This window comes from Monodon monoceros, unplaced genomic scaffold (assembly GCF_005190385.1).
Source record: "Monodon monoceros isolate NGI ecotype Baffin Bay Population unplaced genomic scaffold, NGI_Narwhal_1 Super_Scaffold_7, whole genome shotgun sequence".
Lineage (NCBI taxonomy): Eukaryota > Metazoa > Chordata > Mammalia > Artiodactyla > Monodontidae > Monodon > Monodon monoceros.
This window is the reverse complement of record NW_021703784.1, coordinates 101254185-101321076: the sequence shown is the minus strand read 5'-3', so window position 1 is coordinate 101321076 and position 66892 is coordinate 101254185. Positions and strand designations below refer to the sequence as shown.

Here is a 66892-nt window from a genome sequence, read left to right as displayed (position 1 = left end):
GAGAAAGACATGGACCGGGTTTCAGAAAATTCTGAGGAATTTCTCATGGACCTGCTTCTGCACACACCTGTTGACCTGCTGCCCGCAGCTCTTGCCCGGGGAACCTGTTGCTGGATCTCTCCAGCCAGCGAGCCCTTCGACTTCTAAGTCGGGGCTGGGGCTTTGGCGGGTCTGTGTTTCAGGACCACGGACAGCGCTCCAAAGCCGACCGAGCGTTCAGCACCGCGGGCAGTGCCTTGCAACCCGGTGGTGCTGTCAGCACCGCGGGCAGCGCTCCACCGGCTGCAGAAGAGCCCTTCCAGTATCGTGAACAGCATCTGTGCTTCCCCAGGCTTTGGCGGCTCCGTCCCTGTAACTTCCCGGGCTTCCCTTCGCTGGCTCCCCGGAGCGCCTCTACGCTGGTAGGGACTGGGGCCATTCTGTCCTGGCTCTCCTCCTCCCATAAGTCTGGCACCAGGGACACTATCCAGGCTCTCTAATCCTCATTCAGAACTAAGGTGAGGTTTGGACAGAACTCAGGAGGAAAAGTGGGAATTCCTGAGTTCTCCTAGTTCCTTCTCACCCCAGCTCGCTGACACGCTGCCCTAGACCTGCGGCAGTCCCAGTGGGTTCCCTCTGCTTCACTCTCCCCGGCGCGCGCCAGCTCGTGTCTCCGCCCCAGTTTGCTCACCTCCAGCGAAGAAGACGCCCTTGCGAGTGTAGATGCAGGCAAGACTCATAATGTGCAGGTAGGACAGCCGGACCTTGTCCGCTTCGGCCAGCGGCAGCAGCTCCTTGAGGTTCCGGATCTCAGCGTTGATCTGGTCGCGGCGCGCCTTGGAGGCGCCCTTGGTGGAGCGATACATGACTAGCGGCTGCGGAGCTCCAGCTCGGGCGCTCCGAACACCTGCGTTCCTGTCCCGACGCACCGGTGGCTTCCTCCTTGCTTCCCCGTCTCTCGCTCAGGCTCTTTCTCTCTCTGTCTCCTCTCCTGGGCTCCGCTCGGCTGCGCTGCCCCCCTCGCCTGCCTTGTTCCGCCTTATATAGCTCCTGTCAGGCGTGGGGGGCTCGCTTTAGAGAAAGGGGGGGCGGGAGGCTGGGCTAAGCAAGCTGCAGCGGGAGCTGCTGGCTGGGGTTGGGGGGGCGCGCTCCTCCTCCCTCCCAGGCTTCCGACGTCATCCCATGACGTAGAACAAGAGCGGGAGGGGTGCCGGGGGGAGGGGGAGAACGCAGGCTGCGGAGGGGGCCGCTGCTGGCGGCAGCTGCGCCGAGAGGCAGGCGCTGCTTTAGGAAGGCCTGAAAGGGGGTGCAGGGACCCAGGTATCCTAATGTATTCAGCTGAGGGAAGGGACAGGGTAAGGGTTGGGGCGGTCTGAAGCCCCTGGCAGGAGAGTCTGTAGAGGGGCTCGCTCTGACAATGATTTTTCTGAAGAGATAAGGGAAATGGGAGGAGTAGGGTCGTACACAAATCCCCCCTCTCTATTTGCCAAAGGTCAAGTTCGTCTGGGGCGGGGCGATGGGGGTGGGGAGAAGGACCTTCCTTGGCCTCTGTGGGATAGGTCACAGCTGGGGTTTCTCTCTAGGGATTACTCAATCCGGGATTCCCTTAGTCACTTTCAAAGAACAAGTCTCCTCCTCCCCCCTTTCCAAAGCCGGGCCTTGCTGATTTAGCAGGGGGAGGCCGGTGGGGCTCTAAGTCCCTAGGATGGGTGGGAAAAGGGTCCTGAGGGAGAGGAACCAGCTGAATCTGGCCTTGGTTCTACTTTCCCACAGCCAAGAATAGGAACACCTGCACCAACGCCGCAGTCGGCAGTGACTCTTCGTTTCTCTGTCAACTAATTAACCTCAGCCACTGACGGGGGAAACAGAGGCAGGGTCCCAGGGCCTGGTGAGGATCTGGGTCTACACCAAGGTATCCTTTTCCCCATTGCCAGCCCCCAGAGCCAGCGGCTCCCCCCGCCACCACCCCCATATCCCTCACCCCCCCCGCTCGAGTGCAAGCCTCGTCTCCCCGCGGGCCGGGGGCGGGGGCGGGGCCGGGGGAATCCCAGCTCCATATTAGGACAGGAATCCTCCGGCGGCTGCTGCGGCGGCGGCAGCGGCGGGCGGGGCCTGGCTGCCTCCGCCACGCTCCGGAGGGCTCCCCCCTGCCTCCAGCGGGGAGGATGGGGACGCAGAAGAGAAGCGAGGGGGCCGTGCTGGACCCTCTGCACGATCCAGGCACCTACCAGAGACCCCTTAACTCCGTTGGGCCGTCCACACTCCCCTCCAACCCCCTCCCCGTCATCGGCGGTAGGATTCCTCGCTGTCTCTCCATCTTCAACTCTCCAAATACCCCCCACCGCCCCGCACCAGCTAGTTTCTTTATCTCATTGTCGGCTTGGTGGTCTATCTCAACTTTGTGCGCCCTCTGCGCCCCCCCCCAACGTCCCCCTTCTGCTCTCTCTCGTCTCTCTTCTTTGTCAGTTTTGTCTCCACATCATATCACTTTGCCCTATCATCTCCCTCTTTCTTCTTGCTCTTTTCTGCACGGATGGTCACTCTCTACTGGGGTTGAAGGGTGCCTTCGTTTCCCCCAAACAAAGGGGAAGGTAACGGGCTAGGGGACATTTTATCTGAAATCGAATCCTGTGGGGTGAGGGTGTGCGTGAAGTCACGTGAGGGGCTGGGGATGAGACCATTTAAAACTTGGGGGAAAGGGATTGGCCTGATTGGAGAAAGCCACGTAGGAGGGGTGGAGATAAACTTTGACACCAAGAAGCAAAATTTGGGGTCTTCACTCCTCGTGGAAAAGGGTGGAAGCAAGAGGGGTAGAGTGGGAGGAGGAGAGACAGCTGAGAAGAAGGCTGTCCAAGAAGGGGGTCTCTGGGGGCCCAATCGTGACCTCTTGTGTATTTTGGCAGAGGTTGGGTCCATCCACATCAACCTTCCCGTATTCAGTGGCACAGCTGAGATGGAGGGAAGGGGTATGTCTGTCTGCCTGTCTGCCACTATCTCTAACCCTATTTACCTGGGTGACAGAAAAATGGTTCCTTCAGAAAGCGTATCTCTGTTCCACTTTCATCTCTGTCTGACCCCTGACGTACTCACCCACCCCTCGCTCAAGCTTCTGTTTGGACAAGCCCTTAATCTTTGGACCCCTTTCCTGTAGGAAAATCCAGGGCAGTGTTCCTGTTTTATTCACTTATTGGTTCTTTATCCCTGACTGAGAGGCATTCTTAGTGTTCCTCTCCATGACCAGAGGTGCCTGTTGGTTTGGTCCAGCAAGCTGAGCAGAGCCGCGGTGAAAGAATGGGGCACTCACCGCTGTCCGTGGTCCTGAACTATCCCAAGGAATGTCATATGGAACATGGGACGTTAAAGTAGAGCTTGAATCCATACAGGTCTCACAGTGAGGCCCCAGCTGGCTGTGCCCTTGTCCTCTGAGAATGAATAAGGGGGTGGATTGTAGGGGGGCAAGATATCTGAACTCTAGGAGTGAAGTAAATGCGGGGGGGGGGGAACTGGGCTCAAGGGAAGAGCCCTTGGATTTTTCCAGAATGGACTTGGGCGGAAGGCACTCTGGAAGAGAAGAAGGGTCTAGAAAGGGACAAGGGAGGGGGCACAGAAAAGCTCATCCTAGCTCGCCCACTCTGATTCAAGTTGAGAAGCGCTCTATGCCCCAATGTCTTCTCTCCCCAGGCCAACTCCCACACCCCTTGCATCCCACCTCCTTAAAGCTATTTTTAACTGTGGAGAACCAAAAATAGCTTGGCAGCAGCTTCAGTATGTGGGAGAGGAGCTATTTATATCACCAGTGATGGTTCCAAAATAGCAAGCAGGAGGAGGGGGGCGGCTGGCACGCTAGAGAGCTCCTGGCCGCTGCTAAAAATACTGGCAGTGTGAGTCATCCTGGCCTGGCTGAGTCACCCCACACACACCTCCCTCCCCCTCCCAAGCAGCAGGCGGCAGCAGCAGAACAGGCTAAGAATTGGAAGTCTGAGATGAGGGAGGTATTAGAGCCCATTGACTATAGGAAAGTGGGCAAGGGAATGAATTCAGAGGGGGGCCTTGGGGTGAGTTTGTAGAAGAAATGGGGGTAGCAGAAGCCACCCACCCAAACTCTCTGTGTGAGCCTGCAGCATTTCCAGCTATGCACTGCTGCTTGGGGATGCTTGGGCAATTGAAGGGAGGGGGCCAGACTCTGAGAATGTGCGTGTGTGTCTGTCTGTCCATTTGACCATGACTGTATTTGTAGGCCTCTGTATGTCTGTTCACATGTGTCTTCATAGCTGTGTGTCTGTATCCTTTTATATCTATGCATTTGCTTATGCCTGCGTCTATGCCTGTCTTTATTAAGAATGTCTATGATTTCCTGTGTTGTGTGTAGTTCTATGTTTGTGCTGGTATGTATTTATATGTTTGCAGCTTTCTGTGTGCCTCCCTGTACATGTGTGTGTTTGTGTCCACGTCTGAGTTGGCTCTGTGCCTTTCTCTCCCAGCACCTGATGGTGTGTGCGGATTTGCTTGCATCCCTAGCCTCAATGCACCTTCTGTTGCTCTCTCAGATGTCACTTGTTGGGCTCTTGCACCATTTATGCCTTAATCATCTCTCTCCACCCAACATCTTCCCTTCTCTCCAGCCCTTGGACCCCAACGATTTGTGAAGGTCTCTCTGCATGCAATCTCTAGCTAAAAGATGGAGGAAAGGAGCCCCGTATGACCTCTTCCTTTTCTCTTGAACCATCCTGAATTGTCCCTGGCCTGCAGGAGTAAATGGTTTTCCATCACTCCATATTTGGGGAGCTGAGGAAAGAGAAGGGCTTTCTTTAGTTCTAAAAAAAAAAAAAAAAAAAAATTCCTGGTGTGGGCACAAGCATGCGCAGCGCACACACACACGCACACACACACACAACTGAAAGAGAGAATGAGAGAGAGAAAAAATATCAAGGTCCCTTCTTTACCGAGACAAGCTCGCATCTGTTGCCATGGCAACCCCGCCCACTCCTTCCCCGAAAAATCACCAAGAAGAGGTGATGGCATCGAAGAGGGATTGGCTGATTTATTTCTTTATTATTTTTTCCGAAAAAGGGATTTTTATAGCAAGAACAGGCCGTGAGATCCCTTGCCCCTGTCTTACATGGCTTTACTGGGGACCTGGAGGGACATCACCCCTCAGCCTCTATCAGAGAAGAGAAGGTATATCTTTTCCAGAGATTTCAGGGAGGATAACCTGCTGGGAGGGAGCTGGAGGGTGAATGGGGAGTCTGTTTCTTTAAAACAGCATGGAGACTCCTGATTAAGGCTAATTTTCTGGAGACTTGGAGCAAGGATCTAGACAGAGAGCTGTCAAAGTGTATCCTGTATGGCTCTGGACAAATGTGTCTATGAGAAGGATAAAGAGGGAGGGAGGGAGGGAGAGAGAGAGAGAGAGAAAGAGAGAGAGAGGGAAAATATGAATGAATGAATGAATGAATCACTTGACGGGTCTTCGGAACAGATGACAAGATGCCAAAGGATGCAAAATCTCAGTGGTTGTCAGGTCAGACAGACAGACAAGATGGCTCAAGACAGGTCCATCAAGGCAATTGGTGGTGCTGCAAGTCACCACCAGACCACAGGTGCAGCTACTTGACTTGGACCCCAGGGAAATTGGGGTCACAGGTGAACAATCTAGAAGAGCATTGAAGCTTACCTTTCCAAACTCTAGTCCCAGCCTGAGTCTCAAATGCCTCCTCTGAAGCCTGGCCACCAGCCACTGCAGCCACATCACTTTCTCAAGTGAACTGTAGCCTCCTGCCAAATGACTGCATGGTGGAAACGAAGGGATTCCTCATTTCTTCCTGTGCTTGGCTTGCTGCATAAATGGGGTCACTTGGGGCTGGAGACTGGAAAGCCAGACCAAGAATCTGATTCTAGAGAGAAACACCTCCTCCCTTCCAGCAGGCTCCTGCCCAACCTCAGCAGGCAAGGGCATGGCCTGAGGAGGGGGTTAGCTCTACCTAAAGTGATGGAACAGAGGGATGAAAAGACTTCAGATCTGTTCTGACCTGTTAGACCTATTCTCATGCCAAATCATGTTGATAGTATTATGCTCCTTTGATAGATAGTGAAACTGAGGCTCAGACACAATGACTTACTCAAAGTCACACAGCAAGTTATTGGCGATGCTGAGCCTTAAGCCGAGCTCTTGCTCCCAAGTCCAGGCTTTCTCTTGTACCTTGGAGTAGAGTTGAAGTCTGCAAACTCTGACTTGCATCTCAAATCTAACCCACAAAGTGCTTTTGCAAATAAAGTTTTATTGGCACACAACCACATCCATTTGTTTATATATTGTCTATGGCTGTTTTCACCCTACAATGGCAGAGTTGAGCAGCTGCAACAGAGACCATATGGCCTGAAAGCCTAAAATATTTACAAACTGACACTTTACAGAAAAAGATTGTTTTCTTTTGGAGTAGAGGATGAGTTCACGCTAGGAGTATCTTTGCTCATCTCTCTCTTTCTCAAGCAGAAGCTCTCTGGACCCAGGGCATACCAAAATGTCATTTCGTCTCCCTTTACTCTTCCAAATGCCATGGAGCAGTAGTGTCCCTGTACTCCTTAAGGGTGAAGAGATTGGGAAGCCCTATAGGCTAGGCTCCTTACTAGCTTCTAGCCACTCTGTAGCTGTGTAGATGTAGCCTCCCCATGCAGAACTGATGTTCCTCATCCTGTCCCCATGGCAACATGAGTTGGAGTTAGCAATGAAGAGTCAGGATACTCCATTCCATCCTACCCCAACCCCAGTCTCAAGACTGCATTTTGGGTGGTGATTAAGGTATTAAACAAGAAGACAAAATGTCCTGGTGGGAGGAAAATGACAGTACTGTGGGGTCTCAGGCCTCCTAGAGCCTCCAGTCTAACCCAGGGGAAGAATCTCTATCCACTTTCTCAGAGAAGTTTAGTAACTTGTCCAGGGTCACACAGCTAGAATGAGATAAATCCAGAATTAGAACCCAGGTCTCCTGATTTCTACTTCTTGCTACTCTTAACTAGGTTGTTCTTTTGAATCCATGAGTTTGAAACCATGTAAAGGTTTTCTAAGATTCCCAAGAACCTCCCCCATCCTGGGGCTAGGGTCCACCAGTCTGCAGTGAAAATATAATCCTCATGTTGGTTTGTGCAAAGGCGCACCCTAGCAGGCTGTTTTCTTTCTCTTAAGGTCTTTTCATTATGTTATCACTCCCCCAATTCTACTTGCATAGGGAAGTATTCAGAACATTTCATCTATTTATGGTTATGAAATCAACAAATCTCATGTGAAGAAGGTACATGCTGGCGCCCACACATTGAGACGGTCAGAGCCAGGTGGGTGGGCTGAGCAGAGAAGGTGAGGGGCACGGAACCATGGAGAGGGTGTGAGGGGGAGAGTGTAGCTCAGGTGGGAAAAGATGCAGCTTTTCTAGGGCAGGGTCTGAAGGCAGGGCTGAGAGAAGATGTGGCACAAGCAACGCAGTGAGGAGCGTGTCAGACCAGCCATGTTCCAAGGAGGGAAGGAAAGTCAATCAACTGAAACCACTCTTTAAATGCAGTTCAGGGACCCAACACTTCCCCAAGCACTGTAGGGGAGAAAGGAGTGCAGGATGCCTGCCTTGCCCTCAGGGAGCTGGAGGTCTGGGGGAGGAGACAGACCTTCCACACATTCAGTCATTAGTTCAGTCCAGTTTCAGGATCCTCTCCATCACCGCTCTCCAGCTGGCTAACTCCTTGTCCTCTGGTCCTCCGGTTGGGTCCAGGGCCCCTCCTCAATGCCCCCCGCGGCCCCCTGTGCTTCCTCATCAGTGCAGTTCTCATCCTACATTGTCACTGCCTGTTTGCTTGTCTGTCTCCCCCACCAGCGTCTATGCCTGGTCTCGTATTCTCAGCATCCAGCATAGGGTCCGGCCCAGAGCAGGGCCTCAGGTATGTCACTCATTCATTCATTCACGCACACACATCTGAGGGCTGAGTTTGTGCCAGCTTCTGTGCTAGGCACTGGTGATGCAGTGGTTTAGAAACACAGCCTTGGTCTTAACCTCAGGGAGCATCCAGGCTGGTGAGAAAGTGAGAACCCGATCAAGCCAGTTAAGTGGAATGACTGCTGGGAGGAAGGCATACGGGGTGTTTGGGGAGAGCAAAATGAGGGATGACGGAGCCTGGGAGTCCGGGTTGGCTTCCCGGAGGAGGTGTGATTGGGCTGAGTTGCCAGGTGTCAAGTGACTGGCTGACCATGTTCAGCTGTGCTGAGTGGTGGGGTGGGCGGAGTGCAGTATCATAACTCAGACAACACAGGAGATGTAGCCACAAAAGAAGCCACCAAAGCCCGCAGCTGTGTTTACAGATGCACGGTGTGAAGGTGCAGAGGGGCAGCCACTGGTAAAGGAGGCCAATCTCCACTTCGACCAGGTTTGGCGCCTGTGGCAGGACTGAGATGAAGTGGCTCAGCCTTGAGCAGAGGGGTCCATGGGCAGAAAGCCAATAAGTTCTTTGTGGGAAGGCAGGTGGGTGGGAGGGAGCCTGAGGCTTGGAGAAGCAGGAGCAGGAGAGGGTGGAGGCCAGGAGGGAGGCTCTGGGGTGAGATGCCCACTCGGAATCCTGGCTCCTTCACATTGGGCAAGTGACTTAACCTCTTGTGCCTCAGTTTACCTGTCTGTCAAATAGGGATGTAAGGAGAATAGTAGCACCTACATCAAAGGATTGATGAGAGGGCTTCCCTGGTGGCGCAGTGGTTGAGAGTCCGCCTGCCGATGCAGGGGACACGGGTTCGTGCCCCAGTCCGAGAAGATCCCACATGCCGCGGAGCGGCTGGGCCCGTGAGCCATGGCCGTTGAGCCTGCGCGTCTGGAGCCTGTGCTCCGCAACGGGAGAGGCCACAACAGTGAGAGGCCCGCGTACCGCAAAAAAAAAAAAAAAAAAAAAAAAAGCATTGATGAGGAAATTGAGTTAAATCATTAAAGTACTTGGAACAACGCCTGGCACACAATAGGAGTACAATCAATGTTGAATGAAGGAGTGTCAGTCATTGTTAACTTTATGAAAATATGATTTTGAACAAGGCTGTGAAGAGATAGCATGGGCTGGTTTGGGAGGTAGCACACGCTCTGTCACTGTAAGTGTGGGAACAGGGCCTGGACACCCACTGGCTTTTTGCAGCCTTGGCGCAGCTTGGTCTGAGAGCACCAGCTGGGGTGGGGCAGGCTGGGGGCTGCAGCAGTTCCAAAGAGAAGGACAGAGATGACAGCTGGCGGCCTGGGGAGGTTGAGGGATGCACACAAAGTCATACTAGGGGCTCTGGCCTGGGTCCCCATGCGCTCCTTCCCTGGGCATCGGCTGGCGGCCGCACTGCTCAACAAGTCCGGGGATGGAGCCCCTTGCAGTGCTCAGCGACAAAGCTCCCCCTGTTATTTTCCTAGAAGCCAGCCTGGCCGTGTTCTTCCCCAGCTTAAAACCCTCCTGGTTCCCATCACTCCCTGTTACCAAAGGTCCTCCGGGCCCTTTCGCTCCTTCTCCCCCCAGGTGCCTAGGCCATCATAGGCTCCAGGTTCAAGGGACTCCTTGTTATCACCTAATGCACCTCATAACATGAGAGTTTATGGATACTTACCTGTGCCTTATACGCCTAATCATGCATTAACTCATTCACAACTCACAGCAACCCAGTGACACCTGGGTTGTTATTGTTATTTCCACTGGAACCCGGGCCCAGCAGAGAGGAAGTCTGCAGGGAATGACCCATGAAGTCCCAGGGGAGACTGATGGGATGCAAGGCTGGGGTGACCATGGAAGAGCAGCAGGGCTGGGCCCGGGCCAGTGACAGAAGGGAAGCCCTAGGAGCAACCAATAGATCCCCCAAGAGCTGGGAGAATGATGACCCCCCACCCCTGGGAATGCTGGAACTGCAGGGAGTTGGTCAAACCATGGCAAGAAGGGGGGTAGCTGCAGTTATCATCTGTTGACAGAGAAGCTTCTGGAACCAGGAAAAGGTGAGCCCTAGACGAATGGAAAGGGGACACCAGGAAGATTTAGGAGAAAGGACCACCGGTTGAGGGGAAAGCTGCTGAATCACCCAGTGCAGACAAGGGTGGGCTGGAGAAGCCTTCTGTCAAGGATTCGAAGGTCTGGAAAGACTTGGAGGTGGGCTCAGTCTAGATGTCAGCAGATTATGTTCGATGCGGGGGGGAAAGAGTCCTGGACAGGAGGATCTAGAGACATGGGTTCTGGTCCTAGCTCTGCCACCAGGCTACTGGGGTGTTATGTAAGCCCCTTCCTCTCTTTGGGCTTCAGTTTCCCTATTTGCAAAATGGCAGGTGAGTGGGTTGGACCCCTTGGCTTGGAAGGGCCCTCCCATCTCCGGCACCCTGAGCATCTCTGGGCCCAGGTGCCCCCTGGCCAGTGCCTCTCAGGCTTTAGAAGTCAAACGCTGCTGCCCTGAGACCCACTTTCAGGTGGGGATGAGCCCATGTGACCAGTGCTAGGGTCTCAGTGGGCCTGAAGTCTCCCAGAGGACCAAGTCCTCAGCCCGTATTGGGCCCTGCAGACCTGGCCTTGAGGGCATGGGGGCACAGGGCTGGTATGGTTTTCCTTCTTCAAACCCAACCCATCAGGGGCCATTTTCACAGGTCCGTGCTAAGAGCACCAGGGGACTCACCGCTGGGGGAATCTGATGGGTTCCAAGGTGTATAAAACAGGCCCCAGGTCATCCTCGGGTGGTCTGCACAGCCTGTGGTTGAAGCGACTATTACTTCCAGTATTGTTTAGCTTCGGTCTGGTGGGAGGAAGAAAACACCCCCAGAAGTGTCCCACAGACCACCACAGAGAGAGTCCACAGCCTGGCAAGACACCCCATTCAGAGGATCCCAGACTCACAGTTGAAGTGGGGGCCCCTCAGAGATCATCCACCTGGAGTGACTGAGGCCTCATGCAGAGAATGGAGTGGCCCAAGTGACACAGCCAACACTTAGTAGAGGGGGACCCTGAACCAAGGACCTGGCTCACAGCACAATGACCTTTTGAGCACCTCTCAAAGGCTGGTCTCTGAGATCAAGGTGTAGAGAGAGAGAGCCTGGGCCAGGAGGCAGGGTTCTAGGGTCTTAGTCTCAACAATGCACTGACTTGTTGTGTGACCCTGGCAAATAACGTCTCTTGGAGGGCTGCCTCAGTTTCCCCTTCTGTGCATTGAAGGCTTGGCCCTAACAATGGATGCCCCTGGGAAGAGCCATTCAAGTCCAGGGCTAACTTCTCCAGAACATGAACCTCTCTCCTTTGCCAGACTTGGTGCCCACAGTTGGGCTGGATCATATCCACCTTTGGGGCCCCAGCTCTGGTCCAGAGTAGGGGCCCAGAGATGTCTGGAAACCTATGTATCGATAGCTCCTCGGGCACAGTCAAGTACTTCACAGCTGTCTTCAGTGAGTCCTGGTCAAACACCCCTGCAGCTGCTGCAGAGAGAGTACAGGCATCATCAGGATCGTGGGGGGGGGGGGAGTCCAAAGAGCTGGGTCCACAGGGCCCTGGCGAGCCCTGCCAGAGCCTGAAGGCCACATCTCCAACCAGAAGCCAACTGGCATCTGCAAGCAGTATGGAGAAGGTTTGGCTCCAGAAAGTTCCAGAGAGCTGGTGGGCTGCCAGAAGCTTTTGACAGAAGCAGATGTTCGTAAGCAGCAATCTGGTTTGCTGGTCATGGAGTCCATGGGATCCAGAAGCTTGCCCAAAGTGATCATCGATCCAGAAAGCCTACCTAGGTCTGGACTCTGCTGGGGAAAAAGAAGCAGCTGGTGCCACTGCTGCAAAAGTTATCCAGCCCCTCTATTGGGTACAAGGCAGGAGCCGGAGACTGGCACACTGTGCCAGCTATTCTCAATGTTAAGCACCGGGGGAATGACCTTTGGCTAGGAAGTCAGCATCCCTGAGCTCTGGCCCATGTTGTCCAGGAACGTGCCATGTGACCTTGGTCAAGTCACTACTTTTCTCTGGGCCTCAGTTTCTCTTTCAGTTTAATGAGAGGGTTGGAGAAACTGGTGAGGGTCCTTCCAGCTAAGATCCTAACCTGACCTCAGGCTGTGCCCAAGGAGAAAAAGGCTAAGGCAGGAGGCTGGATGGGGCATGGGTCACCAGAGACCCAGGATGGCCTGGCCAGCAGAGAAGTCCTCACCTGGTGTTTTCACTCCGTGGCCTTGTCCAGAGAGGATCCCCAAACACGCTAGGCCTGGCATCTTGTTTCCTTCCAAGGCTTCTATGGAAGAAGAGTCTCCCGGTTGGAGAGAGATGGGGGGATGTGGTGGGGAGGGGGCAAGGGCAGGACCTCCTTTCTCCGAGGCTGAAATTTCCCCAAAGTGGGTGGAGGGCGCTAAGATTGGGGGGCGGGGGCATGGCACCGGAGTCTTCCCGGGCCCAGGCCCCGCGCGGGGCTCGCGGCTCGGGGGCGGGGGCAGCTCTCGGGCTCTGGCTGAGCCGCCACTCCGCCGGTTGCCTTTAAAAGGCGCCAGCGCGCGCGCATCAGCAGAAGGGCTGAGGCTCTCTTCCAAAATAGGCAAGAACTGGGAGGCCGCGAGAGACCAGCTGCTAGCAGCGCAGACGTCACCCGGGGCCTCCCTCCCCATAGCCTGCATCAGGTCTCCACGGCAACGGCGTGCCGCGGCCGCAGATGAATGAGCTACCGCGAAGAAAGGAGGAGCGCGCTCCCTCTTTCAGGCGTCCAGGCTTAGAGGCTGCCCCAGGAAAGCGGATGCAGACCCGGCACTGGGAAGGAGGGGGTGCCCTCGTATTCAAAAGGGCTCCAAGACCCATTCATCTCTACTGACTCTGTTATGTCCTGGGAACTCGGGAGCTACTCAATTCCGGCAGGGATCCCTGATCTTTTGGTTCAAGCATCCTCAGTTCCCAGGGTTCCCCTTTACCTTCATCTACCCTCCCACTCCGTCACCTCTCTCTGCCCCCCAAACTCTGCGGAAAATGACATCATGTGGCTTAGCGCCACCGCGTGGCGGGTAATGTCGCTGCGTCTGGCGTGCTGTGGCTGGGGTCTCGCCGTCTATGTCGCCCTCTAGCGTTTGTGAGAGGGAAGAGCATAAAGGATCTCGACGGTCCTCACATTAAGACCCTAATGAACAAAGACATCATTATAACATCAGTAGTTAACGTTTAATGAGTGCTCCCGATGTGTCGATCGCTGCTAAGGGCTTCCGCCATATCATTTCATTCTCACAGCAACCTTGCAATGCAGATGGGGATGAAGACGATGACGATGACCACAGCTACTACCATTTTACAGGTGAGGAAAACAGGCTTAGAGAAGCTGGGCTTGCCTAAGATCCTACGGCTGTACAGGGCAGAACCACCACCTGAACTCATGACTGTGCGAAAAGCGTTTGTGACCCCTTCACTTCCAAACCCATGGTCTCTTTTGATCCAGCTCATAGCCTCTTGAGATAAGCAGGACAGCACTCATTAAAATTATTCCCATTTTACCGATAACGAGACTGAGACCCAGAGAAGTGAAATGTTTTGCCCAAAGTTTGAGCAGCCATGGATGGAGCCCAGGCCTCTAGGTCCCTGATCTAGGCATTTTAGGATGAGGTGGCTGGATAACAGGGAGTCCAGCACATTCCTCTGAGACTCTACCTCTCTGACAAGAGAGACTGAGGGACTAGCTCATCCCGGGCTATTCCTCCGTGGACAATGGAGCAAATGGAGTAGCCCAAGGTCAGGAGAGGGGCAGGAACTCTCCCTCACCTCCCGAGGTTTTGAGAGTTCATAGGTCCTAGATGTTCCAGTTTGTCTTATATATATATAATATAGTATAAAAATATATTATATATATAATATAATATATAATATACATATTATATATCTATAATATATTATATATATATTTTTTCAAATTGTATTGGTATCTTCTAATGCAGTCTTCCTGCTTATGCTGGGTCCCTTGCTATTATCTACTATTGGGGTGAAAATAATGCCTCCTGGTTTCAGCTTGCTGCTTTAAAACTGACCTGTGAATTTTCTAGAGAGTAACTGTTCTCAGGTCTATGGTTTTCTTGTTTTCCTGCAGAGGTGCTGACTCCATGAAGGTCTCTGGGGGCTGTTGGTGGTTTGTTCTTACCAACTTGTATTTTGGGTTGAAGGACACACTTTATCACCTAGTTTTGGTGTAAAAATCCCCCACATGATTTGGTTATATTATCTAGTTGCTCTGTTTTCAACTGGGAATTCGTGGAGATTCAAACCCTGTACCTCAGCTGCAGCTCCTGTCTTACCCATTATTCTTTGCTAAGCCACTTGAGGATGCCAAAGGATTAAGTGTTAACCATTAAAGGGAATCCAAGGGGCTGCTGGTCACAATTTCTAAAGCTAAAGGCACTGCAACCAGCATGGTTTAGGTTTTTCAGGAATTTACAGTGAACCATCAACTACAAGGTTTGTTGTCCCCACGTGGGTAACAATTACTCCACTTATCAGATCGTGGACTTCCAAGGCCTGTCAATGGCCATCTTGTCCCATTCAAGGGACGCCAACTAAGTCAACCCCTTTCCTTCATCCTGGATGGCTCTGCTGTTTTCCCATGAGCTTGTAAACAGGATTTGCTGCCAATATGGCAATTCTGAAAGGGCTGGAGAAATCCATCCAGAAGTGACCTTTATCTAGACTTTCCCAGATGTGTCCCCAAGTAGCTTCTCCTAAATGTTTTCCTACTGTTTCCTCCAGCTGCTGACTGATATTAGGGTGTCCCCTCTTTCTGACCCCAAAGTTTCTCTTACAAGGTGTGCTTACAGTTGCCCATATAGACCCTTTCTGCCTCCTGACATCAATGGCCTCTGGAACAGTTAGTGGCTCCAGAAAGTCTCTAGGGGTAGAACAGTTTGAGACCAGTTGGTAAATTCCTTATCCATTCACTATTCCACCATTAGGTTATGATCATACGTGTGTAATTTCCCACCAATTCCATATCTGTCCCTGAGTGGCTCCCAGGGATGGCCACAAGGATGTGCCTCTCAGCTGTGGTTTCCCATAGCTGTTCAGTTCTAATTTCCACCAGGCAGAGCTGTGAACTGTCTCATGAGCATTTTCAATTGGAGCCATGTCTAGTAAATTCTTATAAGCCAACCATAATCCACGTGTTGCAGGTAGGCCACTGGTTGAAGATAAAAATTTCCGGGACTTCCCTGGTGATCCAGTGGTTAAGACTCTGTGCTCCCAATACAGGGGGCCCGGGTTCAATCCCTGGTCAAGGAACTAGATCCCTCCTGCATGCCACAACGAAGATCCCGAGTGCCTCAACTAAGACCTGGTGCAGCCAAATAAGTAAATAAATAAATAATTTTTTTAAAAAAAGATAAATTCCACGTTATTCCTACACTCAGTGGGGTCAATCTTTGTGCACTTTATCTGAATCTTTGTGCATCATATCTGTTCAGATTTGTTAATCCTTGAGATTCTGTATCAGTTAGTTATTGCTTTGTAACAAACAACCCCAAAGCGTGGTAGCTTAAAACATTACACATTTATTATTGCACACAAGTCTATGGATTATCTGAGCAGTTCTTCTGGTTTTGGATGTGTTCAGTTAATGCTTTGTGGTCAGCTGTGAGTTGGGTAGGCAATTCTGCTGATGTTGGTTGGGATCTCCCACACGTTTGGGGATCAGCTGAATGTAGGCTGGTCCAGTATAGTCTTGAAAGGGACAGTTGGGCTCTCTTCCATGTGGTCTCTCATCCTCTAGCACCCGAGCCTGTGCTTGTCCACACGGAGGTGACAGGGTTCCTAGTGAGAAGTGGCATACAAAGCCTTCTGAGGCCAAGGCATGACATTATGTTACTTTCTCCACGTTCTATATGGCCAAATCAGTCACAAATTCAACCCCGCATCAGAGTGTGAGGAGACCACAGAGCTCCAGGGCAAATGGTGTGGATGCAGAGAGGCCAGAAACTGGGGCCACGAATGCAGTTAACTTACCACAGCCTCCATGAGTTTCCCTATGACAGCCAGTTATGGTGACAGTGAATTATGCCTGCTCACACCTTGATTTATAAGAGGTTCATTATTCTATATTGCATTCCTAGAATTGATGTTTACCCGGTTCTGAATTTGTATTATTAGGTGGTCCAGTGGTTAGGACTTGGCACTTTCACTGCCCCGGCCCAGGTTCAATCCCTGATCAGGGAACTAAGATCCTGCAAGCTGCACAGCACAGCCAAAAAAAAAGATTGTGTTATTAGGTTTCACAAGCACCACCCATAAATAGAAAATTTGAATCCATAGAACTTTATTTATTAGTAGCTAGAAGCCACTCAAGGCAGCTCACTATCATCCATGTATCAAGCGTTCAGCTGCAAGTAAAAGAAAATCAACTCAAAGTGGTTTAAAAATAATTAAATGTAATATCTCACAGATGGGGAAATCCAGAGGAAGGGTGGTTGATTTAAACTTCTGAGAATATCGTCAAGGACTCAGGATCATCCCATGTCTCTGTTCTGCCAGGCTCAGCATGAGGTTCATCGTTTGAATGGGAGAAGTTGACATCAGTGGTTAATATCCAGAGGAGAAAGAGAGCGGGTCTTTCTATTCCTGGATCTCTTTCTCAGAAGAGAGGAAGCTTCCTCCCCGCCAAATCTCTGGTACTGGTTATTTTCCATTTGCACCTCCAGACCCACTTGCCACCTTCTCTAGCTTGCTCCAAGCCCTGGGAGGGTGACCTCTACAATAGCATCAGTGGGCTCCTTTGCCCATTTGTTGCCAGGCAATGTGGCCAACAGGAGTCCTTGGCAAGAGAATAGAAGGCAGGAGGAGAGTGAGTTCCAGGTATTCAAACCTCCCAGCTCCATTTCTGCTGGGCCACCATAGACTGGTGGCAGTTTCTTTATCAAAGACTGGAGCCCTCTCTCCATACAGCTCCCACTTTCTAAATTCAGGCTGAGGTGTGGTGATGGCCCTCTGCTCTTGCTCTCCGACCCTTGTTTCTCTAAACCATAGCTTTGTAGATAATACTGTTGTCCCAGTTTGTGCTATCTGCTTCGGTCCCAGGATTCTGACAGACACCCTCCCCTACAGGTCTATCCCACTGGTTTCATTGGCTGGAATTGAGTAAGATTCCTATATCTGAGCCAGAACATAGTGGGAGGGAGCAAAAATGTAAAATGATTATAAAGAAGAAGATAGAGATGGAAGATTCATAAGTGAAGTCAAACATAGGATAACTGGCATTCCCAGTGAAGAGATCAGAAAACAATGCACAGTAAAAATATTAAAAGATATAGTATCACACTTTTCCAAAACAAGGAATGGCCTTTATATATAAAGAGCTCATAGATGGAAAAAGCACACAGGTCCTAGGGGAGAGGAGGAATCACATGAAAGGATAGAACAAAGCTGTATCCTGAAGGTACTAGATTCCACAGATACAGAAAGATTCCCATTAACATTCATGGGGGAAAAAACTTGTTATATACAAGTAGGAAAGCATTATTCATTCATTCAACAAATATTCATGCTAGATCCTGCTCAAGACACTTGGGATACATCAGTGTACCAACCAGATGAATGTTTCTCCCCCTGTGAAGCTTACAGTCTAGTGACGACAGACAGACCAAACAACGGACATACTGTCTAAGAAAATTAGGAGAGGGAGTTCCCTGGTGGCCTAGTGGTTAGTATCCCAGGCTTTCACTGCTGTGGCCGGGGTTCAATCCCTGGTGGGAGAACTGAGGCCCTGCAAGCCATGTGGCGTGGCCCAAAAAGAAAAAAAAAATTAGGAGGTGTTTAGTTTATGGAAAAAGAAAATGTAGAGCAGGGTTGTGGGATGGGGAAATTGGTTTGGAATTTTAAATAGAGTAACAGGAAGAACTTCTTGACAAGTTAGAGCTGTAATGGTAGGCCATGTTATACTGTGGCAACAAATAATCCCCAATTCTTCGTGGCCCGTATCAGCAAAGAGATGTCAAGGAGGAAGATAGAAACGAGTGTGGGGACTTCCCTGGTGGCACAGTGGTTAAGAATGTAGGGGACACGGGTTTGATCCCTGGTCCGGGAAGATCCCACATGCCGCGGAGCAACTAAGCCTGTGCACCACAACTACGGAACCTATGCTCTAGAGCCCGCGAGCCACAACTACTGAAGCCCGCGTGCCTAGAGCCCGTGCTCCGCAACAAGAGAAGCCACCGCAATGAAAAGCACAAGCTCCGCAATGAAGAGTAGCTGCCGCTCACGGCAACTAGAGAAAGCGCGTGCGCATCAACAAAGACCCAACGCAGCCAAAAATAAATAAATAAATAAATTTAAAAAAATAAAAATATGATACAAATGAACTTATTTACAAAACAGAAATAGAATGTTTGTAAATAGAAAACACACTTATTTTTAAGGGGAAAGCAGGGGAGGGATAAATTAGGAGTTTGGGATTAACAGATATACACTACTACATATAAAAAAGATAAACAACAAGGACCTACTGTATAGCACAGGGAACTATATTCAATATCTTTTGATAACCTATAATGGAAAATATTTTGAAAAAGAATATATATATATTGCTGTACACCTGAAACTAACACAACATTGTAAATCAACTATACTTCAATTAAAAAAAAAAAGAGGGTGTTGGGTCTGACAGAGCTGAGAACAAAGACTCCAGAACATCAGTTCTCAGCTAGGCGCAGTTTTGCCCCCAGGGCAAATTGGCAATGTGTGGAGACATTGATTATCACAACTGGGGGAAGGTGCTACTGGCATCTAGTGGGTGTGGTCTAGGACTCTGCTAAACATCCTCCAATGAACAGGACAGCTCCCACAACCAAGAATTATCCAGCCAAATGTCTGTAGTGCTGAGGTTGGGAAAAGACTATGTACTGTATGATTCTAACTATATGACATTTCAGAAAAGGCAAAACTATATTGACAGTAAAGAGATCAGTGGTTGCCAGGGGTTCGGGGGATGGAGGAAAGGTGTGAATAGGTAAAGCACAGGGGACTTTTAGGGCAGTGAAATTATTCTACATGAAACTGTGACAGTGGACACATGACATTATACATTTGTCAAAACCCATAGACTGTACAACACAAAGAGTGAATCTTAATGTAAACTATGGACTATAGTTAATAATAATATATTGGGCTTCCCTGGTGGCGCAGTGGTTAAGAATCCGCCTGCCAATGCAGGGGACACGGGTTCTGAGCCCTGGTCCGGGAAGATCCCATATGCCGCGGAGCAACTAAGCCCGTGAACCACAACTACTGAGCCTGCGCTCTAGAGCCCGCGAGCCACAACTACTGCAGCCCGTGCGCCTAGAGCCCGTGCTCTGCAACAAGAGAAGCCACCACAATGAGAAGCCTGCGCCCCGCAACAAAGAGTAGCCTCCACTCACTGCGACTAGAGAAAGCCCGTGTGCAGCAGCGAAGACCCAATGTAGCCAAAAATTAAATAAATGAATAAATAAATAAATTTATTAAAAAAAAATAATAATATATTGATATTGGTTTATCAATTGTAACAAATGTACCACACTAACACAAGATGTTAGTAATAGGGGAAACTGGGCAATGGAGTGCAAGGGTGAGTATATGGATCTCTATGTATTATTTACTCAACTCTTCTGTAAATCTAAAACAGTACTAAAAATAAAATCTATTATTTATTTTTGAAAACCATGTTGATAATTTTCTCTTAGACTAATCACATTTCATGTATGGATAAAATGTATTATTTGTAAGGTTCGAGTATACACAGCATTTTTCAGTAACGCAGCGACTCTATGTAGAGGGACAGCTGCACTTTGTTTTGTTTGGAATTTTGCCAAGACTTGGTCACCATTTCAGAAAATCACATCACCAATAGCAAACTAGTGGTCTTGGAGTGGCCGGCTCGCCTGTACTGTGTATGCATTCACAGCCACTGCATGAACAGTGGTTTTATAAAGAGGGGCCAGAATCTGACTGCTTCACTGTTCCTGAGCATTAACATATTCAAACACACATTATTTTATTACTAGATACTTTTCTCTATCCTGGGTAGTACAATTAGGGTATTTTATTGACATTAACTTTTGCATATATAGATAGGTTTTATTACAGATGAATTTCACTGCAGGATAGTAACAAAATATTTTCTCTTAGAAGGATGACTGAGTCTGACCGAGTGGAGAACCCCTCCTTTAAAATGAAATCCACACTCCTTACTCAGCCCTCAGGCCGGTCATAACTAGACCGGCTCTCGCAGAAGCTCTGTCGCCTCCTCCTGCCGTGCCTGCCACAGGGATCTATTTGTATGTCCCAGAATGTGTCGGCATTCTTATGTCCCTGACCGTGGCACGGGTTGTTCTCTCGGTGAAACGCCTTCATCGTCTTCGCTCACAGCCTCAGAAATGCAATGTTCCTTAAACCTCAGTTCCTCATGTACTTCCATGGAAACTTGTGTCACAGCTGTGCCCCCCCCCCATTAAGTGTATAAATACATTCATTTTCAAGGAAAAGTATATCTTATAATAAATAGGAAACCAGCATAAGTAGCCCTAAAAATAAAGTAACTATAAAAATAGATAGAATTAACATAAGTTATTAATCTCTATTTAGGTAAAGTTGTCAGCAGAAGCCCTGAGGCCAGTTTGTGTGTGTGTGTGTGTGTGTGTGTGAGAGAGAGAGAGAGATTAACAGGCGTTAGAAACATGCTAGCACCGCAGTTGAGACTTTCCCCCTTGTTGTACTCCGAAAGCTTGAAAGCAAATTGAAGACAGAATAACGTTCTCATTCACTGTAATTTAATGATGTCTCTGTTCTCCCTAAAATCATTTGTATATCACTGCAATCCATTTATTAACCAAACATTTATCAGGCACCTGCTATGTACCGGGCAGTGGCGCTAGATGTTTGCAATAAACAATAAATCAGGTAAGTAGGGACTTTCCTGGTGGCACAGTGGTTAAGACTCCGCGCTCCCAATGCAGTGGGCCCGGGTTCAATTCCTGGTCGGGGAACTAGATCCCACATGCATGCCACAACTAAGAGTTCACATGCCACAACTAAGGAGCCGGCGAGCCACAACTAAGGAGCCCACTTGGCACGACTAAGACCCAGTGCAACCAAATAAATAAATATTAAAAAAAAAAGGTAAGTACAGTCTTTGCTTCACATACTCACAGTCGGCTAGAGAAAAACAAAACAAAACAAAACACAAGAACCTGGAAATGGCCAAAAAATGTCATTACTAATGAAAATAATTTGTGATTTAAAACCTCTTGTTTCTCCAGCATCCCCAATACGCATGGCGATTGAAGAGAAAACAAACCCACTCGTAAATTATATGAGTTAGAGAGAATTAATTACAAAAGGGCAATGGTCTATCATCTTTCAAAGTTTTTAACGGAAAAAAGTGGGAAGTGGATGCATCTTAATACTTGATAAGATGTGACGTGGGACCGCTGAAAGTTTGTTTTTTTTTAAGCGGCGGTGGTAGGAGGGCACCAGGCGAGGCTAGGGAGCGGGTCTGGGCTCACCTCCGTCTCACCCATTCCTCCGGACCCTTTGCTTAGCCCCTCACTGCTCCGGAGCTCAGCCACACCGCCACCGGGAAACCCGCCTGGAGGCCCCGGAGGGACTCGCCCCTCCGTCGTGCGCCCCAAAGTCCCGGCGCTTCCCCAGGCACCCACTGGAGAAGAAGGGTCCATCTGTTCGTCTGTCTTCCAGACCGGCACCTGCACTTGGCCCTCCCCTCTGCCTCCCGGGGGACCCATCTAGGCGCAGCCCGCCAGGACCGCTGGCGACAGACGGTCTCTCTGGCTTCCCCCGGCACCGGCCGCTCTCGGATTACACCCTCGGCCGGGGCTTGGCGGGCGCGCGGCGACCCGGCCCCTCGGCGGTCTGCCAAGTTAGCCGGCGCTAGCAGCGCCACTGCACCACCTCCGACTTGGCGGAGCCAGGAGAACCCTGAGCCAGGTCAGCTCCACATCACTCCGCTGGGGGGGGGGGGGGGAACCTTCCCCACTACCTCCCCCCACCCCGCCCACACTGGTCCGGGCCAGGCGCCCGCAGAGAGGGGAGGCGGCGGGGGAATCTTCCCAGGTCACCGCCTCTCGGGCGGCGCGGGGGCCGTTGGGGTCCGGGGACGGCGTGGTCGGGCCGGGATCAGACGCGGGAGTCTGGAGTCCCCAGTCCTGAGGCCGGGAGGGGTGGTGCGACCCTCTGTCCCCGCCCCGGGGGCGGAGCCGAGGTCGGAGCCTGCGGAGCCTGAGACTAGGCGAAATCGGCCCGAGGCTCCCCGCCCGGCTCCAGCCTCCCCCTACCCCGCTCCAGACTCGGGGAGACCCGACCCCCCTTCCCCTGTCCACCACCTGCAAGACCTAGCCTCTTGGGTCCCCGGCTCGGCCCACGGGTCCCGGAGCAGGTGCAGGTGCGGCTTCCCCATCTCTCTCCCACCCGGGCGCATCCCGCTGGGCGGCCATGGCGCGAGGAGACGCCCCCCAGGACAGGCGAGTTGGGGACCGGATGGGGTGCGTATGGGGATCCGGTGGCCGTGGGCAGCTCAGACCCGCTCCCTTCGGGCTCTCCAAAGCGCAAAGCAGACCAGCTGGAACTACAATTCCCGTCAGCCGCCTCCCTCGGGTGCCTGAGCCTGGGTGATGGGGGTTGTAGTCCGCTCTCTGGAGGCGCTGCCCTGGGAGGTGGGAGGGGCCGCCGAAGCGGGACGTCCTCCGGGTGACCTTCTGAATGATCCTTACAGCTACCACCTGGTCGGGATCAGCTTCTTCCTCCTGGGGCTGGGCACCCTCCTTCCCTGGAACTTCTTCATCACAGCCATCCCGGTGAGACTCGTGGCTGGAGTGACAGCCCCACGGTCACAACCACCGTCCGTCCCTCCAGCTGCCTTTCCCCACCACGCCGCCTTTGATTCCTCATTTTGTCCGTTTGTCGGCTGAGGCAGGATCCTCAGAGAGGGGAGGTGCCTCTCTCATGGCTAGGACGACCAAGCTTTGAGGGATGCCCAGATCCTAGAGGGGCAAGGCCACCAGGTCAGGGGATCCTGTGGAACCAGCAAGGAGCTACCCACCTACTTCCCCTGTTTGTCATTATTCCTTGCTAGTCACTCAAAAATTGGGTTATCCAAGCCTTTTTTTTTCCTTTGAAATAGCATGAATTACATTCATTCATCCAACAAATAGTTAATGTACACCTAGAATTCCTGGCACTGGGGGTACAGAAGGAAACATAGCAGAGGAAGGTTTCATCCTCACGGAGCTTACATTCTTTCGAGGGAAGGCAGGAATGTGGGGCTTGTGTTCTCTTTGGGACTGGGTTATTCTTATATATTAAATACAACAACTTTCCAGATGCCTCTTTAGTGCCTGGCTCTGTGCTGGGCCCTGGAGACCCAAAGATGAATCAGCCCATGGTCTTGAGAGCAAGATGGGTGCATAAGAAATATAAATAATGTAACATGACACGTGCCATCCCAGGCTTGGAGCAGAGTCCCGTGGGTCCCCAGGGGAGGGAGCAATTCCTTCTGCTTAACGGAAGAGGTGATTTGTAACTTGGGTAAAGCATTTGTGTTGGGGGAGGGGAGTGGTAGGAGGGGAGAGGGCACTCCAGGCGGAGATAGCAGCCTTGCAAAGACACCGAGAGGCAGGAGAGTACCAGCTTCTTCAGAGTAAGGGCCAGAGCTTGGGGTGACTGGAGCTTAGCAGGACGGAACAGGAAATGGGGCACAAAAGGGAGACCAGGGTCTGGTTCTGAAGGGCCCCAAATGCTGTTCCAAAACCTTGGGGCTTTGCCTTGCAGGCAACAGGGAGCCATGGACAGGGAGCGGGGGAGTTAAGCAGAGTCGTGGCAGGATGTGTGTTCCAGAGAGAAAGCAGTTGGTCAGCACCTGGGCCAGAGCCTGGCTTACAGTAGGAGCTCCATAAATACTTGAGAACCTGGAAGCTGCTGCAGGAGTGGGGGTGGGGGCTGGAGCCAGGGCACAGGAGAGGAGGGGTGATCCAAAGATGGAGCAAAGCCCAAGTTGGGGGTTCTTAGTGCTTGGGCTCGGTCCCAGACTTCAGCCATTCAATTCAATGCACGTTCATCGAGCTCCAACTGTGTGCCAGGTGCTGGGGACGGTGCAAAGACAGAGAGTCAGTCCCGCAGAAGTTAACGAAGCAATCCCAAGCACGGGAGGAGGCAGAGGGAGAAGGCTGGGGGGTTCCTGAGGGTAGGTTGTAGGGTGACCCTGTACCCCGCTGCCCTGGCATCCTGGCAGTACTTCCAGGGGCGTCTGGCAGGGGCCAACGGCACGACCGAGACCCTGGGCACCAACCACACGAGCCCTGCAGATACCTTCAACTTCAACAACTGGGTGACACTGCTGTCCCAGCTGCCTCTGCTGCTCTTCACACTCCTCAACTCCTTCCTGTACCAGTGGTGAGAAGCCCTGCCCCTTGGGCTCAATGCCGGGCCATCCCTGTGTTGTTCCTTCCCGGCCTTTGCTGAGGCAGCTCCATGTGGGCCCAGGGAAGACCTCCCATGCTTCCTCCCCTCCCCCCTGCATCTCTCCCCAGCCCCCACTGTCCAGCCCTGGGATGAGACTCTTGCCCCCTCCCCTCACCTGGCCTGGGCCCAGCGATGCCCACGCTGCCCTCCTCCGTTCTGAGCAGCATCCCCGAGACAGTGCGGATTCTGGGCAGCCTGCTGGTCATCCTGCTGCTCTTTACCCTGACGGCGGTGTTGGTCAAGGTGGACGTGAGCCCTGAGCCCTTCTTCTCCATCACCATGGCCTCTGTCTGGTTCATCAACTGTGAGCACCGCTGCCCTTCTCCACCTCCCCACCCAGCCCCCCAGGGCTTCAGCCCAGCCTCTTCTTTTTACTGAAAGGGCCCAAGGTATCCAAGAAGGGAAGACAGCAGTAGCATCACCCATATCCCTGATGAGAAACTGAGGCCCAGGGGGGAAGAAAAGTCACTCGTCCAAGGCCCAACAGCGACCTAAGAGCAGGTCTCCTGGCCCCTAGCCCCTCACACCTAGGGCTGCACCTCGGAGGAGGGATGAACGTGGGGTGTTACATAGGAACATGCCTACCCAACCTAGTCCGGAGTCCCCTATGCACCCTGCCAACACCTCCTCCAGGGAGCCCCCAAGGCCTGCCTAGTTGAGCAGCGGCCCCCAATCCTGTCCCTCCACAGCCTTCTGTGCGGTTCTGCAGGGCAGCCTCTTCGGGCAACTGGGCACCATGCCTTCCACGTACAGCACCCTCTTCCTCAGCGGCCAGGGCCTGGCTGGGATCTTCGCTGCTCTTGCCATGCTCATGTCCATGGCCAGTGAGTAGACTTGGGTGGCTGGAGGGCAGGGGTGGCCTCTGGGATTCTGGGGAGCAGAGAGAATGTGCCAAGAGCAGGATGCCTTGGGCTTTGGTGGAGATGGAGGTGATGGGGTGATGGGGGAGCTGGGGATTGGGTTTGGGGCTCTTGAGTTATACAATGAGAGAATGACTAGGTGAGGATTGGGTTAACTTGGGGCCAGGGGCAGGATCCCTGAGGCCAGCACTGGCATGTGGCAGTAGGCTGAGGTTGAGGGAAGGGAGCACAGGTTTGGGATTCAGATAGACTTGGGTTTGAATCCCGGTTCCACTGCTCCCTAGCTGGGGGCATTGGCTGGCACTTACCTGTGTCAGGTTCCCCACCTGAATGATTATTATAGCTCCACCCTCAGATTGTAAGGAGCATGCAGTAATAATGAGCACATAGTAGGTGCTCAACAAAAATGACACATGGGGAAGAGTGAGAGGAGTGAAGGGCTGGGCTGGGGCCCCCAGCACAAGGGTCCTGAGTCTGTTAGTGGGAGGAATGGAAGATGCCGGGAGGTGAATCTGAGACATGCATAATGCGAAGCAGGAAAAGAGTTGCTAGCCCTGCGGGAGCTGGTGGACCAGCCACCTCCCTTCTGCAGCTGAAGTTTCTGCACAGGTGGCGTGGATGCCCAGACCTCCGCCCTGGGGTACTTCATCACGCCCTGCGTGGGCATCCTCATGTCCATCGTGTGTTACCTGAGCCTGCCCCACCTGGTGAGCCTGGTATTGGGCTCAAGGCCCGCTTCAGAGCATCACAGATACAGCCCTGAGTCTGAGGCCCTGAGAGAGGCCAAAGGAGGCAGAGGGGACCTGGGCCCAGCCCTGATCCCCAAAGGAGTCAGCCACTGGGGGACCCCAGCCTCTAAGTCAACAGGGTGGGGAGGGATCCAGGCACTTCAGCCAAGCCAGGCAGGGACAACGCTTTCCTTCTGCAGAAGTTTGCCCGCTACTACCTGGCCAAGAAACCATCAAAGGCACAAGGTCAAGAGCTGGAGACCAAAGCTGAGCTCCTCAAGCCTGGTGAGCCCGGGACCCTGACAGGGAGGTGGAGGTCCCAGCGGAGGCTAGAGGCACCACCACAGGGAAGCATTTCCCCTCCGTCCCCAACTAGAACCCTCATCCCTAGTAGCCTCGTGTAATCAGAGGCAGAAGATCTTGAAGGGAAGTCAATGGGCTTAAAGTCATCCCTTTGCCCTCTGGGCCTCAGTTTCCTCCTCTATAAAATGGGGAGGCAGTAGAGCTTCAGGCATACAAGTTCTAGATCCTAGTGTGTCTGAGTTTGAATTCTAGCTTCATAACACCCAAGCTGTGTGACCTTAGTCAAGTCACATAACCCCTCTGAGCCTCAGTTTCTTAATTTGTAAAGCAATGGCAGTGAAATAATCCATTTAAGGTGCTTAACTCTGCCAGGTACAAGTATGGGCTTAATAAATAGTAGCTCGGCATCTTTTCATTGTTAATTCTCTTTGCCTGCACCCTGGGCTGGTGGAGGGTCACTTGTTTTAATTGCTTGGAATCTCCTTCCCTCGGGCCTGGTTGTCACAAGCGTGGGTCACAGGCATGACCCTGCCCTCCCCTCTTGCCCCAGATGAGAAGAACGGGATTCCCAACAGCCCCCAAAGGGCAGCGCTGACTCTGGATCTTGACCCTGAGAAGGAGACAGAGATGGAGCCAGAGGAACCCCAGAAGCCAGGGAAACCTTCAGTTTTCATTGTCTTCCAGAAGGTTTGGCTTGGATATAGCCCCCAACCACCACCCCTGGGGAAGAGAGGGCTGCTCTCTCCAGCCTTCCCCAGAGACTCTTAGAATGCGCTGAGGCCTGTACTCACCTGGTCCACCCAAGGTGACAGGGTCATGGTGGGTCAGAGACATGCTGGGCCAGGCTCCAGTGCCCTGTTCCTGGGCCAGGGCTTGAGCAGGAGGGTTTGGTTGCGTGTTGGGCTCTGGGTCTGCCTGCCTGCTCACACCCTTGCCTCCGACCCCCAGATCTGGCTGACGGCGCTGTGCCTTGTGTTGGTCTTCACAGTCACCCTGTCCGTCTTCCCAGCCATCACAGCCATGGTGACCAGCTCCACCAGCCCTGGGAAGTGGAGTGAGTGCTGGGAAGCAGAAGAGGACAGGGCAGTGGGAATGAAGGGCAGAGAGGGAAGAGGGCAGCCGGGACCAGGATAAGCCCTCTCTCCCTCCCAGGTCAGTTCTTCAACCCCATCTGCTGCTTCCTTCTCTTCAACGTCATGGACTGTCTGGGACGGAGCCTGACCTCTTACTTCCTGTGGGTGAGCACACCTAGGCTGGGGTGATCTGACGGTTTGGGGAAGCAGTCGGGGATCAGAGGGTGTGAAAGAGCACAGAAAGGTGATGTCCCAACAGTCCCACTGGTCTGGGTCTGGTAATGGAACAGCTGGCTGGTTTAGCAGTGAGCACCTGGTCCCTGGAGATATGCAAGCCAGGGCTTAGACTGTGAACTCTTTGAAAGCAGAAGCCTTGTCCAATTGACCTGTGTCTCCAGCATCCAGCCTAGGGCCCAGGCCCTGGTGCTTAGAGACTGCTATGTGGAGTTTCCTGCACCACATGGGAAGTCAGACAAGATTCCTAGTATTGAGATTGCTTTTAGCCAAGATGCTGCTTCTTTAAATGAAATCTTCCAAGGACACACAACAAACAAAGTAGATCAAAGAGTAGCTGCTCTGGGAATTCCCCAGTGGTCCAGTGGTTAGGACTCCGAGCTCTCACTGCCAAGAGCCCACGTTCAATCCCTGGTCGGGGAACTAAGATCCCACAAGCTGTGCATCCAAGCCAGGACGGGGCCTGGCTCCCCAGCTTCCATATCCATCTTCCCCCAAGGGGTCTTTGGAACCCAGGGGTGCTCAGAGCCACCAATGTTGAAAACCGAAGATGCTTGTCTAGTTCTGCCATGGAGAGAGCATGAACTGGAGCTCAGGAGAGGCAAAGTCTAGTCCCAGGCTGGTCCTTGATTGCTGGGTGGCCTTGGCCCAGCTGCTCGCTCTCCAGAGGCCCAAGTGCTGGGTCCTCACTGGCACACATGGAGTAGGTCAGGGGAAGTGGTAGTTGAGTCTATCTGGGGTGTCCCTGGAGCAGAGACCCTGCTCCCAGGGACCACCCTCACCCCAACCTTCTGCCGCAGCCAGACAAAGACAGCCGGCTGCTGCCCCTGCTGGTCTGCCTGCGCGTCCTGTTTGTGCCACTCTTCATGCTGTGCCACGTGCCTGAGAGGTCCCGGCTGCCCATCCTCTTCCCACAGGACGCCTACTTCATCACTTTCATGCTGCTTTTTGCTGTTTCAAATGGTTACCTGGTGTCCCTCACCATGTGCCTGGCGCCCAGGTCTGGGGGATGGGAAGGTGGGGGGGGGGAGGGCCTGGGAGCAGGGAGGTGGGCTAGCTCTTTGAGGGGCCTCACTGGTGCCACCTGCCAGGTCAGGCTTTAACTGCTGAGCCGGCCCCAGGCCAGGAGCTGGGGAGAGGAGGACTTGGCTGGGGAGGTTCCTGCCCAGTAAAGTAGCCCAGGCACTGATTTTGGGGCCTCCTCTCTGGTCCTCAGTTTCGCCATCTGTGAAATAAATGGGTTGGACTGTCATTCCTTAGGGCCCAGCTACTCCCCCAAATTCTCAGTTGCAAGGGAGCTAAGGTTTTGATCACAAGCAGAGTTCCTGGGCTATTTACTCTAGGGAAAATGGAGTTGAGAATCCAGGGAGAGCAGAGGTGACCGGGAGGACCAGGTAGGGGACATTCTGCCAGGAAGGAAGGCAGTTGCATCTAGGCCCCAGGGGCGTGAGAGATGTCTATGTCCAGTGGCCCCATTTTACAGATCAGGAAACTGGAGTCCAGAGAGAAGGGCCTAATTATAGCGACCAGAGTTTGGGTCAGCCCAGACTAGAACTCAGGCGTCCTGTTGTTAGGAGGGCGGAGGGCACAGGGCTGGGTCCAGGTTGGGCCTGACATTTTCTAAGAGCTCCTACTCCTGTGTGTTCTAGGCAGGTGCTGCCACATGAGAGGGAGGTGGCCGGCACCCTCATGACCTTCTTCCTGGCTCTGGGGCTCTCCTGTGGAGCCTCGCTCTCCTTCCTCCTCAAGGCGCTGCTCTGAAGTGCTCCGTCCAGGGCTCTCCCAGCATCTTCTCTTCGGAGCTGAGACCCAGCACAGGGGGAATGGTGGGCCAGGCTCAAGCCTCTGCTGGGCTGGGGCCCCGCGGTCCGAGGGTCCCAGGAAGAGGCGGGTGCTGCTCTCTTTCCTGGGCTGGTGGCCACCTGGGGTGCTGCAAGGAAGAATTCACCACCTGCCATTCTAACCCTCCCCAGGCGTGGAGTTGACGCACAGAGACAGACTATCTAGATGCACACAGACCTCACTGAAAGGGTGATGATCATGAAAAAGAGGGCCGAGGACAATGGCCCTTCCTCACCATCAGGAGTGCATTTGTTAATCATGAGAAACTCACTGGCCAAGTGCCGGGGCTCAGAGGCCACAGGTGGGAACTTGCCAACTGTGTGGCTGGTGTGGCCGCAGCTTCAGATTCAGAGTGGGAGTGGGGGCCAGCCCTGGACAGGAGCTCCTCTTCTCTCCAGGCCTCAGTGACACCATGGTCAAGTCTCCTGGACTCCAGAACAGAGGATTCCAGGGAAGTTGAAGGGACAGGGAGAAGGAGTTCAGGATCTGAGGGTGCTCGAAGGACCCTCTGGGCCTCAAACAGGGTTTTTGTCGCCAGCATTTACTGTGTCCACTCCCCAGAGCCCAGCTGGGCCTGGGTCGCAGAACTGCAGTTAGCCTGCATGTGTGCACTGCACTTTACAGTTTGCAAAGCTCTTCTGCACCCGCTCTCTCACTGAAGCCACACTGAGGCCCTTGGAGGGAGGCCAGCAGGGATTGTGCTCCCCTCTGTACAGGTGAGGAAACCGAGTCCCAGGGGGAAGTGACCAGTTCTCGGCAGAGCCAGGACCCAGCCCCCACCTCCCTGTAGGTGCTGTTCTTCCTGCCCACGGCCTGCTTCCCTTTTCCTTGAGGGGCTCAAGGCGAGAGCCCTAAGCACTTACTCCACATTTTTGCTTGTTTTTTCTCTCTGACCCTGCTCCTGGGTCTAATAATAACCTTCTCCATTTGTACAATGAATTCACTTTCCAAAGTGCTTTCAGCTCTATTGGCTTTGATGAGCTGGGTGGGGTGGGGATGATTGTACCCATTTGACAGATGGGATGACCAAGGCCCTGAGAGTGGCAGGGATTTGTGGGCATCCCTGTGCTGGGCCCTCTTGACCACATCATGGCCCAGGGGTACTGGCCTGCAAGGAGCCCTGTGCTCCCGGGCAGAGTGCCTGGCCGCATGGATGACTATCGCTCTCTCCCCCACCGGTGTCCTCTGCTTCCCCAGGCTCCCCCTTTTCAGAAATGGAGACTCAGAGAGGCAGTCAGCCAGTTCTCCACAGGGATGGAGGAAAGGCCTGCTTGGCCACACACCTGTGCTACCCTGCCCAGCACAGAGAAAAGCAGGGGGTTTTGAGATTACAGGCAGCAGCCTTTCTGCCCACTTGCCCTCCTGCCTTCTGTGACCATTCCCTCAGCACCTATTATATGCCAGGCGCTGAGCCAGCACAGGCCCCCTGCTCAGAAGCCGGAGGCTGCTTTGCTACCAAAGAGGAAAGTGAGGCAAGCTATGACCTTGGGAGCTGAAATAAAGCCACACTCCTTCAACCCTTTTTCACTGTGCCAGGTTCTGGCTGGTCTGGCAACCCTGAAGGAGTTGTGACCCTCCTCCCAAGGCCATGGGAAATAGAATGTAACTTGTGATGGGGCTTGTGAGGACCCTGCAGAGTGTGTAATATGAAACTCTTAGAAGAGGGGGCCAGTGATCTCAACTGGGAAGTTGGGGCAAGCATCCCTGAGGAGGTGTTCCCTGAGCTGGGCCTTGAGGGATGAATATGAGCTTGCTGGGCTGAGGTGGGGGAGGGGCATCCCAGGAGAGGTACCAGAAAATGTGGAAGGCATGGACACGGAATATTCAGGGAACAGTGGGGACTTCTGGCGGCAGGTCACGGGGGAGCGGAAACTCCTAGGGTGTGAGGAAGGGGACAGGAGAGGATGAGGCTGGGGCAGTGGGCTGGGGACAAACGCTGAAGGGCCTTAGGGCTGAGGCCTAACCAGGGGATTAGAGAGAGGAGAAGGCACACAGAAGAGAAGGCTGCTGCCTCTACAGAGGCCGTTTAACTTGGTGGTTAAGTGCATGTGCCCTGACCCACAGTCCTGGGTTCAAAGCCAGGCCCTTTCCCAGCAGTGGGAACTGGGATTCCTGGAGACTGCAGTCCTGGAGAAAGCACTGGAGTACAGACTGACATTTACTAAATGGTAGTTGTAGTCCTGGGATTATTTTGTGCAGACCACTAGGCCTAGCTGTACCCTTTGGCTGGGACTGGTGGGAGCAGGACCCCAGTACTTCCTAGGTCCCCTTCTCCTTCTCTACCTTCAGAGACTGTTGTCTGTTGTACCCAAAAGCTCCCTAGACCTGCCAGACCCAGCCATCCCGGGGAACCCAGTGGTACTGGTCCGCGTTCAGCCGGGTTGGGCTGAGCAGTGGACGATGGGCCCAGAAAGATGTCCTTATGATGTCACAACATGGAATTCCTTCTTCCTGTCCTCCTTCCCCGTATACCTAGCCCAACTTTCCCATCAGATCAGGATGCAGCTGGTTTTGATGTTAGAAAAATTCTTGGGCTGATGGGCTACACTTGGCTCATCCCTCTCCTGATGCCCAGCCCCCCTGGCCACCGCCACATCCCCAGCCTGACACAGCTCTGCCAACAGGCCCAGGTTCCCTCAGAAGCAGCCAGTGTCCATGAGCAAACAGTTGGAGAGGGCTCTATGTGGAGGGCACTGAGACAGGCTTGGTGGAGGGACACAAACATTGCAAGGTCAGTCCTTATCCTCCAGTTGCTCACCTTTGTATGAGGAGGACACCTGCTGGTTTTAAATTGATTCAGCTCTCCAATTAAAAGTCAAAGATTGTCAGAATGGATTTGAAAATGATTCAACTATATGCTTGCTATCTACCAGAAACTCACTTTAGAGCCAAAACCACAAATAGGTTGAAAGTTAAAGAATGGAAAAAGATATTCTATGTAAACAGTAACCAAAAAAGACAGTTGGGGTGGATATACTAATATCAGAAAAAATAGGCTTTAATTCAAAAATCATTGAAGAGACAAAGAGGGATATTATATATTCGTAAAAGCGTAAGTCCATCAAGAAGATACAATAATTATAAACATATACACACCTAACAACAAAGTCCTGAAAACTATGAAGTCAAAATTGACAAAATTGAAGGAGAAACAGACATCTCTACAATGATAGAGACTTCAGGATCCCACTTTCAATAAACGATAGAACAACTAGACAGAAGATCAACAAGGAAACAGGACTTGAACACACTCCAAACCAAACAGGCCAAACAGACACACACACAACACTCTACCTAAAAACAGCAGAATATACCTTCTTCCCAAGTGCACACGGAACATTCTCCAGGGAAGATCATATATTAGCTCACAAAACAAAGTTGCAATAATTTTTAAAAAATATTTATTTAGGGGCTTCCCTGGTGGCGCAGTGGTTGAGAGTCCGCCTGCCGATGCAGGGGACACGGGTTCGTGACCCGGTCCGGGAAGATCCCACATGCTGCGGAGCGGCTGGGCCCGTGAGCCATGGCCACTGAGCCTGCGCGTCCGGAGCCTGTGCTCCGCAACGGGAGAGGCCACAACAGTGAGAGGTCCGCATACCGCAAAAAAAAAAAAAAAAAAAAAATTATTTAGGCTGCACCAGGTCTAAGTTGCGGCACGCAGACTCCTTAGTTGCGGCATGCATGCGGGACCTAGTTCTCCGACCAGGGATTCAATCCGGGCCCCCCGGAACTGGGAGCGTGGAGTCTTACCCACTGGACCACCAGAAAAGTCCCTGCAATAATTTTTAAAAGAGTAAAATCACACAAAGTATCTTTTCCAATCACAGTGGAACGAAACTAGGAACCAATAATAGAAAAACTGGAAACCTCACAAATATGTGGAAATTAAACAACATGCCCCTAAACAACTAATGGGTTAAAAAAGAAATCAAAAGAGAAATTAGAAAATGCTTTGAGACAAATGGAAATGAAGGTAACATACTAAACTTTATGGGATGCAGCAAGAGCAGTGCTGAGAGGAAACTTGCAGCTGTAAATGCCTCATTAAAAAGGAGGATCTCAAGCAAATTAAACCCAAAACTAGCAGAAGGAAGGAGATGATAAAGATTAGAGTGGGCATGCCACGGAGCAGCTAAGCCCGCGAGCCACAACTACTGAGCCCGTGTGTCTAGAGCCTGCGCTCCTCAGTAAGAGAAGCCACCGCAATGAGAAGCCTGTGCACCGCAGCAAAGAGTAGCCCCCGCTCACCGCAGCTAGAGAAAGCCCGTACGCAGCAACGAAGACCCAATGTGGCCAAAAAAAAAGATTACATTGGAGATAAACAAAATGGAAGATAGAAAAACAACACAGAAAATCAATGAAACCAAAAGTTGGTTCTTTGAAACGGTCAATAAAATTGACACACCTTTGAGTAGACTAAGAAAAAAAGTGAAGACCTGAAAATTACTAGAATCAGAAATGAAAGGGGGTCATTACTATTGATTATACAGAAATAAAAAGCATTATAAGAGAACACTATGAATAACTGTATGCTAACAAATGAGATACCAGATGAAATGGAAAAATTCCTAGAAACACACACTACCAGAAGTAACTCAAGAAGAAATAGAAAATATGGACGTATCTATAACAAGGAATGAGATTGAATCAGTAATCAAAAACCTCCCAGGAAACTCCAGGACCAGATGACTTCCCAGGCAAATTCTACCAATCATTTAAAGGATTAACACCAGTCCTCAAACTCTTCAAAAAAATACAAGAGGAGGGAACACTTCCTAAGTCATTCTATGTGACCAGCGTTACCCTGATGCCAAAGCTAGATAAAGACATCACAAGAAAAGAAAACTACAAACTAATATCCCTTAGGAATATAGATGTAAAATTCCTCAACAAAATACTAGCAGACTGAACCCAGCAACATATTAAAAGAATTATACACCATGACCAAGTGGGATTTACTCTAGAATGCAAGGTGTTTCAACCTACAAAAATCAATCATTGTAATACACCAAATACAAAATGAAGGGGGAAAACCACATGATCATCTCAACTGAGGCAGAAAAAGCATCTGACAAAATCCAACATCCTCTCAAGATAAAAACACTCAACAAACAAGGAATAAATAAGAACTTCCTCAACCTGATAAAGAGTGTTTATGAAAAATCCACAACCAATTTCATGCTTAATGGTGAAAGACTGAAGTCTTCCCCCTAAGATCAGGAAAAAGACAAGGCTGCCTGCTTTCACCATTTCATCTATTCAACTTCGTACTGGACATTCTAGCCAGAACAACTGGGCAAGAAAGAGAAATAAGAGGCATCCAAATTGGAAAGGAAGAAGGAAAATTATCCATAATCACAAGTGATACACACACATACAGAAAATCCTAAAGAATACACACACTGACACATACAATTAGAGCTAATAAATGACTTCAGCAAAGTTGCAGGATTCAAGAATACACAAAATTCAGTTTTATTTCTATACAGACAATTTTGGCATCAATTCTGATGCGTGGTTTTTTCCCCCATACCAAGCAATTCTCTGACACCAGCTAAGTGCTCTACAACACAACTCAGTTCTGACATTGTCTACCTGGAGACAGCATCAGATTCCAAAAGCTGGAGCCGCAGAATATAGGTCTCCTGATCACTCTTCAACTCAACAACCTTGGCTCCCTACTGTGTGTGGAGTAGCCGGCGAACACCTTATCCTGACGTTCCAGGTCCTCCCCTGACTGTCCTAAAGCACCTTTCCAAGATTCACAGCGCTCGAACAGTTACTACAATACATATCAAAGTACCTGCCCTTCCCCACAGCCTCTCCTCTTTGAAAGAGTCCATGGAGCAATCATTCCACAAACACTTATCAAGCACCTTGTGTGTACGCTGACTGGTGTTAGATATTCGAGGCCTTCTGCTTAAGTGTGTGTGTGTGTGTGTGTGTGTGTGTGTCTGTGTGTTAGGGAGGCAGGTGTGTGGATACAAACAAGGTCTCTGCCCTGGGAGAAGTGCTGGGGGAGGGGAATCAGTGCACTGAATAGATTAATAATTTAAATGATCAAGCATCACCGCCACTGCCACCATCAAGTTCCAGTACTTTAGACAGAGCAGCTCCTCCAGGGTGGTTTTCTCTAGTTCCTGCGGAAAACATATTGGCCCCCAATTTAGCATTGGCCAGAATTCCGGTTCTGGTTTTTAGGTGCCACCAAACCCCGGGCCCTCTTTCTAGGGAGAAGGAAAAGCACACCTCCAACCACCTCCCATAAGGCCCAGGTACCTGGAGTATGAAACGGCCAGGAATACAGGTTGAACAAAGACAGAAGAGAGGCCCAGTCCGGACGGAACTGGGTCCCACCTCCTGTTCAGTTCTCTTCGACCCGCTGCTCCAGACATCGGGTTGTGAAAATTAAGAATCATCTCCACTGTAAAACACGACCGACGAGGATGGGATTCGAACCCACGCGTGCAAAGCACAATGGATTAGCAGTCCATCGCCTTAACCACTCGGCCACCTCGTCCCACGTACAGCAGTCTTTTCCACATTCCTTTATCTCTCATCTCCGCGGCTCCAGGCACCCTCGCAGGCACTCCTCAGTACAGACGTGATGAGACCTAGAGGAGGGAGAGACGGCGGACAGAAAGGGGCTTTTATGTTCCTTTTCGCCTGCCACAGGCGGGAACCCGCGCCATCCTTCACCACTCTGCAGCCAAGCTCTGCCACAATTTCCCCTCCCTAAGTCGGGGACGAGCGCGCCGGGGTTTCAAGACGCGCTTGGTCCAGGAGGTCGCGCACTGACCCGGAGGAGGGGGTGCCTGTTTCTGGGAACCCAGCAGGCGCGGCGGAGCGGTGGCGGGCAGTTTCCAGCGTTTACAAAGCGCGCGGCGCGGGCAGAGAATGCAGTAGCTCCTCCCGGCGCACAGGGGGCGAGCTGGCGCGCCCGAGGCCGGCGCGGGCGGGCGGGCGCGGCTGCGCGAGGGGCTCGGCTCGCCTCGACTCGCTTCGGCCGCGCTCGGCAGTCTGCGGTAAATCCGGGCTTGCGGCGGCAGGCGGAGGCTGCGGCCCGGTGGTCTCTGCTGCGCGCCGCGAGCCCCGAGAGCCATGCAGATGTCCTACGCCATACGGTGCGCCTTCTACCAGCTGCTGCTGGCCGCGCTAATGCTGGTGGCGATGCTGCAGCTGCTCTACCTGTCGCTGCTGTCCGGGCTGCACGGGCAGGAGGAGCAAGACCAATATTTTGAATTCTTTCCCCCGTCCCCGCGGTCGGTGGACCAAGTCAAGGCGCAGCTCCGCACCGCGCTGGCCTCCGGAGGCGTCCTGGACGCTAGCGGCGACTATCGCGTCTACAGGGGCCTACTGAAGACCACCATGGACCCCAACGATGTGATCCTGGCCACTCACGCCAGTGTGGACAACCTGCTGCACCTATCGGGCCTGTTGGAGCGCTGGGAGGGCCCGCTATCCGTGTCGGTGTTTGCCGCCACCAAGGAGGAGGCGCAGCTGGCCACAGTGCTGACCTACGCGCTGAGCAGCCACTGCCCCGATATGCGTGCCAGGGTTGCCATGCACCTTGTGTGCCCCTCACGCTATGAGGCCGCCGTGCCCGACCCCCGGGAGCCAGGGGAGTTTGCCCTGTTGCGGTCCTGCCAGGAGGTCTTTGACAAGCTAGCCAGGGTGGCCCAGCCCGGGATCAATTACGCGCTGGGCACCAATGTCTCCTACCCCAATAACCTGCTGAGGAATCTGGCTCGTGAGGGGGCTAACTATGCCCTGGTAATCGACGTGGACATGGTGCCCAGTGAGGGGCTGTGGAGAGGCCTGCGAGAAATGCTGGATCAGAGCAAGCAGTGGGCGGGCACAGCGCTGGTGGTGCCTGCCTTCGAGATCCGTCGAGCCCGCCGCATGCCCACGAACAAAAACGAGCTGCTGCAGCTCTACCAGGTGGGCGAGGTGCGGCCCTTCTATTATGGGCTGTGCACCCCCTGCCAGGCGCCCACCAACTACTCCCGCTGGGTCAACCTGCCAGAAGAGACCTTGCTGAGGCCTGCCTACGTGGTGCCCTGGCAAGACCCCTGGGAGCCATTCTACGTGGCCGGAGGCAAGGTGCCCAACTTCGACGAGCGCTTTCGGCAGTATGGCTTCAATCGTATCAGCCAGGTGCTCATAAGGGAGAGGGCAGGGGAAATGGGGCAGGATGGATGGTGGGGTCAGAGAGCTATGAGTGGCTCTGGATGGAAAAGAGGCAATGAGGCAGGAGGGATCATAGTTCAGGAGGTGGTTGGATGGTTGGAAGATCCAGGATGCCTCTAGAGGAATAGGAATGCTGGAGCGAGCAGGGATGTCAGTCTCTGCCCTAGGAATGTCATCAAATTTTGCTGACCTGTCTCTTCCCCCACAGGCCTGTGAGCTGCACGTGGCAGGATTCGATTTCGAGGTGTTGAACGAAGGTTTCCTGGTTCATAAGGGCTTCAAAGAAGCTCTGAAATTCCACCCTCAGAAAGAGGCCGAAAATCAGCACAATAAGATCCTTTACCGTCAGTTCAAACAGGAGTTGAAGGCCAAGTACCCTGACTCCCCGCGTCACTGCTGAGCCCTTCCCTCCCCTAGTCTGAGAAGTCTCAGCCTCCTCACTCCTTAGGCCGCCCCTCAGGCCTGACTGGGGTAAGAAATGTCACTCCACTTTACAGTGGTAGCTGTGGTGTTTGAACACTGGACTTGAGTATGGGATGCTGGGATCAAGTCCTAGCTTAACCACTAACTAGTTGTGTGGCCTTGAGCAAATCCCGTTCGCTCTCTGAGCCTCAGTTACCCCATCTGTTAAAGGGAGGTGAGAATACCTACCTCACAGAACTGTTGGGAGGTTCAGATGAGATGCTACATGTGAAAACGTTCTGTAAGCTTCGTACAAATGTGAAGTATTATTAATATTATTACAGTATTATTATTGTTGTTATTATTATTGTTATTATTATTAACACTCTTGGGTGGGTGGGCTGTAGGAGAGCAAAAAGTATGAATGGGGCAGAGCTGAGAAGTCTGAGTACTTAACAAAATGGGCATTTTGGAAAGAAATCAGTTGAAGGCGTTGGATTTAGTTCTTAGCTTTTGGGCAACTTCCTGGTTGTCTTAGGCCTCCGTCTTGGGGGCCCTGGAGAAGGGATGGGTCTGCAGGCTCTGTGCGTGGGAGTCTGGACCCCTGAATAGGCTGGGCTGGGTAATTTGCCTACCGACTACAATGTGTAAATAAATGAGTGTTCACACCTTAAGCTGGCTCCATTACTCTCCTGAACCGGGCGGGGTGGGGGAGCAGGTCGCGGGCTCTCCGCTTTCAAGCCGTGCGTGGTGGCTGCAGACCGAGGCGCGCTGGCGGCAAAGCAAGAAACGCACGAGGGCCTTTCCTGCCTGTTGAAAGCCTGTGTGAATTTCAGTCGGTTGCTATGGAAACCGGCCCGCGGTATCCCGGCATGCCTCGCCCCGAGCTGTCCAATTGTGAGCACTCCGACGGGCGCCTGCTGATGACGCATGCGGAAGCGTGGACAGGCTCTCGCCTCAGGAGAAGAGGCTCGCTCGGCGCTTCTGCGAGCCCCGCGGCGGTGGCCAGTACCGGCAGCCTCCGGCACCTCTCAGGGAGTCTCGGATGTGAGGCCGGAGGCCCTACTCCCCGCGGGTGCGTAACGCCAACCCTGGCGCCTGGTTCGCCCTCTCCGGCCAGTGGGTCGGAGCCGGCCCAATCTCCAAGGCCGAAGCGGAGATTTAACCGGCCGGATGCGTGCCGGGGGCCGCGGGACCGGTGCTGGCCGTGGAAGAGCCAGTGATTGTCCCGCCCGCGCCCGCGCCTACGCAGATGGAGCGGGACGGGGGGCTCTCGGCGCGCCGTAGAGGGGCTGTGTTGGCTTCTTCGAGGGTAGGGAAGAATTTTCCTTTCGAGGAGGCCTGCCCTCGACATGCTCACTTTCTGAGAGATAAACTGCCTGTACACAGTGCCTTATAATTTGCTTTTCCATTCCTTACCGCTTGCAATCTTTATTATTCTCTTTTTATACCCAAGGTAAGGAGGGGGAGGTTGTGATTTAATTCAGCTCACCCAGTAGACTCAGACTGCTGGAGAGACCTCCCCCAACCCCTCACCCTTTCTGGTCCGGAAAGGTAGGACTTACCTACCGCTGCGTCTTCCAAAATTAATATATTTAACAGTGAAGAGGAATTGCGAAGTTTGGGAAATGCAGGAACTGAGGCTTGAGAATGGGAAAGATGAGGCTGGTTTGGAGAACCGAGGTTTTCAGGTCAGGGTCAGATCATTTGTGAAATCATTGAGGAATGTTTCGAAACTGTCCTCTAGGCTAGGCCAGTTAATTTACTTGAATTGACGTTTGCTACCACTACAGAGGCCGGGGGCTACCAAGAAGTAAAAGCCAATCCCTGCCCTGCAAAAGTTTGTTTGGTTTAATTTGTATTTGCAAATCCTCCAGTCATCAAATGAGTTAGTACTGTGCTAGGCGAATAAAGCGCATGTGCAGCCCAGCCCTGGTGAGGCTTACAGACTGGTTGGGGAGACAGACATGAGAATGGGCAAATAGACGTGTAAATAAATAAGGAAGGGTGTCTACACGGAACTAAAGGACTACAAAAGAAGTGCCCAGACAAGCATATCACAGTGAACCAGAAGCCCCCAGTAGACAAAGAGATGATCTGTTGAGAAGACTATTTATTCTTCCTCTTGAGTGATCTTTTGGCCGCACTTGGCACTGTCTCGTCTCCTTCATTCTGAAGTTCTCTCCATGCTTTGAGTTTTCCCTCCTCCATCTCTTGCTGCTTTCCTTCTGTTTTGCAGGGGTCGCATCATCTACCCCTTTGGTGACCCTGGGAGTTCCATCACGAGCCCCTTCTCACTCCACACATTCTGCCTTGCTGGTTGCACCCTCTCCCAAGGCCTGAAAAACTCACTATATGTGATGACCAGATCTCTGCAGCCCAGATTTCTCTCTGAGGCTTAGACCCAGGTGCCCCCAACCCTGCCCCTTCTCTCCTTTCGGGGTCTTTGCTCACGCTACTTACTCTGGTTAAATGCTCCCGCCCTCAACCAGCTCAGCTCATCTGTCTGGCCCCTTTTCCTCTGCCCTCAAAACTGCAGCAGGCTCCAGGTCCCAGTTTAGCTGTCTCTCCCATATGCCCCTCATCTTAACTCTTCTCACCCCACAGTAATGATCTGCTTCTTGGCCTCTCTCTCATCCAGGAACTTGTAAACTCCTTGAGGTCAGAGACTGTCTTTCTGTCACACTTGTGCCTGCTTCCTACCATGGTGTCTGATGGTACCTAGCATGTATTAGATTTTCAATAAAGATTAAATGAGTGAATAGATGAAGGAATGCTTAACAGTGTTCAGTGTTGCTGAGAAGTCAACCTGAGGTAAGCACCAAAAAATATTGGCATTAGGTACAAGGGGGTCATCTGTTAACTCTGCAGGATCAGTTTCAGCTGAGAGCGATGATACAGAAACAGACTGGAACAAGCGGGAGGTGAAAGTAGGAAGAGCAAGGCCTGGAAAAGGTGGAAAACGGGGGGCGATTGAGTGGAGTGGGGTGAAGTTTTGTGTTTCTGCTTTTTCTATATGGTGGGAAATTCCTGAGCGCATCTAAAGTTTCATGGGACAGAGCTGTCAAGAGGGAGAGTGGAGGATGCAGAAGACGGGAGCACTGATGACGTGAGGTCTTAGAGGAAGCAGAGGGAGATAGGATTTGAGCACGGTGAGAAGATGGGCATTGTAGAGTGTTCTCAGGAAGAGAAGTGGTGGCATCACAGGCAGAAGGAGCAGCACGGTGGGCGGGGGGAGCTGGGTAGGAAGTGCATGGTATATTTGAGAACTAAGCATTAGAAGGTGGGGTGAAGGAGCCAGACCAGCAGTTCAAGTCCAGTCTATGTAGGGCCTTGAAAGCCCCAGTCAGATGTTTGGGTCCAGTCCCACAGACAGTGGGGAGCCCACCCTTGGCCTTTCCCATCTTATGGATCGTCACCTTGGCCACTATTCCCGGGATTGGGATCACTAGCAGCGTCCAAGGGCGTGGGCATTTCTGTGGTTCCCAGGCTTCCGGGAGATGTGCAGGCAGGGCCACTTGCACCTGCCCCACCCAGTGTGTGCCCAGGGTGTGGCGAGTCCAGTCTCCCCCCCGGTTGTCCCCATCTGCAGTGAGGCTTGGTTTGACTTCCCAAGTGGCCACTTTCCCGCTCAGAGCTGTGGGAAGTGGCGAGTGATGGCTCCACTCCTACTCCCAGAGCCCAGATGCCCGTCCAGCCTCCAAGCAAAGACACAGAGGAGATGGAAGCAGAGGGCGACTCAGCCGCCGAGATGAATGGGGAGGAGGAAGAGAGCGAGGAGGAACGGAGCGGCAGCCAGACCGAGTCCGAGGAGGAGAGCTCAGGTGAGCCCCACACGCCCGCGTGCCGCCCGCCCCCGCTCCGCCCGCCCTGACTGGCCTCTTGTCCCAGAGATGGACGATGAGGGCTACGAGCGCCGCCGCAGTGAGTGCGTCAGTGAAATGCTGGACCTGGAGAAGCAGTTCTCGGAGCTGAAGGAGAAGTGAGCAAGGGACCCTGGGGCCGGGCAGGGCTGGCTGGGGCCTGCTGTGGAGCGGGCGCTCCGCTCGTGTTTGACGGGCGAGCATACGGGTGCGCGGCTGCCTCTTACCTCCCAGGTTGTTCAGGGAACGGCTGAGTCAGCTGCGGGTGCGGCTGGAGGAGGTGGGAGCTGAGAGGGCGCCCGAATACACAGAGCCTCTCGGGGGGCTGCAGCGGAGCCTCAAGATCCGCATTCAGGTGGCAGGTGTGTGCCCTGTTCCCCTACCAGAAGCCATGGCTCTCTGTCCCCTTCCCCTCTTGTCCCTGCTCTGCCTCACCCGTGCCCCTGGCCCCCCTTTATGGGCCCCTGGGTCCCTGGCCAAGCAGGACCTCCCTCTCCCTCCCTCCACAGGGATTTACAAGGGCTTCTGTCTGGACGTGATCAGGAACAAGTACGAGTGTGAGCTGCAGGGAGCCAAGCAGCACCTGGAGGTGAATGTGCCGGGCGCTGGGCGCTAGGTGGGGACGGAAGTGGCTGCCCCGGCCTGCCTGGCTGAGCCACTCCGCCTCTTCCAGAGTGAGAAGCTGCTGCTCTACGACACCCTGCAGGGGGAGCTGCAGGAGCGGATCCAGAGGCTGGAGGAGGACCGCCAGAGCCTGGACATCAGCTCTGGTGAGGCGAGCGGCTGGCTGGGCACCCCTGCCCCAGGCCCTGTGCTTTCAGTGCCTGCCCCCTGTCTTGGCCTCAGCTTCCCTCCCTGCACAGGGGGGTTGTAAGAGGACCTGCTTCGTGGTCACTGTGGAGACTGAATGAAAGCAGCCAGGGAAGCGCCTAGCCCAGAGCCTGGCACACAGTGGGGACTCAGGAAGAGCGGGTCCCCTGCCCCCCTGCTCAATTTCCAGAACGGAGGTGTCATTCTGACACACGCACATGCCATGGCCAAGTCCTCTCCATGTCCACAGGCCGACATTCATACAGGGCACTGGGGAGGGAGGAATTATTATCGTACCCCTGTCCATGAAACAGATGAGGAAAGCGAGCCTCACAAAATCACGGTGACCTCTTTCCCAGGGTTGAACTCAGCTTCCAACCCCAAGCCCAGGCTTCTCTGCACTGCCCTGGTTGGGGTAGGGGCGCGAGTGATGGGGAAGGGCTGGCCTGGCCCGGGTGAGGGACGCAGGCTACAGGGGTGGGGTGTCCTGGGATGGCCGGCACCCCAATCCTGACCCTGGTCTGGGGCACAGAGTGGTGGGATGACAAACTGCACGCCAGAGGCAGCTCGAAGACCTGGGGCTCCGTGCCGCCCAGCAAGAGGAAGAAGGCCCCTCTTGTTTCCGGTATCCTTTCCCCCACGGTGGCCCGAGCTGGGCGAGAGGTCAGGGCGGAGGAGGGTGGAGGGACACGGAAGACAGAGGCAGACCAGACTCATTTATGGTCATCTGGCACCCTGTGGCCATGTCCAGTCAAATTCAGCCGTCAGGGATTTTTTGCGGGGGTCCTCCTAGGCTGTGTGGACCGTAAAAAAGTAGAAACATCCATCCAGAGATTTCCCCGTAATTTCCGGAGTGAGCTCTCCTTTGAGGCCCTTCTGGCTTTCCCATGACGTCCCAGGCTTTCCCACCCCCATGCCTTTGCTGATTTTCCATTCTCCTATTGGCTGCCTTTGCCCGTGTGCCTGCTCAGTGCTCGTCTCGGTTATTACTTCCTCCACGAAGCCTCTCCTGGTTTCCCCGCCGAAATGGCTGTTTAGGTATTATCCCTGTACCTAAACTGGGGCACCTGCCTCCCATCTGGGCATGGTCATCTCTGCCCCGCCCCAGGCGTGCGTCCCTTTGGTCCAGGGCCTGCTGTGCCTTCCTCCCTCCTGGCACAGCAGCACGGAGTTGAATTGAATTGAATTCTCTTGTGCACCCCACCCCACCCCTCATATTCCTGCAGCAACCAGATTCTCAGGGCACTGACCTCCTGGTGGTGGGAATCAGGTTCATGCAGGGAGGGAGGGAAGAATCTGGACTGCAGAGACTTGAAGGGTGAATGGGAGGTGAGGATGTGGAGACATCAGGGGGACAGAGTGGCTGGTCCCCACAGGGGAGTGTGAGACCGAAGGAGGGTTGTTTTCAGGACAGAGGAGACTAGATGTAGATGGGGAAAGGGGCCAGATCCCTGAGTGGGTGGCATGGACCTTGGCCTTCTGACCTTGAGACCGGAGAATAGGTGAGGGGAGCTGAGAAGTGGTAGGGTTGAGGCTGGAAGGCCCCCGTGGAGTGGGTGAAATAGGCCATAGCCATGCCACCTCTCCACCCTGCCGAGAACCTGGGGGCCAAGAGGTAGGAGGTGGAGCCTGAGCTCTTAACTAGGTCCTCGGCTCCCTGCCCCGCTGTCCACAGCACCGCCTCTTCTGAGTGTTGGAGCTCCCGGGCCAAGGCCCGTCACCTGCCCCCTCCACCAGGCTTCCTGCTTCCTTGACCCCCATTGCAGGCCCTTACATCGTGTATATGCTGCAGGAGATCGACATCCTGGAGGACTGGACAGCCATCAAAAAGGTGGGTCCGGTGCTGCCTGTCTCAGGATGGGGGCTGGCAGTGCAGCGCCCCCTCCCCAACCAGACGCCAGCTTTGGTCTTTGCAGGCTCTCCACGTGTGGACTTCCTGAGGGCCTGGGAAGCTCTCTGCTCAGCCCTTGGCACCCTCTGCCTTCAGCCCAGGTTCCCTGGCATTGCTTGAGCTCACAAGCCTCGTTTGGCCTGAGGCTGTTCTGGAGGAGGGAGTTCCTAGTCTACATCAGCCCCTTCCTTGTTGCAGGGCAGGTTTTGATGGGGGTGGGGGTAAAGGGAGGGCAGGAAGGCGGGAAAGCAGCTGGGCTGCCTGAGTCTGACAGGAGAGCACATCAAACCTTTGCCTAGAAGGGGTCTTATACCCCGGCAACCCCTCTAGTGCAGCCCGGACCCAGCAGCACCTCCACCTCAGAAAGGCTGATGGTGGAAGGGGGACTTGCCAAGCTGGAGGCAGGCTCTCAGGGGGGTTTTCTTCTTACCCACCCAGGCAAGAGCAGCCGTGTCCCCTCAGAAGAGAAAATCAGATGGTAAGAACCGGCAGGGTCGGGACTTCCCTGACGGTCCAGTGGTTAAGACTCCACGCTTCCACTGCAGGGGGCGCGGCGGGTTCGATCCCTGGTCAAAAAAACCCACAAACTACCGGGGTGGTTCTTCCTCCCCCAGCCCAGCCTCCAGGAAAGGAGCCCAGAGGGAGGCAGGGTCTGTGTCAGATCAGTGGCCTGAGAGAGTCAGGACGGTCTGGGTGTGAGGGCATTGTGGGAGCTAGGGCGGGGGTGAGTAATGGGGCTAGGTGATGGACCTGCCCCGCCAGCTCTGGTTAGGGAGGGTGGAGTGCTGAGCCCTAGCAGCCGGCCTGGTGGGCCCAGAGTACCAGAGAGGCCCAGGAATCAGGGGTGTGGAGCTGACCTGTGCCCTCCTGGCCTTGCCTGCTCTGGGCCAGACAGAGGCCACTCCTCTCAGTCCCCCATATGAAGTGCCTGCTTCCCTCTTGGTTCAGCATCCTCTCACCTGCAGTGATTTTTCCCTTCCTGTGTACCCCCAGGACCTTGACCCTGCTGTTCACAGCCAGGGGGCCCTTGGAGCAGCTGGCAGCAAACCCAGCATTTGAACTTACCTGCTGCAGAAAGGCAGACTGACAGGCCCCTCAGCGTCTGCCCAGCCAGCCCTGCAGTGCTGCTGTGGCCCTCCCCTCCAGCCGCCACTGGTCTGGACTCCTCTGCCCCTCCTCGGGGCCCTGTTCAACTGTGGCCTGGAGCTGCCTTAGCCAGGCAACACTGTCTCCTCCATCCCCGGCCAGCCCACCACCTGCCCCCACTGAAGGTCAGCCTTCGCGGTGCCCTCCCTGATGAAGATGTCTCATCTTAAGCCAAAGCAACATCCTTTCTGCTGACCTTGGACCCGGCTCCCTAGTCACCGAGCCAGTGAGCTGGGTCCCACTTCACGGGAACTCTGGGCCAGAAATGATATTTGGGGGACCTTTGTGTCCTGGCTGTTGTTGGAGGTGAGAAGGCAGGCTCCCCAGGTCTTCCTGCTCAAGGCGGTTCCTGGTGTCCGCCTCCCAGATTTCAGGGACTGGAATTAAAACCTTTTCTGGGACTCTGGCGTGACCGGCGTGTGTCTAATTTACCTTGCAAGGGAATCAGGGCTCTCATGGAGAGTGCTTGTGACAGGCAGTCTCTTCTGGGGTCCCTGGTACCTCTTCTCACTGCCTAGTGGGAGCCTACCCACTCTGACTTGGGGTATAGGCTGGGGAAGGGGGGTTCTCCCACTTGCCTGCTCCCCAGAGGTGGGGGGCTGGGCCCTGGACTGCCTGGTGCTGGTGAGCAACGTCTGAAGCAACATGTGGCACAGGCAGAGCACGTGGCCTTGGGTGGGGACGGGGACTGGGTACTCGGTGCTTGGAGACTGGATCATGTCTGCACCTGCCCCAGTCACTTGGCAGATTGGCAAGGCAGGCTGGCAGAGCCTGTGTGCGTGGGAGGCAGCTGGCAGCAGCGCCATGTTCTGACGACCTCACAGCCAGACTCCCCCCTGTTTAGTGCTGACTGTTAGAACCACCCCCAGAACCTCAGTTAAGCAAAGAGGTTAGTTTCCATGGAGACACAGCATCCTTTCTCCACGGCAACCTGAAATCCCAAAACGCAAGTTAAGCTCAGGAATGCGTCATCGGTGACCTGTAGGGGGCGCTCTCCCACAAGGCTGACTTCAAGACCGTGGACAGATGAGCAGTTGACCACAGACGTAAAGGTGCCCCAAAGGCGAGGCCTGTGGGGACCTAGATAGGCCCTGCTTAACCCCTTCCTGCCCACCTGTATGATTCGAGGAGGCTGGCAAGGCTTTAGGACGCACTGTGTGGAGGTGGTAGCCCCACAGCTGGGGCCCTCGGAGGGCCACTTGCGTGGAGACGATCCCTGCCCCCAGAGGCTGGGCCCAGAACAGAGGAAGCAGGCACTGCCCGGGCTGAGTGGACACACAAGAGTTAACTGGCGGCTGTGACAGGGCGAACCGCCCTCAGGAAGTGTTACTCACCACTGGGAATGTGAGTGCTCTTGCCTTGGGGGCTGGATTCTCTTCCTGAGTCCCCGGAGATACCGAAGGAGCTCCCAGCCATGGAAGCCCCTGGAGAGTCTGGAGCAGGCCTTCTCGGAGCCCCCAGCCCAACCAGCTTCGCACCTGGGCACCTGGAGAGAGAAAAGTTAGTGAAGTTGGAAGGGCAACCCGGTGGGGCAGGGGCGGGGGGACCACAGAACTGGGTCTGTCCTGGGGCAAGGAGGGGGAGAGGGTTGGGCAAGGTTCCCAGCCCCTGGCCCCCTGCTCAGGTCTGGCGCCTGCCCCCAGGCCAGCCCAGGACCCGCTGTACGATGTGCCTGATGCCGGCGGGGCACGAGCAGGTGGGCCCCAGCAGCCCGGGCGCACCGTGAGCCTGCGGGAGCGCCTGCTGCTTACCCGGCCTGTGTGGCTGCAGCTGCGGGCCAACGCCGCGGCCGCGCTGCACGTGCTGAGGACCGAGCCCCCCGGGGTGAGTCTTCCCCCACCCCTGGGGCTGGTGGCCGAGGGTGGGAGGGAGCGGGGCTGGACACGGAGGTCCTGAGCCTCCGACCCCTGTCGACTCGCAGACATTCCTGGTACGGAAATCTAACACTCGCCAGTGCCAAGCCTTGTGCATGCGGCTGCCCGAGGCCAGCGGCCCCTCCTTCGTCTCCAGCCACTACATCCAGGAGAGCCCTGGGGGTGAGAGGGACCGGCCTGGAGGGAGGGGCTGGAAGCCATCAAGGCAGGGCACCGGGGTTCCCCAGAGAACAACCTCACTTCCCGTCTCTCAGGCGTCTCCTTGGAGGGCTCAGAGCTTGTGTTCCTGGACCTGGTCCAGCTCATCTGTGCCTACTGCCACACCCGGTGAGCCTGCCTGCAGGGCGCCTGCTGTCCATGGGGCCCTGCTCCCTGGGATACCCTGTCCTCCTCCCACACAGACGCTCTCAGTGCCCACAGCCCGGAGCTTTCCTCACTCCTGACTTTTTGCTCCCCTCTCTGGCCTCAGGGACATTCTTCTCCTCCCGCTTCAGCTCCCCAGAGCCATCTGCCAGGCAGCCACCCGCAAGGAGCTGGAAGCCATCTCCCATCTGGGCATTGGTAAGGGCTCCCCTACTACCCGTTGCTCAGATGGACAAGCTGAGGCCAAGAGGGAAAGGGAAGGCATGGGCACACAGCCTGAAGCCTGTGCCTTTCTCTCGGTTGGGCCCCCTCCCTGAACCCCCTGAGGCCCCAACCTGTTTCTCTTCCCTAGAGTTCTGGAGCTCCTCCCTCAACACCAAGGCTCAGCCAGGCCCATCTGAAGGCCCACTGCTGCCCAGGCTGAAGCCCCGGTCCCCACAAGAGCTGGACCAGGGCACTGGAGCTGCCTTGTGTTTCTTCAACCCCTTGTTCCCAGGGGACCTGGGTCCCACCAAGCGGGAGAAATTCAAAAGGAGCTTTAAAGTGCGTGTGTCCACAGAGACCTCCAGCCCCCTGTCTCCACCAGCTGTGCCGCCTCCCCCAGTCCCAGTGCTGCCAGGGACAGCCCCCAACCAGACAGAAAGGTTGCCCTCTCGCCAGCTGCTGCGGAGGGAGAGCTCAGTGGGGTACCGTGTGCCAGGGGGCACCGGCCCCAGCCTCCCGCCACTGCCTTCCCTCCAGGAGGTGGATTGCGGCTCCCCCAGCAGCTCAGAGGAGGAGGGGGTGCCAGGGTCCCAGGGGAGCCCAGCAACCTCACCCCGCCTGGGCCGCCGGCGGCCGCTGCTTTGGTCCATGAGCGCTGCCTTCTGCTCCCTGCTGGCGCCCGAGCGGCAGGTGGGCCGGGCAGCCGCAGCGCTGATGCAGGACCGACACACAGCCGTGGGCCAGCTGGTGCAGGACCTACTGACCCAGGTGCGGGCCGGCCCTGAGACCCAGGAGCTGCAGGGTATCCGCGAGGCGCTGAGCCGGGCCCGAGCCATGCTGAGCGCGGAGCTGGGCCCGGAGAAGCTGCTGTCACCAGAAAGGCTGGGTAAGACTCCAGCCCGGGGCTCTGCCGGTTCAGCACCATCTCCCCATTCCACTCTCTCTGCCTCCCCACACTGCCAGCCTGTCTCTCAGTCTGTTCTGCGGCTTTACAAACCCACTTTGTCTCACCACCATTCAAGCAAATTCTGTCCACCGCCTGCCTCCCTGTCACCAAGTTTCCATATCTTGTTTTAATTTATTATTTATTTTATTTATGGCCGCGTTGGGTCTTCGTTGCTGCATGCAGGCTTTCTGTAGCTGCGGCGAGCAGGGGCTTCTCTTTGTTGTGGTGAGCAGGCTTCTCATTGTGGTGGCTTCTCTTGTTGCGGAGCACGGGCTCTAGGCTTACGGGCTTCAGTAGTTGTGGCACACAGGCTCAGTAGTTGTGGCACACGGGCTTAGTTGCTCCGCGGCACGTGGGATCTTCCCGGATCAGGGATCGAACCTGTGTCCCCTGCATTGGCAAGTTGATTCTTAACCACTGCGCCACCAGGGAAGTCCCAAGGTTCCTCCTCTTTTTCATCCCTCTCCTCTCCTGATCATGCCCTTCCTCCCAGGGACTCTGCCCCCCTGGTTCCCCTGACCCCAGCCTACCTCTCCCCTGCAGAATGCGTCCTGGAGAAGTCGCTGCATCGCTCCGTGCTCAAGCCTCTCCGGCCCATCCTGGTGGCCCGCCTGCGGCGCCGTCTTTCCGCCAACGGCTCCCTGGGCCGCCTGGCTGAAGGCCTCTGCCTGGCCCGGGCCCAGGGCCCCAGAGCCTTCGGGTCCCACTTAAGCCTGCCCTCCCCAGTAGAGATGGAACAGGTGCGCCAGAAGCTACTGCAGCTACTTCGTGCCTACTCACCCAGCGCCCAGGTCAAGCGGCTCCTGCAGGCCTGCAAGCTGCTCTACACAGCCTTGAGGACCCAGGCAGGTATGCCCCCTCCCACCACCTCCCACTGGCTCCTGCCAAGTCAGAGGCAGGCCACCAGGCAGAGACTCCAGGAATGGCACAGCAGGGAGGGGAAAAAAAAAAAAAAAAAGGGTCCAACCCTCCCATTTCACAGATGGTAAAACTGTGGCCCAGAAAGCAGAGCATCCACTCCCCAGGCCTTGCCCCCTGGTTGCCATAGAGACCACAGTGCCCAAGGCCTGGCAGGCGGAGGGGAGGGTCCTTGTCTAAGATAAGTAGTGGATTCTGACCCTGGGGTCCCAGAGTAGCCTGAAGCTTCCTCCTCCACCACCCACAGGGGAGGGTGCAGGGGCCGATGAATTCCTCCCACTGCTGAGCCTCGTCCTGGCCCAGTGCGACCTTCCTGAGCTGCTGCTGGAGGCCGAGTACATGTCAGAGCTGCTGGAGCCTGCCTTGCTCACTGGAGAGGGTGAGGAACCCCACACATGCCCCTTCTGTCTGGGTGGGGCTGGGGCGCCCTGACTGAGCAGAGGAGGCGGAAGGAGCAGGTCACTCACGCCCAGCCTGAGCCGCATTCCTCCCCTTGTGTCCCAGGCGGCTACTACCTGACCAGCCTCTCGGCCAGCCTGGTCCTGCTGAGTGGCCTGAACGAGGCCCACACCCTCCCGCTGAGCCCCTCGCAGGAGCTGCAGTCCTCCCTCAGCCTCTGGGAGCAGCGCCGCCTGCCCGCCACCCACAGCTTCCAGGTAACAGGACTGGCCAACCCCGGGGGGAGTCTGGCATTGTCTCGCGCAGTCCTCTCCTTTGCCCAGTGAGACCCAGGAAAGGAGGGGGAAGGGGAAAGGCCAGTCCTGCATTACCCCACGACAGAAACAGCGCCCCATGCATAACACACGTCCGAGCCAGCCTTTCTGGAGGCTGCGTTCCACGAGCCGGCACTGTGCTCGGTGCTCTGGCGGCTCAGCCTTGAATCTTCACAGAAACTCTGAAGTGGGATCATTATTATCCCCATTTTACAGATGAGGAAACTGAGACATGACATGGGGAGGGAAAGGGACACAGGCAGATCCTGGCTTCTGGCCCCCAACTGGACTCAGGCTTCCAGCCCGTGACCCCCATACCCTCCCATCTGGGCTCAGGCGTGGTGTCCTCAGAGCCAAACAGCATCTCTGCCCTTCACCCTCCTTCCATCCAGTCAAGGGACCCTTTCTAGCCTTGGCTAAGAGTCCAGATTTGATAGCCAGATCCTGGATCCAAATGCTGGCTCTGCTGCTTTTTGGCTCTGGGAGCTTGGGCAAGTTATATAACCTCTTTGTGCCTCAATTTTCTTGTCTATAAAATGGGGTAATAGTATCTACCTCCTGGGGTTGATATTTGGATGAAATGGGTTAATTCAGGACAAGTACTGAGGGCGCAGAGTAAGCTCCACCTGAGTAGGATTGTTAGGCTGTAGAGGCCTGCTGGGGCATCCTTCCAGCCTGCAGCTGTGACCCGCTAGCCCAAGCACATCCCTCCCTTCCTCAGAGCCCCTGCTCAGAGCTCACCTTATTCAAAAAGCTTTTGCCACTGATTCTACCACTGGATATGTACCATCCCAGCCCTGTTCCTGCAGAGCTTCTACTGAGACCTCAAGCTTTGCAGCCAGATTCGCACCAGGCAGGACTGAGTTCTTGATTTTGCTTCTCCTGCACAGCACCTCCTCCGCGTAGCCTATCAGGACCCCAGCAGTGGCTGTACCTCCAAGACTCTAGCCGTGCCCCCAGGGGCCTCGATTGCCATGCTGAATAAGCTCTGTGCCACCAAGTTCCGGGTGACCCAGCCTGACACTTTCAGCCTCTTCCTATACAAGGAGGAGGACTACCACCGCCTGCCCCCCGGAGCCCTGGCCCACCAGCTCCCCACCACCGGCTACCTCATCTATCGCCGGACAGAGTGGCGCGAGACCCAGGGCACCTCCCCGGGGGCTGCCACAGAGGAGGGCAGTGGGAGGCCAGAGGCAGAGGGCAGGGAGCAGGAGAAAGGAGGCCGGGGAGATGGGGACACCAAGGTCAAAGCCAGTCCCAGGGACAGCAGGGGAGAGTCTGAGACGATGGCCGAGGGGGGCAAGGACCAGGCCAGGGGAGGCCCTGCTCAGCCAAAGGGGCCAGAGGCTGAGGGAAGCCAGGCAGCAGAGGAGTAGCTGGGAGTGGGCAGAAGGGCCATTTGGGGCAGAAAACTCTGAGCCTGCTGGGAAGGCCTTTCAGAGCCATCCACCCCACTGGCCAAGGCACAGCCCCCTAGTCTTCCCCACCCCGGGCCGCTCCGTGTCTGCCACCTCCTCTGACTGTCTAGCCCTCTGATCACACCTGCCTGGAGGTGCCTGGACTGGCCACATCTGGGCACTGGAGTAAAGCCCAGGGGGTTTTGGGGAGGCCCCAGACGAAGGGCCCAAGGCCCCTTGGCCTCTCATCCTTCTCCCCCAGCTGGAGGCCAGCCGTCCCGCAGTGGTGAGTGTGCCCAACAGGGGACAAATCCAACAGGGGCCCGACCTCTGGCAGTGGAGGGTGGGGCATCAAGGCCCTGAAAGGCCCCACCCACTCCTGGGTGTCAGGAGGATTTGGGGAGGCAGCAAGATGTCGGGGCCCAGTGCTGCCCAGACCACCTGGAGGCCAAGCACCTCCAAACCTCAGTGTCCTCATCTGTGAAATCGGGGTGCTACTGCTGCCCTACCTTCTCCCAGAAGTCTTCCATGGGTCAGAATGGATGGTTTTGTGGCAAAGCAGAGCTCAGACTAGGGGAAAGGGGAGGGAAGGAGGTTGGATGCTAGCAACACACATACACACACCTCTCCAAGGGTCTGTTCTTCACTCTCACAGAAGGGAGAGGCTCTCCAGGCAGCCCTGGGGACTGGGTCGGGTCCAGCTGAGACAACACCCACATTCTGGTCTTTCCCCAAGATGGGAAGTCCTCCCAGGCACTGTGATGTCCCAAGGGAATGGGACAGAGGAGACAGGCTTCTGAAGTGAGGTGAGGATTCGGAAATCATCTTCTCTGCGTTTGACTCTCTTGGACCTCACAAGAGCTTTACGGGACACAGGGCCTGGCTTTTTACCCACTGAGGCTTGGGAAAGTGACTCCTAGGACACCACACAGGAGGCCATTGGGACCCCCACACCCAAACCAGGGGTCAGGTTCCAGCTGCTCCTTGTGTTCTAAACCACCAGTAAATTAACCCTCAAGGTCCGGTAGACCCCAAAGGGAGGCCCAGATCAGGCAACAAATGAGCAAAGAAAATACCAGCAACAACCACAAGGGGGTGCACATGGCTCAGGAAGCTGCCGAGAGGGTGACCTGATGGACGAACGCAGCTCCAGGGCAGCGGCAGTGTAGGTGGTCACGGGGTTTGCAGTCTGGCAGCTGCCAGGCAACTTGGGGACAGTGCCAGGGCCAAGACCTCTGGCCCTCAGCTGTCTTGGGAGTCAGGGGTCTGAATGAGGCCAGCCTCAGGGGACCACTCCCTGGGAAGGAACTAGCCCCTGGTGGAAGGAGGACCCTAGCCAGTCTCTGAGGTGCTCCCTCAGACACTGAGCACAAAGGGACATCGGCTCATATATCAGACATGACAGCTGGAAGGTAGAAATCCTGGACATTGGGATTTCAGACCCTCCAGATACAGCCCAGGTCGCAGGGCTCCCAAATTTCTCACTAGGCCATCAGCAGCTCTAACTTCCCCCACTTCTACCCGCCCCCCACAAGCTTCTCGGTGGTGGGGATTCTCCCTTCACTCTTTTGTATGTCCCCCCTAGTCCCGCACCCACCCGAGTGCCCTGTACAGTGCTGGGCACTCCACAGGCGCTCAATAAATGTTGTCCACTAATTGGAGTTTGATAACTAAGAGGGAAGGGCAGTGGGGTGGGAGGTTAAGGGAGGGCTGGGTTCTGGGAACCAAACACAGGATGTCTCAAGTTCAGTCTCAGAGGAAGGACCTGGAATGGTTGCAGGGGGTGTTCAGAGAACCCCAGGGCCGGATGAAGAGCTGGTCTCATGGGAACTAGGACTGGCTGAGGCTTCTGGGCCCCTGAGAGGGGGCCTCTGCAAGCCCTTCCCACCTCCTTCCCATGCTCAGTCCTAATTCCTGGCTCTGAGAATTCAGCATGCCCCCAGCAGTGGCTCATTGGAGCACTGCCAGGCCCTGCCTGCTCCCTGAATCTTCTGGCTTACCTTCTGAAGAAATTCTGATGGGTTAGGGGTCCCGGCCAGATAAATCATCATGACCAAGGGTCATGAGACAGGGGTTGGGGCTCCAGGCAGGGCAGGCAATGACAGGCTGGTCTAGAACTGATCTTATTGTCCCCATTTTATAGATGAGGAAACTGAGGCTTGCTCAGGCAAAGTGGCTTGTTACAGGGCAGAGGACTCAGACACCAGGTTCCGTGAAGCTTCAGATTCTGCAATCCTCCAAAACAGAAGGAGTTGTTTACTCTTCCACTCAGCAATCTGTTGTGTCCGTATGGACCAAGCACCCGCAGCCCCAGCCAGAGGGAGACAGCTGTGATCTGGGCAGTAACAGCCTACTGTGCGCTCGGACTCTGTACTGCCCCCCCCTCCCACTACTGCTTTCCACCTCTGGCCTTCTGGAAGAGGAGGTCAGGGCTCTGAGAGGTGCCGTGCCATTTCCGGCATCCACTGCTGCAGGGCAGGGCTGGAACCCTGACGCTTGGATCTCTGGAGGAGCAGCAGAGTCATTTCCTCACTTGGAAATGTTGCACTTATCACCTCACAGTAGTTCCCTGTGTGAGTTTGTTTATTGTCTGTCTTCCTCACTAGAAGGCCAGAGCCAAGTCGGCCTTGTTCCCTGCTGAATCTTGGGGGCCTAGAGCAATGCCTGGCCCGGAACTGGCATGTAGTAAATATATGTGGAGTGACTGAAGACTCAGCCTAACTGTTCATCCCATGGCTTGGGACATGGGGCGGCACATCCTCCATTGCTGCCACCAGGGGGCGGGCGTGCCCCACTCCCAGTCACATGCCAGGTTCCCTTCTCTCCTGAGGCCACCCGGGGACCCAGGGCATTCAGAGGACCTGTGCAGGACCTGGTGCCAGGAAGGGCCCTGGGACCGTCCTGCGAATAGGGATCCTGCTAATGGAGGTTGGGAAGGGAATGAGAGAGCGGCCTCTTCCCCCCAGGGCTCTCTGGCCAGGCAGGCTCAGGAGCCAGGCCTGTGGGGGGGCCTGAGAGAGGACCCTGCCAGGGTGGTGAGGAAAGAGGTCATTGAGACCCACAACACCCTGACTCAACTTCAACACCAAGCAGTTAACTCCCCGCCATGGCCTTGCGACCGCCTTCACGCCCACAGCTTAACACGCAAACACCCTGACTCACATTTGCTCACAGGCTGTGTGACACCCTGCCCTGCCAGGGTCACCTACAGTGAAGCCTGAGCACCGCCACCCTTAACAGGAACACCCAGAGTGTTAGGACACCCTGACACTGTTAGCCATTCATGCCCTGCAGGATGGGACACAGTGACACACATTGGCCCCTCCTCTGAGCCACACCCTGACACAGACATCCCTAGATCTGCAAACTCAGAGATACTCCCTCACACTCTCCCTCTCGGGTTCAGAATGTGACACCCTGACGCACATACATGGAGACAGGCCAACACAGAGACATGTGGTGACCTGCTCCACAAGGACTCCCATGGCACGCTTACACCTACCCTTGCAGGACTGCCGCTGACACACCCAAGGCCCCCTCTCAGACATGCCTGCTGCTTCCCACGCTGCACAGGCATGGAAGTGCAGACACACACACACAAACTCAGAGACAAGTGCAGACACATACAGAGCTACACATACAACGTAACGACACACATACATTTTTGATGATGCAAAAGAGGTCCAAGTCCTTCTCCTGACTAATCTCACCCCCTGCCGTGGCCTATCCCTGCCACCACTCAGCTACCCCACCCCATGGTGGACCCTGCTGGGGGCTGGGAGTTGCTGAGAAGACCCCCTTGGGGGCGTGGTGACCCCACTGGCCAGGCAGAAGGCAGAGGCCGGCAGCACTGGGTGGGGAGGCCTGAGCTCATCAGATTCCAGTCTGACTGATTCACGAGAAGTGCCTTGGGAAGGGGGGGGGGGGGCACTGGTCCAGGGGCAGGGGCTTTGGAGGCCTGGGTGGGCTTCAGACCAGAGGGTCTTGGGTCCAGAGCAAGCCTCTGGTCTGGGAGGGGGGCTTCCCGAGGGGGTGGCCCAGGCTGAAGGGGTGTCTGCTGGGTCTGGCTCCTGGGAGGGGCTTAGGACACAGGTCTGAGTCGCAAGATGAGACAATCAGTCCCTCCTGCCCACCCCGCCCATGGCCTGGGCCCCTGACCCCGTGCCTTCCCGGCCCCAGCAGCTGGGTGTCTTTAGCAGGGGTTAGGCCAAGGGTGGGGGGGCAGGGGTGGGGTGACCTTCACGGCCATCTTGGCCCCTTGGGCCCTGGGGCAGGCAGCCCGAGTGGCCCCCAGAGGCCTCGAGGGGCTGGACCAGCCTGGCCCAGTCGGGGCCGACAGGGTTACAGACCCTCGCTGCCCTGCCAGGCAAGACCTCTGCCAGAGAGCTGAGAAGGCGCTCCTGTCCCAGCGCCAGGGATGTTTTCCTGCTGAGATGCAGCCCTCTGCTCCTGCTGCCCCCGGAGCCCCTGCCTCCCAGGCCGGGCTGATGCTCAGAGGACCCAGCTGCTCCTGCAGGGTGACAGAAAGAAAGGAGGGGACAGGGCGGGGGTGCAGGAAGTGCCTTTCTTGGAACTCTGCACCAAAATAGCCCACTCCGTTCCTACTCTGGGTCTCAGTGTCCCCATGGGGGAGGTGTGTGTCACCAAGGAGACCCTCACCAGGGAGGGGCCTGAGCTGACCTCAGTCTGGCTTCTGCCCACCATCTTCCCACCCCTCCCACCCCTGACAGCCCTCACCACCCCCGCCTCGGGCTCTGCTCCACTTTGAAGTCCTAACATAAATACCATGTCTGCTTGGGTTCCCCTTCCCGGCCCGGTCACAGCCCCCAGACCTGGCTCCCACCCCAGCCAGCACTGGGGGTGCGAGCTGGGGGAGAGGAGCGAGGGAGGCCTGGGCCACCCAGGGAAGGTGGCGAGCCAGAGACCCGGGGACAGGACCAGGGAGACAGAGCGGGTGAGACACCAGAGATGGAGAGGGGGGAAACAGAAGAGGGCAGAGAACAGAGAGACCCCAGAAACCAACAAGGTGACAATGCTTGGGACAGGAGAGGAGAAAGAGGGACCCCAGAGACAGACAGGGGAGCTAGAGACCCCGACAGAGAGGGAAGAGAGGAACAGGGAGGAAGAGACCCTGCAGTCAGAGGGAGGGACAGTGAGACACAGAGGTCTCTGGGGAATGTGAACGGGCAGGAAGAGAAGGGGAAAGTTCCAGGTGCCAGTGGAGACGGCAGGGGCGGAGACCAGGGTAGCAATGGAAAGGATGTGGTGGAAAGAGAAATGTCCCTGGAGACAGGGTGACCAACCATCTTTCTTTGCCCGGGGCTGAGGGGGCTCCAGGGACACGACACTTGCAGTGCTGAGACCAGGCAAGTCCTCAGCAAACGGGGAAGAGTGGGTCACCCTGGGTGGCAGGCCTTTGCCAGATGCCACAGGGATCAGAGAGTCCACTCGCATAAGTACCCTTCACACGGATGAGGAAGCTGTGGCCCGAGAAGGGCCATCCGGGACGTCCCTGGAGCACATGGCAGGGCCAAGGCAGGACCAGCTTCAGGGACGCTCCATGGAGCTGCACGGGCAAAGGGCTCCAGAGGGAGGACAAGAACAGTGAAGGCCGGGAGAGCACCTGTCCTGGGATCCCCAGGCTCGGGTACAGTCCCCGCTCTGCCTCCGCCTGTGTGACCTAGGGCAAGCCTCGTCCCTCTCTGGGCCGTGTGAACACTGAGCGGAAGGGCCGGGCCCCTCTAGCTCTGATGGGGGCTCCAGGACTCATGGCCCCCTGGGCAGATGTGGCCAGATGTTCAGGTCAGGCATCTGCCAGGAGAGAGACTGGGGCTCCAGCTGGGCCCAGGTTGGGCAATCCAGGGGCAGCCATATGCTTCTCCCCTCACAGCTGTGGGCACACGTGTGGGCCCTTGAGGACACACACGTCACCCAGCTGTGCACACCCACAGCAGTGCCAGGCTTTCACAAGCGTGCGCGCGCGCTCACACACACACACACACACACACACACACACCACAGTCATGCACAGACACCAAGGTACATCCACAGACACACAGTCTCTCTGTATGACAAAGACACCTGTGCCCCACCTCAGCCCCCTCCAGCTGTCAGAATCCTTTACCCCAGGGGCCAGGCCTGGAAGACAACCCTTCTTCCTGGGTCCCACCTTCTCCAAGCCTCTCTCTCCCACCCTGTCTGGTCCAGCAACACACCCCTCCTGTGGTCTGTCCCATCCAGAAGCACACAGGGTGTGGCACAGCACGTGGGGCAGGGGAGGGGGCCGCAATCAACCCCCTCCTTCCCAGATTCCCCTCCCTCCCCACTCCTGCCCTGGGACCTCTCCCACCCAAGACCAGGCGCCTCCCGCCCACCCGTTGGCCCTTCCTCCTGAAGCCTGAAGGCTGGGGTGGTTTGGGAAGAATTTAGAAATGGAGAGAGGTGGGGGGATGGGGACAAAAGAGAAAGGAGGAAAGGAGGTGATTTGTACACAAAGCAATGTGCTGGCTCAGCAGCCCTCGTGCCAATGCTCTCTAGGACTCCTGCCCGGGGGGGCGCCCCCCAATCACACTCGGTTCCCCCATGCTGGCTGCTCCACTGGGCCCTCTGAGGGCCAGCCCCTCTGCAAGCCGCCTTCACCCCAACACCAACAGGCCCACATACTGCATCCAGAATCACCGTCTGGCTTGTCCCAGTAGCTGGAAGACAACGTTCCTTCTGGGGAAGTGGGCTTCTGTTTCCATGGCCTTCCTGAGGTGAGCTCTCCCCAAAAGGGCCATGATCAGAGCAGGGAACCCCAGCCTCCTGACTCCCAATGTGAGTCAGCCACGCCTGGTGTCCTGAGCTGTCCCCACCCCAGCCAGGGAGACACATTGGCCTCAGGCCCCAACGGAGAAAACAGGCTGTGTGGTAACAGGGAAGCATCACGCATGCTGCCTGCTGATGGTGACCCAAGCTGTCCCGTCCTCCTGGGCTGCACTCCTACAGATCCATAGGGTTACATTCTGAGTGTGCCATCCATCACGGTGGCAGCTAATTATAAATTAGCATTTCTGCCTGATTCCCTGTACCCAACCACACATCTAAACATTTTCTCATCCACACACCCATCTACTTAGCCATCTATCCATCCATCCACTTACTCATTCCTAAATCCATCCATCTATCCATCCATCCCCCCATCCTCCAAGCATTTATTGCATCAGTTAGCATCTTCTCTGTGCTATGGGGGAACCAGATGAGTCAGGCTGAACGGGACTGGCATGAAGACCACAACAAGCCCCCCTCTATCCCCTCACCCCCAGATCCATGATGCTGCGCCCACTATATACCTTCTCCTGACGAGGGTAGGAAATTCTTTTTCTTTTTTTTTAATTAATTAATTCATTCATTTGTTTATTTTTGGCTGGGTTAGGTCTTCATTGCTTTGCATGGACTTTCTCTAGTTGCGGTGAGCGGGGGCTACTCTTTGTTGTGGTGCGCGGGCTTCTCATTGCAGTGGCTTCTCTTGTTGCAGAGCACGGGCTCTAGGCGCACAGGCTTCAGTAGTTGTGGCACGTGGGCTCAGCAGTTGTGGCTCGCGGGCTGTAGAGCTCAGGCTCAGTAGTTGTGGCTCACGGGCTTAGCTGCTCCGCGACATGTGGGATTTTCCTGGACCAGGGTTTGAACCTGTGTCCCCTGCATTGGCAGGTGGATTCTTAACCACTGCGCCACCAAGGAAACCCTAGGGTAGGAAATTCTTAGGCAGCCTTCACCCCACCTCTCCCAACATGGATGGCCCTGGGGGTGGGGGGTAAGTGAGTGCTAGATGCCCACCCAAACTGGGCACCCAGGTGCATCTCCAAGTCTCATTCTCCACCTACCAAACCCTTAGTCTTGTTGGGGTCAGGGTGTCCCACTCCTCCCCACTACCGCCCGCCTCCTGGCTCAGGCTTCCCTCCACTTGCCCAGCCAGGCCATCTGGAATTTGGCCTTTGACCCTCCTCCTCCTGCCTGCCCCCCAATGCCTCACCCCCACTGAGGCTGTAGTCCTGACCTCTGATCTGACCCGCCCACTCGCCAGACGGCCTGCAGCCTCCCCTCAGACGCCCCAGCACTGGCCATTGCCCGAATCATGACTGGGACCGCCACACCCTTGGACCAGGCTCCGGCCAGCCCCCACCCGCCCCTGAAGAGCCTCTAGCGGCTGCCTTCCCCAGCCTGCCCCGCCTTGCTACCCAGATCTACAGCCAGCTCCCTCCCCTCTCCCAGACTATTGCAGCAACCTCCTGACTGGTCCCTGGCCTCCAGTCCCCCCTCCACCCACCGCATACCAGCCACAGGGATCTCTCATCACGCCTCTTCCCCGTGACCCCCATGATGGAGGCCAGCCTTCCAGGGGCAGCTCCATCGCTTTCCAGGCCAGGCCTCTACCCTGTTTCTGATACTTTCTCTCCAGTCTTCACCGTCCCTCTAACCCTAAACCTCCCTCCGGGCCCGGCAGAGTCCTTTGTATTCTCCAAACACATCTTGAGCTCTCCCAGCTCAGTAACTTTGTCTAGGCTGTGCCTTCTTCCCATCATGCCTTCCTTCCATCCTCATTTCTTGACATCATACCCAACTCTCAGACTGCTCCAACAACTCCTCAGGGCACTGCAGCAAAAAGAACTGGAAGAAGGGTCCGAGGCCTTGGTTCTGGTCCCAGCCCTGCCACACACTCTCTCTGAGACTCCCTGGGCCTCAGTGTACCCACCCACAAAAAAGCTTGCTGATTTCCAGGGATCTCCCTGGCCTGGGATGGTATGACTTCTGGGGAAGGCTGGGTGAATGTGGGGAGCAGGTGGGCTTTGGCTCCAGGCAGAATCGCATCATCCCCCCTGCGTTGCCCTGAGCCAGATTCTTCACTTAGCTGAGTCTCATTCACTCATTCATGCGTGTATTCATTCATTCTTTCGTTCAGCAAACCCCATTGAGCAGCATCTGTGGGCCAGGAGCTTTCCAGGCTCAGGGGATACAGTAGGAAATAAGACAATGACCCTGCCCAAATGGAGCTCGCAGTCTCCTAGGGCTGGAGTTCTCCACTAGGGGCAATGCTGCCCCCAGGGGACATGACATTTGGCAATGTCTGGAGTCTTTTTTTTTTGTTGTTGGCCGCACCGTGAGTCCTGCGGGATCTTAGTTCCCCAGGATCGAAACTGCGCCCCCTGCAGTGGAAGTGTGGAGTCTTAACCACTGGAACACCAGGGAAGTCCCAAGGAGTCATTTTTTATTGTCCCAACTGGAGGGATGCTACTGGCATCTAGACAGAAGCCAGGGATGCTGCTAAACATCTTACAATGCACAACACAGTCTCTAGACTATATCATTACCCAGCCCTGAATCTCAATAATATCGAAGGCGAGAAACCCTGGCTATTGGGGAATTCAGGCCAGCAAGCAAATATATACCACGTCAGATAGGGGTAAGTGCAAAGGAGAAAAATGGAAAAAGACCAGGGGGCCAGGGAGCCCCAGGGTATGGCGGAGGAGGGTGGTGGTCTGGGATGTTGATGCCTGAGCTGAGACCTGAAGAAAGTGAAGAAGCAGAGACTTTGCATCTTTCAGGAAGAGTGTTCTAAGCAGAGGAACAGCCAATACAAAGGCCCTGAGGTAGACATGTGCCTGGTGAGTTTAAGGAACATCCGCAGGCCAGAGTGGCTGGAGCAGAGGGAATGAGGGGAAGGGAGAGGGATGAGAGAGGGAGTTTGTGGGGAGATCACAAGAGCCTGGAGGCCGAGCGTGGTAAAGACTGGCCTTTCTTCTTAGTTGAGACGGGGGCCTCGGGGGTTCTGAGCAGGAGGGTGACTGGATCTGACTTGGGGTTTGAAAAGATCCCTCTGGCAGGATGGAGAAGGCAAGAGAGAGACCAGAGGAGAGGGTGTTGCACAAATCTAAATGGACAAGTGTAGTGGCTTGGGCCAGACATGGGTGGCAAAGGTGGTGAGACGCAGTCAGATTCTGGATCTGTTCTGAAGGTGAAGACAACAGGATTTTCTGAGAGATTGGATGTGGGGTGTGGGAGAAAGAGGAGTCAAGGATGACCTCAAGGCTTTGGGTCTGAGCCAGGGGAAGGATGAACTGCCCCGCATTGACTTTCCTCTCATGAAAAGGGGGATAATTCTCTGTGCTTCACAGATGTAAACCTTGAAAGAATGACCTTCCTGGCATATAGCAAGCCCTTCTAAAGTCCTGGTTCTCAAGGGGATTGGCCGCGTCTGCAAGGCCAGCCCTGCCACTGTAAGAAGGTTAGCAAAGCTGCCCTGGTTCCATCCCCCGCTCCCCCCCCCCCCCAGATTTGCTCAGAAGACTAAGGAACATTTGTCTCATGCTTTGCAGCTGACAAAGAACGTTTGCACACACTGAGTGCCGTGATACAATGGCCCTGCTGAGCTGAAGGGCCCTGACACGTTAGCCCCGTTTTGTAGGTAAGAAAAATGGAGACCCAGAGAAGGTCAGCGACTTCCTGCAGTCACACAGCCGATTGTGGCAGAGTGGGAAGCCGGATCAGGACAGCACGCTGAGGGGCAGAACCTCTTCTCAGCATCCCTGCCCCGGCTCAAATTTCTGCTAAGAGTGCAGTGGGTGTGCATGGGTTAATCTGACAGCCAGCTCCCCAGGGACCATCCTGAATAATGGGCTCAGTACACATGCCTCCAGAGGCTTCCAGGAGGGGCGGGAAGAGGACCCCAGCCAGGCCTGCACAGCAGGCCCTGTCTGGGGGCAAGGAGGGCTCCACGCATGTGACGCCTGTGTCACACACATGTGTGTACCATTGTGCGCCCCACGTCCATACGTGGCCTCTCACCAGTCCCCTCCCAGCCAGCCCTGTTCACCCTGCCCACCCCCTCCCCCATGCACCCTGCCCTCCTGCAGTAGGGAGCCCAGAGAAGCATTTCCTGTTTGGGGGCCGCCTCCTCCCCCTCTAAGTCCAGGTTCCCAGGGCCCCAGGCTGAGCAGAGGTGAAGGGAGGGCAGCCCCCTGCCCCTCCTCCTTCCCCGGCCACCCCCAACACCCGGTCCAGCTGGAGCCAGGAGGCTTGAGGGCAGAGGTAGGAGCTCAGTATATAAATGAGGGCTGTGGTTGCCCACGCCTGTGTGATCGAGGTGCTTCCCGCGTCCAGGGCCTGCATGCGAAGGTGGGTGACTTCCTGTGTTAGGGCCTGCAGAACGCCACACCACTTTCGCATGTACACCTAAAGGGTTTAGCATGTCAGAGTATGTGCAACTCTGGGACGAAGGGACAGAGTATCGAGAGAGTGCTCTTGTGTGTGGAGAGGAGCATACACACGTGTGTGATGTGAGAGCGTGAGTCAGAGCATGCTTCCACACACATGACAAGCAGTTGTTCACGGGTGTGATGAGGTCAGTGTGTCCCGATTGGGGTCTCTGTGAGTCTCTGGGAAGCGACCTCAACCCTCCGCCAAGAGCCCCAGACGGCGCTGGAGTTTTCTGAGGGTCGTCCAGCCTCCTCTCCTCGACTCCCAGCCCGTTAGCAGCGCCTCCTCCCCTCCCCTGCCCCCACTCCCAGCACCCCCCACCCCTGCCCCCCGCCCGACTGCTTCCTGCTCTGGCGGCCCCCGGGGAGCGAGAGAAGGGAGCTGGCAGCGGCCCCAGCCCACTCCTTACAAGGCCTGAGCCCGGCCCGGGCCCGCCCCCGGCCCGCCCGCCGGAGGCCCCAGTCCCTCCCTCTGTCAAGAGCGGCTGCCGGCCGGGCCCGGGCCAGTCAGGGGGCGTCGCGATGCTGCTGCGCCTGCTGCTGGCCTGGGCGGCCGCGGTGCCTACGCTGGGCCAGGCCCCCTGGGCCGCCGAGCCCCGCGCTGCCTGCGGCCCCGGCAGCTGTTACGCGCTCTTCCCGCGGCGCCGCACCTTCCTGGAGGCCTGGCGGGCCTGCCGTGAGCTGGGGGGCGACCTGGCCACGCCGCGGACCCCCGAGGAGGCCCGGCGCGTGGACAGCCTGGTGGGCCCCGGCCCGGCCAGCCGGCTGCTGTGGATCGGGCTGCAGCGGCAGGCCCGGCACTGCCAGCCTCAGCGCCCACTGCGGGGCTTCACGTGGACCACAGGGGACCAGGACACGGCCTTCACCAACTGGGCCCAGCCCGCCACGGGTGGGCCCTGCCCGGCCCAGCGCTGCGCGGCCCTTGAGGCGAGTGGCGAGCATCGCTGGCTCGAGGGCTCGTGCACGCTGGCCGTCGATGGCTACCTGTGCCAGTTTGGCTTCGAGGGCTCCTGCCCAGCGCTGCCCGATGAGGCAGGCCAGGCCGGCCCCGCCGTCTACACCACGCCCTTCCACCTGGTCTCCGCAGAGTTTCAGTGGCTGCCCTTCGGCTCTGTGGCTGCCGTGCCGTGCCAGGCTGGCAGAGAAGCCTCTCTGCTCTGCGTGAAGCAGCCTGACGGTGGCGTGGGCTGGTCGCGGACTGGGCCCTTGTGCCCCGGTACCGGCTGCGGCCCGGACAACGGGGGCTGTGAACACGAGTGCGTGGAGGAGGCGGACGGTCGGGTGTCCTGTCGCTGCACCGAGGGCTTCCGGCTGGCAGTGGACGGGCGCAGCTGCGAGGACCCCTGTGCCCATGCCCTGTGTGAGCAGCAGTGTGAGCCTGGAGGGCCACAGGGCTACAGCTGCCACTGTCGCCTGGGTTTCCGGCCGGCCGAGGATGAGCCGCACCGCTGCGTGGACACCGATGAATGCCGGATCGCCGGCGTGTGCCAGCAGATGTGCGTCAACTACGTTGGTGGTTTTGAGTGCTACTGCAGCGAGGGCCACGAGCTGGAGGCTGACGGCATCAGCTGCAGCCCCGCTGGGGCCGTGGGCGCCCGGGCTTCCCACGACCTTGGGGACGAGTTGCTGGAGGATGGGGAGGATGAAGAGGATGAAGATGAAGCCTGGGAGGTTTTCGACGGTGGCTGGACAGAGATGCCTGGGATCCCGTGGATGGAGGCCACGCAGTCACCTGACTTTGGCCTGGCCTATAGACCTAGCTTCCCAGAGGACAGAGAGTCACGGATGCCGTACCTGGACCCCACCTGGCCACCCCCGCTTAGTGCCCCTAGGGTCCCCTACCACTCCTCAGTGCTCTCTGTTACCCGGCCTGTGGTGGTCTCTACCACACGCCCCCCACTGCCTTCTGCCCACCAACCCCCTATTGTCTCTGCCACGCGTCCACCCCTGACCCCTGCCCCTCAGCCCCCCGTGATCCCTGCAGTACAGCCAGCTTTGCCCTCTGACCACCAGTTCCCCAAGATCTCAGCCAACTCTCCAGATCTGCCTTCTGCCCACCGACCCCCCGTTATCTCTGCCACACACCCAGGACTGACCCCTGCCCACCGGCCCCCAATTATCTCAGCCAAATATCCTGAACTGTTCCCTGCTCACCAGTCCCCCATGTTTCCAGATACCCAGAACACCACTCATTTGCCTCGAATCCCAGCTAACCACGTCCCTCTGGTCACCACCTCCAGCGCCCTTCAAACCCCTGTGTCCCCAGATATCCCAGTCCTCAAAGCCCAGGCCACCCACCATCCCATTACTTCCACTGTCCAGTCTTCTCTGATCACTACCTCCAGGCCCCCTGTGTCGCCTGCCCATCAAGTCCCCGTGCCTGCTGCCACCCAACCCCCAGCCTTCCACACTCCCCTGCCCCCAGAGAGCCCCACTAACCAGACCTTACTCGCTAGCCCGACACACCCCCATTCCAAAGCCCGACAAGTCCCAAGGGAAGGTACCCCTGACCCCAACCTGGCCCCGTGGCTGCCCTCGGCAGTCCCCACAGCCCTGGGGGAGGCCAGTCCAGCAGGCCGCAGCCGCAGGGATGATCGGTGGCTGCTGGTGGCACTCCTAGTGCCAACATGCGTCTTCTTAGTGGTCCTACTTGCACTGGGCATCGTGTACTGTACCCGCTGTGGCCCCCACGCGCCCAATAAGCGCGTGACCGACTGCTATCGCTGGGTCACCCACGCCGGGAGCAAGGGCTCAACGGAACCCGCGCCCCACCGGGGCAGTCTCACAGGGGTGCAGACCTGCAGAACCAGCGTGTGATGGGGCGCAGCCCCCGATCTGTGGGGTGGGGGAAGGGCCATGCGTTGGACATATGGGCCAGGCTGCACCAGGGACCCACGGGGGCTGCCCAGCTGGACAGAAGGCTTCCTGGTCCCCCGGGCCCAGCCAGGCTCCTCTCTCAGTCAACCGCTAGACCTGACTCTTGGGAGCTCTGTTTCCTGGCCCAGCACTCACGACGGGGGAGATGCCGAGGCCCCCCAGGACCTCAGGGGGTGGGTTCTGGGGTCTTCTCCAATAAACGGGGTGCCAACCTCACCCAAAGCTCCTGACCCCCATTGGTGCCTGAGGGGAGGGTCTGGGAGGACTCAGAAAAAAGAAAGAGGGGATCTTCCTTCAGCTTGTTTGGGTTCCCCAGGAAATAAGGTAAGACTCCTCAAGGCAGGGTATGCTTTAGAGATTCTCAGGGAAACAGGAGCCCAGAGAGGGCAGAACTTTGCCCAAGGTCACACAGAGAGCCTAGGAGTGGGAGGTTCGGCATGAAGAGAATTTCATATTGTTTCCTCTTTTTACCATAACTCTAAGAAGGTGGGACTGAATCTGGAATGAGGGCTTCTGCTGAACTGGAGCCAAACTGGGGTTTAGGGGGTCAAAGGCAAGTTTAGGTCTGGTGATTCTGGGGAGTGAAGGCGGTCTAGAG

General features: G+C 55.4%; 6 protein-coding genes and 1 non-coding gene across 14 annotated transcripts in view; 5 read left to right on the top strand and 2 right to left on the bottom strand.

Annotated features, from left to right (window-relative positions):
* Window positions 1-1027, bottom strand: part of NPAS4 (neuronal PAS domain protein 4) — a 5674-nt gene extending 4647 nt beyond the window's left edge. The window contains exon 1 of the mRNA XM_029208764.1: window positions 671-1027. Within this exon, the coding sequence (XP_029064597.1) occupies window positions 671-845 (175 nt within the window). The 5' untranslated portion in view covers window positions 846-1027. The remainder of the gene's footprint in view (window positions 1-670) is intronic.
* A 21199-nt stretch (window positions 1028-22226) lies between these two features.
* SLC29A2 (solute carrier family 29 member 2) lies at window positions 22227-30401 on the top strand. 2 transcript variants are annotated; one of them, XM_029208600.1, is made up of 12 exons: window positions 22227-22433; window positions 22685-22766; window positions 24200-24360; window positions 24594-24733; window positions 25119-25253; window positions 25899-25996; window positions 26218-26302; window positions 26871-27007; window positions 27269-27374; window positions 27473-27558; window positions 28428-28627; window positions 29277-30401. In XM_029208600.1, the coding sequence occupies exons 1-12, from the start codon at window positions 22405-22407 to the stop codon at window positions 29386-29388; spliced, it is 1371 nt and encodes a 456-aa protein (XP_029064433.1). In that variant the 5' UTR covers window positions 22227-22404; the 3' UTR covers window positions 29389-30401. The 2 variants fall into 2 exon arrangements, with proteins under 2 accessions (XP_029064433.1, XP_029064432.1); XM_029208599.1 differs by lacking the exon at window positions 22227-22433 and having other exon boundaries at window positions 22584-22766; window positions 29277-30355.
* A 5506-nt stretch (window positions 30402-35907) lies between these two features.
* TRNAS-GCU lies at window positions 35908-35989 on the bottom strand. Its single transcript has one exon. It is a non-coding gene; the product is annotated as a tRNA-Ser (tRNA).
* A 488-nt stretch (window positions 35990-36477) lies between these two features.
* On the top strand, window positions 36478-38732 carry B4GAT1 (beta-1,4-glucuronyltransferase 1). The gene is made up of 2 exons (XM_029206863.1): window positions 36478-37626; window positions 37868-38732. The coding sequence occupies exons 1-2, from the start codon at window positions 36571-36573 to the stop codon at window positions 38057-38059; spliced, it is 1248 nt and encodes a 415-aa protein (XP_029062696.1). The 5' UTR covers window positions 36478-36570; the 3' UTR covers window positions 38060-38732.
* Window positions 38733-38994: 262 nt separating this feature from the next.
* BRMS1 (BRMS1 transcriptional repressor and anoikis regulator) lies at window positions 38995-46177 on the top strand. 5 transcript variants are annotated; one of them, XM_029209191.1, is made up of 10 exons: window positions 38995-39136; window positions 41740-41885; window positions 41953-42043; window positions 42159-42286; window positions 42434-42513; window positions 42598-42694; window positions 43267-43359; window positions 44501-44565; window positions 45064-45103; window positions 45619-46177. In XM_029209191.1, exons 2-10 carry the CDS (start codon window positions 41747-41749, stop codon window positions 45624-45626), a joined length of 741 nt encoding a protein of 246 aa, XP_029065024.1. In that variant the 5' UTR covers window positions 38995-39136; window positions 41740-41746; the 3' UTR covers window positions 45627-46177. The 5 variants fall into 5 exon arrangements, with proteins under 5 accessions (XP_029065024.1, XP_029065025.1, XP_029065026.1 ...); XM_029209192.1 differs by lacking the exon at window positions 43267-43359 and having other exon boundaries at window positions 44527-44565; window positions 45619-46172; XM_029209193.1 differs by lacking the exon at window positions 43267-43359 and having other exon boundaries at window positions 45619-46172.
* Window positions 46178-47040: 863 nt separating this feature from the next.
* On the top strand, window positions 47041-53832 carry RIN1 (Ras and Rab interactor 1). 3 transcript variants are annotated; one of them, XR_003791484.1, is made up of 11 exons: window positions 47041-47271; window positions 47415-47595; window positions 47693-47807; window positions 47900-47972; window positions 48115-48206; window positions 48361-49098; window positions 49702-50007; window positions 50324-50455; window positions 50581-50732; window positions 51680-52472; window positions 52842-53832. XR_003791484.1 is itself a non-coding variant. In XM_029208307.1 (10 exons), the coding sequence occupies exons 1-10, from the start codon at window positions 47186-47188 to the stop codon at window positions 52163-52165; spliced, it is 2361 nt and encodes a 786-aa protein (XP_029064140.1). In that variant the 5' UTR covers window positions 47041-47185; the 3' UTR covers window positions 52166-53832. The 3 variants fall into 3 exon arrangements, 2 of the variants coding, with proteins under 2 accessions (XP_029064140.1, XP_029064141.1); XM_029208307.1 differs by having other exon boundaries at window positions 51680-53832; XM_029208308.1 differs by having other exon boundaries at window positions 47153-47271; window positions 47396-47595; window positions 51680-53832.
* A 10107-nt stretch (window positions 53833-63939) lies between these two features.
* Window positions 63940-66510, top strand: CD248 (CD248 molecule). The gene has a single exon (XM_029208739.1). The coding sequence runs from the start codon at window positions 63940-63942 to the stop codon at window positions 66232-66234; it is 2295 nt and encodes a 764-aa protein (XP_029064572.1). The 3' UTR covers window positions 66235-66510.
* The last annotated feature ends 382 nt before the right edge of the window (window positions 66511-66892 follow it).

Coding starts and splice junctions, on each gene's coding strand:
- CD248 (XM_029208739.1), top strand. CDS start 63,940: ATGCTGCTGCGCCTGCTGCTGGCCTGGGCGGCCGCGGTGCCTACGCTG.
- SLC29A2 (XM_029208599.1), top strand. CDS start 22,584: ATGGGGGTTGTAGTCCGCTCTCTGGAGGCGCTGCCCTGGGAGGTGGGA. Junction 25,997..26,217: donor ACCTGAGCCTGCCCCACCTG/GTGAGCCTGGTA, acceptor TTCCTTCTGCAG/AAGTTTGCCCGCTACTACCT. Junction 27,559..28,427: donor TGACCTCTTACTTCCTGTGG/GTGAGCACACCT, acceptor CTTCTGCCGCAG/CCAGACAAAGACAGCCGGCT.
- BRMS1 (XM_029209189.1), top strand. CDS start 41,747: ATGCCCGTCCAGCCTCCAAGCAAAGACACAGAGGAGATGGAAGCAGAG. Junction 42,044..42,158: donor TTCTCGGAGCTGAAGGAGAA/GTGAGCAAGGGA, acceptor CTTACCTCCCAG/GTTGTTCAGGGAACGGCTGA. Junction 42,514..42,597: donor GAGCCAAGCAGCACCTGGAG/GTGAATGTGCCG, acceptor CGCCTCTTCCAG/AGTGAGAAGCTGCTGCTCTA.
- B4GAT1 (XM_029206863.1), top strand. CDS start 36,571: ATGCAGATGTCCTACGCCATACGGTGCGCCTTCTACCAGCTGCTGCTG. Junction 37,627..37,867: donor GCTTCAATCGTATCAGCCAG/GTGCTCATAAGG, acceptor CTTCCCCCACAG/GCCTGTGAGCTGCACGTGGC.
- RIN1 (XM_029208307.1), top strand. CDS start 47,186: ATGGAAGCCCCTGGAGAGTCTGGAGCAGGCCTTCTCGGAGCCCCCAGC. Junction 49,099..49,701: donor GCTGTCACCAGAAAGGCTGG/GTAAGACTCCAG, acceptor TCTCCCCTGCAG/AATGCGTCCTGGAGAAGTCG. Junction 50,733..51,679: donor CCGCCACCCACAGCTTCCAG/GTAACAGGACTG, acceptor TCTCCTGCACAG/CACCTCCTCCGCGTAGCCTA.